Genomic DNA, 72,089 nt, shown 5'->3' with positions numbered 1-72,089 from the left:
AGACACTCGAATAGAGCGTTGGATGAGGCTTTCCAAGCCAATGATATCATTGTAGATAGCCAATTGTAAGCGAATATCTTGGTTAAGACCATGACGATAAGCAGTGATTAAAGCCGTCTCATTCCATCCACTGGTTGCTGCTAGAGTGCGAAATTGCAGAGCATAATCGGACACTGAGGTTTTTCCTTCCCGTAAACGAAATAATTGATCATGGACTGAGAGGGAGTTAGATGCTTGTGAAAAAACTTCACAGAAGTGGCAGATGAAGTTATCCAGGGATTGAGTAATGACTCCATTCGCATCCCATAGTGCCCGAGCCCAGAGAAGTGCTTGTCCGGTGAGAAGGGATATGATAAACGCTATTTTAGCTCTTTCAGAGGCGAACTGTGAAGCTTGCATTTCCATAAAGAGTTTGCATTGAAGAAGAAAACCACTGCACTCCCCCTCCTCACCAGAGTAGGTCGCTGGTCGGGCCATGAGACTGAGAGAGGCAGACGAGGAAGAACTGATGACGGGTGAATGAATTTCTTGCAATACTTCAGCGATTGTGACCGGAGATGAATCGTCCTCTTCGCCGTGATCTGTTGGTTTGTGCATGTTGGTCTGGTCTTCTGTCATGAAACAGAATGACACAAACAGGTAAAGTAAAAGATGGTTTATTTAAAGCACTTAGGAACAGACAGGAACGAAGGAAAGTCAGGTTGTCGAGGTAATCGTGACAAGACCAGACAGTGAACTGAGGGAACTGGGGTGTCTTTATGGTGCTGGTGATGAGAGTGATGATTGCTGACAGGTGGTGATGGCAGGTGAAGGTGATTAATACTCAGGAGACATGGAACGCGTGGGCGAAGTGTGGAGGTCTGGTCAGGTGCTGTCGATGGTGTTTCCGTGACACCCTGTCTATATAATGCTCTTTTACTGTTCTGCATTCTTGTTACTTTAACCTACTTACTATTGTTTGTCATCATTGTCTACCCTATTGGTGTTATCCTTTCCTTGTTGCATGTACATTGTAAAGCGTCCTTGAGCCCTGGAAAGGCACGATATAAATAAAATGTATTATTATTATTATTATTATTATTGTTATTAAAATATTTATTTTCCAAATAAATACTGTTCTTGTGAACTTTTTTACATACAAAAAAATTATAATTAAATAATTAAATAATTTTACATACATAACATAAAATAATATTTGCAGCAGAATTTCAGTTAACAATGACTCAAATTTCAATCTATTTCTCACATAAAGCTACTGAATGACATATATAGTGTAAAAGTCATATGGACTTCTTTTATGGTGTTTTTGTCCTTTTTGAAGGTTGACAGCTTGGAAGAGAGCAGCTCTGACATTCTGCTATACTTCTCATTTTGTATTCCACAAAAGAAAGTAAGTCATACAGATTTGGAACATCATGAGGTTAAATGATAACTTAAAAAAAAAAAGTTTTTTAGTAAACGGTCCATTTAAGGAAAACGACTCGGGTAACGAAAATAACCATGGTTACCTGAGAAGAGGAAATAAAGAAGTGTGAAGTCCGCACACTGAAAATTACCGCTCCAAAAGAGTTTATTCAAGCAACGTTTCGACCCTCAGGTCTTCATCAGGCTACCTGAGAAGAGGAACAAGACACTGCATCCTAGGATGCTAATGGGGAATACCTCCGGCATGACCAGTGTCTTAAGCATGTGTCAAAACACGATAATAACATTGGTCGGCGACTGTTCTGTAAAGGGAACTAGAGTTTCATGGTGACACACGGACTGTTTTGAAGGTGACACATATGTTCCCAGTTAAGGTTCCTGAAAAGTATGAGCTCGCTCTCAGTGTCTTTATTCAGTGCATACACTCGGCATACTTAACAAAACATGGTGTCAGAAGTGGGATGACAAAGCGTACGGGACAGCACCTGGCTCCAGTTCTATTTTGTAGGGCTCCTTAAATTTTCCCAAGCCTGAAAACACTGTAGGGTACTGCGCCTTAAAATCCTCTTGCTGGGTTTGTACAGTGTGGACACGCCTTATTAGCTTGAGTGCTTTTATAGCAGGAAGGCCCAGTAGCGCCTTAGTCAAATCTTTAACAACATAAATGTCTTGCTCTGTTGTTACCTTTTCGTGACTCAGCTCACCTTTAAAGCGTCCTTTTACTTCCAGTCTGTAGTTTCCTGGTCCATACAGCACTTTGAGTGGCGGTTGCAGTGTCCCATGCTTTTTAATGGAGTAGCTGCTGCTTGGAATTGCTGTAACACTTGCTCCAGTATCCAGTTTAAAAACAGTTGCTTCTCCATTTAACTGCACTGTCTCTATCCACTCATCCTCACCCTCAGAGCCCACCTCTCCTAGGAAAGCAAAATCTCCCTTGTTTTTGCTCCCCATTTGTGCCGCTGAGATTTCATGGACCCCACCAGTCGATCTGCATTTCTTTGCAAAGTGTCCCTTTTTGTGACAACTCCTGCACTCTGCATCACGGGCGGGGCAGTCCTTCCACAGATGTTTCCTTGAAAATCCACACCTGCTGCATTCAGATGTCTTTGACTCCGGTTTATCTTTGGCCGCTTTCCGCCATTTGGTGTGTTTTTGCTGTATTGCTTCAACCTGTCCGGACCCTTGCTCTGTCCCTCGTAACACTGGCTGCTGTTTTTTACTGCTGCGCTCTGTCTCACTCTTGTCATGGCTTTAGCCAGTGTCAAATCAGCGTCCAACTGTAGGCTTTCTGATAATTTAGCATCACTAATGCCAACCACAATTCGGTCCCTTATTAACTGTTCTCTCAAGACCCCAGATTCACAGTGTTCGGCCAGCGTGTGCACCGCTGTTATAAAGGATTCAACACTCTCACCGGGCTCTTGGTTTCGTCTGTTGAAGTGTGCTCTTTCGAAAATAACGTTCCGCTTGCTAACACAGTGCGCCGTGAAAGCCTCTGTAACCGCATCGTAGGACTTCTGTCTGTGAGGGGTAACACTTTTAGGATATCTTCGGCATCATCACCGGCTGCATACATAAAGGCGTTCACTTGAAACTCTGACGACTGTTTATCCAATCCTGACGCTATTCTGTAACGTTCAAAGCGCTTAAACCATCTTGGCCATTCGTTAGTATTGGAGAAGTTGAACTTGCCTGGCGGAGCTAGCTGTGGAGCTAACTGTTGCGCCGTTGCTTCTCCGTCCATCTTCCTTCCTTTTTCGGGACGTTGTTTTGCTTCACAGGTTTAGTTCGTCTTTCTACTCCCTTTGGTTCGGGCATCTACATGATGGCTCTGACCTTATCTGGATCCGGCGTCACGCCACCTGCTGTGACACGATGAACCACAAACATGATGTTATCTTTTGTAAACTCACATTTTTCATTCAGCGTGAGTCCTTCCTCCCTCAGTCTCTTCAGCACCTGGTGCAGTCTCTCGTTGTGCTGCTGTATGTCCTCTCCATACACGTCTGCATGACACACCACTCCGTCGCACCCCTCCAACATCTGCAACATACGACGCTGGAAGTGCTCTGGGGCTGATAAGATTCCAAATGGTAGGCGATTAAATGCATATCGCCCGAATGGGGTGATGAATGTAGTGAGGAGCTGGCTCTCCTCCGACAACGGGATCTGCCAGAAACCGGAGGTTGCGTCTAACTTCGTGAACACTTTTGCCCCAGCCAGCAAGGCTAGTGTGTGGTCTACTGCTGGGAGAATGTGTCTCTCTCTCCGCACCCACTGGATCAAGTGCGTCAGGTCCATGCACAGCCGAATCTTTCCTGGCTGAGCTTTTGGCGACACAACCATACCTGCGCACCAGAGTGTGGGCTGGGTCACCTTTGTAATCACCCCCATGTCCTCCATACGCTTCAGCTCCGCCTGCACCTTATCTCGCAGTGGTAGAGGCACGCGGCGTGGGGATGCGAAAGGTTGACACCTTACCTCCTGGGACTTAAGTTCAGGTTAGAGACAGACCATAAACCTCTAGTGCCAATCCTGAGTACCAAGGCGCTAGATGAACTCCCTCCCAGGGTGCTGAGATTCAGGCTGAGACTGATGAAGTTCACGTTCGACATTGTGCATGTGCCAGGCAAGCGTTTAATAACAGCAGACACATTATCAAGAGCTCCTGTAGGACAAACACTCTCACTGTTTGTTCCCCGCCACTGAAACAAAACTGCAGGTAATACAAGAAAGACAGAAAACTGACCCTGTGTGTGCAAAACTCATCAGATACTGCAAGACAGGCTAGCCGGAGAAAAATGCCGTTTCTCCAGAGCTAGGGCTATACTGGCCTGAAAGAGCGACACTAACGTTAGAAGGAGAGCTGCTTGTTCAGGGGCCAGAGGATCGTCATTCCCCACGACATGAGACAGGATATCCTCAACAACCTCCACAGTGGCATCAAGGTATTGTCAAGTGCAGAGCGAGGGCACACCAGTCCGTCTGGTGGCCAGGACTGTCAGTACATATCACTCGGCTGGTGGAGAACTGTAACATATGCTCACAGCACAGGACAGAGCACAGGGAGCCTTTGCTGACCACCCCGGTACAGGAGAGACCCTGGCAAAGAGTGGGCACGGGCTTATTCTTCTGGGAGAAGAAGACTTATCTCCTTGTAGTGGACTATTTCTCACGTTATATTGAAGTTGCCCACCTCAATATTGCCTCAGCCAACACAGTCATTGCAGCTCTGAAAGAAGCATTTAGCCGCCACGGGATACCAGACACAGTTGTGTCTGATAATGGACCACAATACAGCTGTGGGATGTTCAGAGACTTTTTCACGGAGTATGGGTTTACACACATCACGAGCAGCCCAAGATACCCGCAAGCGAATGGAGAGGCAGAGCGTGCGGTGGCAACTATAAAAGGACTGTGGAAAGGAGGAGGTGAGAAACCAAAAGCTTTGATGGCGTATCGAGCCACACCTCTGGGGTGTGGTTACTCACCTGCACAACTCCAATTGGGCAGACAGCTACACACGATCATACCTCAGCTTCCAGCATCCCTGCTTCCCTGCTGGCCAAACATCAGAGGGTTCAAGAAGGCTGAAAAGCGGTTGAAAGAAAAGCAACAACTCCGGGGGGGGGGGGGGGGGGGGGTGTCTTTATTCAGTGCATACACTCGGCATTCTTAACAAAACGGCGACAGCCTATGACGGCACTACTGGTGCGACCAGAGTATAAATAGGGCACCTGTAGTACACATTCTACACTTCTTGTCTAAAGGAGACGTGGGCAGGCATGCCTGAAGCATGGCAACAGTATGCAGCGTCTCGTTCCTTTTCTCAGGGAACCATGGTTACATTTGTAACCCGAGACATTCCCTTTCGAATTGGAGCTTGCATTGCGACTTGATTGTCTAAAGCAAGAGGAAGCCTGGCAATGCAATGCCCCCTTTAAGACAGTTAACCAGGGAGGCTCCAAAAGAGAGACTACAACCCAATCCACTGCCTCCACGGAGCTCTCAGAGCAGAGGCTTCAGCATAACGACCCTCTATTCACCTTATTTTCGAACGCGGAAGTAAACATGGGTCCAGTATCCGGTTTTTGTGCGGCACTTCCGTTTCCTCGCTTCCCTGGGCTAACTAACGATATCAATCGCAAAGGATTATGCAGAATTGACAGAAAAATGTTACACATAACGTAACAGATGAATACAACAAAGATCTAAAGACCCGCCTCACCCAGTTCGGGTACCGGACCTGGTTGAAAACACTCATGCATCTAGCTGGCAGAGTGCCAACTTCGCCGGCGCCTTCAGCACCGCCCTAAACACGGCCGAGCCAGCGCTGGACTAATATATCTATGGAGGTATTTTTGTCATGTCAAATGTATTAATAATGCCATCAGAATGCAACCAAAGCACAGGACAGCAATAAGTAGATGGCTATAAATAATTGTAAATCATACAAAATAAACGCCATGATGACTAGATTTTATACAGGGGTTACTATGATTTTGTTTCTCCTTAGAGTTTTTTATTGAGACTTCATAGCCCAGCCACTTTTCTGGTATCGGGGTGGTCTTCTGTAGGTCTTGTGGTCACGAAATGAAAAGAACAAACATACGGTCGTTTCGGTGGTTTCTTCAAATGTAAAGCTTTTAACCACAGGCGAAGGGTGCGGTAAAGTAGGTTTTATGTTGGACATTCGTTAGACATTCGCCAAGCAAATTAAGGGACTGTCTCAAAACTGCACACACACACACACACACACACACACACACAAATAAGCATTCCAAAGTGCGAAACCACGCAAAGCATACTAATAAAATGTAAAGATGTGAATTAAGTGGACAACCTATTTTGCGTCAATACTGCCGACGTTGTCTTTGCTGCTATATATTTATGTTTAACATAGGCCTTCCACAACTCTCTCCCCATATGTCGAATATATCACCAATGAGGCTTATCATATGTCACCAAGCAGCAGCAGCGCCGCGTCAGACACGTTTCTGGTGTGCACTGTGCAGAGATATAGAAAACGCCACGCAACAGAAACGCCAAGTAAATCTTTCTTTTGTTCTAGTTATTATGACAACCTCTAACTGCACAAACAATCCCGGTCTTCCTTGAAGCCATAACGATGAGTTAGTTGTTATGAATACTTGTTTGATTAACCGCTACGGTGAGCTCGCCAGTGACCGGAAGTGCCTGACCGGAAGTCTCGCACAAAATACCGTCAACTGGCTGCGTCCGTATTTCCGTTAAAAATAAGGTGAATAGCAAGATGAAACCTAACTACGCTCTAGGCTAAAAGACCACCTTACCAAGCAGGCTCACAGAGAGCCACACAACATGGACCTGTTATCTAATGCAGAGTTCTGGGGAGCATAGTTCTCAGCATGATGACTCTCCGAATTGAGAGGAAACCCAGCAACACTTCCCTAGGGGTGGTTCCGCCAGGGAGGCTCACAGAAAGCCATACAACCCGGCGTAGCCACCCCAACCGGGCTTTAAGAATGGAGGCCTTAGCAAGACGTCTCTCTAAAGCGAGAGGAGACCTAACTACATTCTACGCTAAGGACTGCTTACCAACATAATGAGAGGACCCCTAACCAGTTCTATTAAGGAGGCTCACGAGAGCCAACGACACAATAGCGCTAACCTGGGCAGATTTTGTCCTCAGGTTTTGATCCGCAGGGACACAGATAATTGTCCCAATTCCCTCGAGAAAAGGGACAAACGAGAAAGGAGTTTCTTCATTGAGAAACTCTCGCCCAAACATATCACGCACATATCGTGTGTATCATCAGGTGTCACATAGTGCTGACACGGATGTACGCACTTCCTAAAAGCTTTCGCTGCCAGAACGGCCTTTGACACGTCACAAAAAATGGCTCCAGAAGACAAGAAAGAGGATACAGGTACAGTACAGTCACAGGACATCTCGATTTTAGCAATAACCAAACAAAACCACCCACATCACTGGCAAAATGCTCAAAATGGGTGCTCGACCGAAGAAATAATTAGAGCAGAAAAAATTTATAAAGTCAGCACACCAAAGCCCCAAAATTATAAGAATTTAATAATAGACTCTACACAGGTGATGTTTTGAGCATGCATGCTCTTCATCAGTCTGATTATTCAAACATCACCTGTGTGAGAGTCTATTATTAAATTCTTAGATTTTTGGAGATTTGTTGTTCCGACTTTATAAATGTTTGCTACTTTTAGGCCCTGTTTACACCTGGTATTAAGATACGTTTTGGTCTATCGGATCACAAGTGGACGATGCTAAATACAGGTGTAAATGGGGTCTAAAACATTTTGAGCTTTTCCACTTTCGACTACTTCCAGAGGTATTCGAAATCGCATTAGACCGGATTGTTTTTTTATTGTAAACGCTCATGTGGTCGAATATGCTCCGCCTACTGTTCTAATGTATAAACATTATGGGAAGTGCGTTAGCCAAACGGAATTTAAACTTTGGCTGGATACTCAAGTTTGGTTTAAAGACGAAAAACGTACCAAGCACAATGTTCTCTCACTATTCCTGATTTCTAACGCACACTCACTGCGTATAGCGTGGTCTTGCAGTTGTCAGAGCAGAAACAAAAGCTGCTGCTCTATGAAGGTTTTTCTGTTTTCTCCGGTCGTGTTTATATGTAAATTGCACAAGCTTATTTCATCCATTAGTTTGAAAAGTCTGAAAAAGTCCATATAGTTACCTGCTCATAGACCCTCCCCTCAAAGAAATCAGGATAGAAGTGGCTGAACGTTAGCCTGGTAATACCAAACTCTGCTACTTCGCTTTGCTTCGTAGACAGAGTCTGGAAGGACGTAATAGAAAAGCGTTTTCTTTCTCTCGCGGGGGCGCTTGTCTGAAGTTTAAAATCATTGGTTACCCTTAAGCCAATCACATAACGTTTGGTTAAGAAGTGTGTTATGCGCCGACTCAGCCGCATTGAACTTCAACTGTAAACACATGTATGATGCGAAAACAAAACCATCGAGTGAAATACCGGACTGAACATGGCTGTGAATGACTTTAGCAGATTATGTGAAGTAAAACTACGCATCCACGGTACAATCAGCGTCTACGTCACGGCTCTCAGCCCGCCCTCTGTTCGTTGATTGGCCGGCTGTTTTGAGGCCGGAGGAAAACTGAAAGACAGGTCGATATCTCAGACTGAGTACAGAAGCGAACTGAAATTGAGCGGAAGTACGAAGTCTGACGTAGTCAGGCTAGCTGAACGTGGACAAAAGAGATAGATTAAAATACCAGGTGTAAATTGGTATGTGTCTCTCTCATCTACTTGTGATCCAATCGACCAAAACGCATCTTAACACCAGGGGCCCTATTTTAACGATCTGAAACGCAAGTATCAAGCACAAAACGCAAGTAACTTTGTGGGCGGGTCTTGGGCGCTGTTGCTATTATACCGGCGGGATAAATGACTCTTGCGCCCGACGCAAATATAAAATGGGTTGGTCTGAAGTAGCTTCATTATTCATAGGTGTGGTTTGGGCATAACGTGAAATAAACCAATCAGAGCGACATCTCACATTCCCTTTAAGAGCTTGTTCTATAGCGGATTCCTATTATAACGGCGGATTTGCCAGGCGCACGCCAGGAGCGCTTCACAGCCGAGGAGACTGACGTTCTCGTCAGAGCCTTAAAAGACAGAAAAGTGACGTTGGGGATGGAGAAACACACCCAAGTTAACATATGATAATTTGGGTAAATGTGTAAGCTAGATGTATGCTTTTATAATAAACTGTCTCTATCGTAATAATGTATGATTTGCAAAAATGAAAACTGCTGCTTCTGTGTAGATGAGAGAATCAAAGTGTATGCGTGTTGTGCACACGCTACATTGATTATGGCCAAGCATGCGCCCTTAAAATAGCATATGAATAACATGCGCAACACGCCATTGACTTTAAACTAGGTTTTTTCGGTCAGTGGCGGAATTGTTTTCTAAACCTGCAAAATAGCATAAGGGAACGTTTGTGCCGGAACACGCCTCCTCTTTGCGCTTAACCGCCCCCGGGAGCGCAAGTGTATTTCTTAGTTAACCGACGTGTGTCTGTGGAGGAAAAAGTCCGCTGTGCGCGGGTGCAAAATAGGAATGATAGATGATACATGCGTCGGTGTACAAAGTCAATTGCTCTGGGTGCAAGATAGGGCCCCAGGTGTGAACAGGGCCTTAGATGTAGTGCCTCTGTATATTATGTATTGTGTATGTGTTTTCCACTTTCACCATCTGCATGCTATGGGTGAGGATTTGATATCAGGCCAAAAAGATCACAAGTATAGGCCTATGCTAAAATTGTGATGGCAAAGCATGCAATCTGAGAAAATCAGAGTCAAGGTGTTGAATTTTGTCAAACGAACTGTCTGTATGATTAATGCCAAATGAATGCTACACAAAACACTGTTTAGGCACACACTGTGACTTTCACTGTAAATTAGATTGACGCCTGATCAATTAAGTGCCAACTCAGCCCATGGTTTGAGCCTAGGTGCATCGTGTATCTTTCTGTGTTGTTTTGGATCTTTTCCAAGGGTGTGAGAAGCAGCATTCTAATACTCCTCAAAAAAGACTTTGAGTGTCTTCAAATCATTAAATGTGTTTTTTTATATATTATACATAATTAATCCGCCTCTGTAAATGCAATTTAAACCTTTCATTTGTGAGTTTTTAACTAGTGACATAGCTAAAGTCCATCAGAGACCCCAGAAAGAATTCTTATCAATTCTTAAAGTTGCTTCCTTTGTAATCTGAGTAAGTGAAGTGCCACGAGTGAATTTAGCATGACCTCAAAACTAATAGACTTGGAATAAAAGCCACAAACCTCAATTTTGTTTTCAAAAATTGCAGAGGAGATTAGGCTGCTGGGTTACCATTCAGTATACTCTAAACAGTTGTGGGATGTTTTAAACCCTGAATGAGAATTAAGCCATTAGGATACAATGTGTCCAAAGACACCCTTCTGGTCAATACAATATCAGCGCGACATTGTTTCTGTAAAAAGAAATATAAATGGGTCAAATTGAATTCCGATTTTTAGATATTGTTGAAATGATCACCAAGCCTGGTTACAACAACAAAAACTATTTGGCATTTTCTTTACCAAAAAAGGGTCAAAAAAGACCTGAAGACAATAAAATTATTAAACAGAAAACTGGCTATTGTACAATTATTCAATGTTACATGATGACCAAAGACTTTATAACATAAGCAACCAGTGGTTGAATTCACATGCTTTGTGTTTTTAGATTACAAATTTGCAGTCATCTTCCTCTCCTCTGCTCTTGTAATCTTACATGACGTTTTTGTTTTGACACTCAGCTGTAATGATTGATGACCTAAAAAAATAGTACATGAGAGGGTGTGTACTGGGAGATTAAGTTCTTACCACCTGCAAAGTGTCTACTGGGTGTTTTCTCGTGGCAGAGGTGTGAATCTTCCATCTTTGATTCTCCTACATTTTGAGTCTCCTCTCTGGAGCCTCAAGACACAGACACACCCACTGCTGAAAGCAGATTTGGCTAATCGGTCAGAATAGCCTGGCTACATTCCTCTGGCAGATTACTTGTGAGTGTTATGTAGAGCAGTTGAATGTTACAGAAATGTGGCTCTTGGAAGTCATTCAAAACCTTTACAACAGCATTTGAGATCCCCACTTGGAGTAGCAGCAGTTCAGCCAACATGAACAGGGAGTGTGTACTGTACCCAAACAATCAGATATTTCCCTAGATTTACTGTAAACATTGAATGCTTGTGAAAAAAAAAATAATAATTACAATAATATTGAATTTTAACAAACCTGGCGTATAACAACAACAGCTGATGTCATATAATTAAGCTCATTAATCATATTTAATAGTGCCAGTTTTTATTATATGCTAGGTTTTCCTTATTTCTGGTCAGAGGAGCAAACAAGCAATACAGAAATTCTAATGGTATTTCTAATATTTTGCAAGCCTTTAAATAGAGGAACATTCAATGAATGAACAAACACGTATTGACATCAATCAATTACCTGTAGGACTTTATTTGAAAACGATGAACAATCACACCTGGAATATAGGCTAATTACAGTCATACATTCACAGTAATACTAGTGCTTTTACTGTCAATTAAGGGTTTGGTCTGAGTGCTTCAGTTGTATATTTAACCACTTGTTTAATGACCACTTGCACAATATTTTGTAAATTGTTTTATTAAGGAAAGAGGAAATACGTGAACCTGTTCAAGGTTGTCACTGTGTACCACAGTGCTAAACATATGCATGCTCTGATCAATGAGGAATTATAGAAATCTGAAATCTGAAAATGAAATGTGTATGAAAAGATAAAAGCTTTCTGGTAGTCACAGCTCTGCTTTCCTTTCTGTCTTTTCATATAGGATAATGCAATGTTTTCTTGGTTTTGTGCAACATGCAAAATATCATTAACTCAGTAATGAGATAGAATCAGAAAATAAATTACAAAATGTACTTCAATAGGCAAGAACACACTTTTCCAACCTTAAAATGTTTAAACATTTTGGGCAAATGCAATGCATGCATTTTGGGCAAAACATTTTTTTTGTATATTGTGAACTATACAAATATATGATGGCTGGTGTCACGTTTTGTTTTTGTTTTATGTTCTTGTTTCATGTCTGTCATGTGATCCCCTGTTATAGTCATGTGATCTGCCATGTGTTCCCCATGTGAATGTAACATGTTGTCATTGCTTGATTGTCTTGATTATGTTCACTGGTGTCCCTTGTCTAGTCATTAGTCTTGTGTATTTAAGGGCTCATGTTTGCCATGTGTCTTTGTCAAGTAGTGTTCGTGTTCTCTTGTATAAATGCTGCACTTGGTTTCTTCAAACTTGCCTTCAGTGGACTTACTTGACCAACCATAAACCCAACAGTTGTCCTCCTTCGCCTTCGTCAGGATGACCTCATTTTTTTAGAGTGGGTCTCAATGAACCGGTTCGGTCTTGTTTGCCAGGGGGAAAATTTCACTTTTCCCTGGCCCAATACATAGACCCTGCCCTTCTGTTGAGCAGCTCAACTCTGGGTTTTGCGGACGAGGAGCCCCGCAACACCACAGTACCCTCCAAGCTTGAGTCTCTTCATGTCATGCCTGCCGAGCCAGAGACTGTTCACGCCATGTCTGCCACGTCTGTGTCTTCGGACAAGATGGCCACCGCCTTTCCAGAGTCAATAGGATGGATGGATAGAACGATGGAACAGCTGAATGGATGGAATGATGGAATGCTAAATGGATGGATGTATGAAACTGATGGATGGAACGTCAGAATTGATGGATGGATGGAACGATGAAAGATTCGATGGATGAATGGAACGATGGAACAACTGGATGAATGGATATTGGAACTGATGGATGGGTGGAACGTCAGAATGGATGGATGGATGACTGGATGGATGGAACAGATGGATGGTATGGATGGATGGAACGTCAGAATGGATGGACGACTGGATGGATGGATGCGTATGGTCATCACTATCCCTAAAGTTGTTACATCAGAACATTTCCCCAAATGCTGTGCCCAGCACATGCAGCCTTGCTTTGCCACATTTACCAACACTTCCCTCTTATCTTTTCGTATGCTGCCGCAAGCTTGGGTAGACCTGCCAGAGCTTGCTCCCAGATGGCAGATCACGGAGAGGTAGAGAGAAGACAGAAATAGAATGAACAGTGTAAGGTAGAGAAAACTTCGGCAATGTTCAAAGGCGAAATAAGTTCACAACAACACCTTTGATGTTACTGGCAGCCGCCAGACAGAAGGAGACAATCTGTCTCTCTGGTGTACCGCCCAACTTGAGCAGTGCCTTAACCCACTCAAAACCCTGCAGCAAGTTTAAAACACATTCACAGACTGAAACATGCTCATCAAGCACTTAAATTACACTGACAGGCAAAGGCACCTGAGACACTGGTGAGGTGCAGGATCAGGAGGTCAATCTTAAATGCCGATATCTCTTATATTCACTTTCATCACACAGACAAAAGACTGAATATCTGGACTATTGTTCAAATTAATTGCCATTTACAGGGAAAGTTAGGCCACTCATTCATTCCAGAAAAAGTTTAATTGTGCTGGTCATTCAAGTCTGTTGCGTATTGTGGTCAAAGATTATTGTTTCAGAGGTTGAATTTAACTATTAGACTTGTTATTAGACATCATGTTTAGGGACAAAAAACCCTTCAGAGTCATTTGGTCATACACAGTGCAACAGAAACTGATTTTTAAGTAAGTTCACATGACAATCGCATGATAAACTCAGTCATCAAACGATCTTTGGACATGCATTGGAATAATCTGTTAGCACTGAAAGTTTCCAATCATGCAGAGAAAGGATCAGTAACATCAGACTTCAACATCTTTTTCACTGCGGACAATAGGAGAAAATTTGTACTTTAAAAAAAAAATCCAAATTGTTAAGACAAAACAAAAACAAGATTAACATTCCAAAATGATGTATTTCATAGCGATGATCATTTTTCTAGATTTCTGTTATGATAACACATTTCAAAAGACATCACATTCAATATTCTCTATTTATCTGAGCAATTATTTATATGTAACTCAGAAGCTGTTTGGGTTGCTAAATTTGCAACTTGTAATAATGGCCTACCTTAAAACTATATACAAGTGAACCATTTTTTACATTTTTTTTTTTACTTTCTTAAAGAGCTCATGCTGAAAACTTAAAAACCCACTCCAAAATTAAGCCACTAAACTTTGCTCCAGATATGCTTGCATAAAACTGTTTGTGTCGTTAATAAATACTTTGCTGTATTCACATGCAGACTGCATTAGAAAATATTGTTTACAAAGCAAATTGATTAGATGTAAGATCTTATTTTTTTATCACTAATCAAAAACTCTAATTCTTACATTCCACACTCTTCACAATTTAACTCTTTAAACAGTATATAACATTTAACAAACATTTTCACTTAAAATTTCTCTTGCTAAAATGAATAATATTATTTAGCCAAAGAATGGTTCAGCCTAATAATTATATCTGATAATAATTACATCTGAGTTAAAAGGTGCCGGATTGTTTCATATTTATGTGAATATCATCATTTCGAATTGAAATAGTTCACGAGAACATCCTGTATAGTCTTGAAAACAAAAAAAGTTATGATTGCATATCTCTAGTACCTTGTTAAAACGAGTAGCCTACGCCTAAATATTTGACAGAAATAGCCTACAAATATGACATATGAGGACGTGTCGTGCATTATAATTATAGAGAAGATAATTTTAGATTTGTGAGTTGCCAGCATTCAAATCTTTATAAAAATCATGCAATTAACTTCCCTTTTTATGGATCTTTAGGATGGCGAAAAAGTGCCAAGTAGCATTTAGTCAGTTGGTACGCGGATAAGCATGCGCATTTTAATGAGTCTCTTCATTGTCTATGTTCATTTTATCTTCTGCGACAAAAATTAGAACAAAAGCCAAATAGAATTTTGGTTCAAAGTTTTAAATAGTTTGGACACCTCTAGTAATGGGTCAAGCGAAATATTTGTTAGCGGTAGCGGTTTATGTTTAAATTCCATTTATGGTTCGCGTTCAGAGACATATATGGAGGGTTATTCATTTGTATCAGGCTACTGAACAGGACACTTATCTTCTCAAGAAATAATGATAGAAATAACTTAGCAAGGTAGGAGGATTACATGATAACGATTACATTCATCTTTAACTGACAGTGTCAATAAAAGATTGCAACTGTGAACGGACTTTTAGGGACTTCTGAATTGGATGTAGCCTATATCAACACTTCTTGGTGGTTTAGGATCTGTTTATACAAGAAATCATTAGACTAACTGATGGACAACTTATACACACCTTAGATAATTACAACGAACTTCAAAGAGCTTGAATTGCCTGCCAATTTAACAAATTATCTCATTGATCTAACATATTTGAAAGCAAACTATGTTCCAAAAATAGGCTAAACTTCTCCTGAACAATTAGCCTACTGTGTATATCGATTACTGGCCCATATTTCTTCCTCATCCACTATAGAGTTTGCCTATTTACATCAGGAGAACATTTGTCAGCACTGGTCTTCAGCTTAAGTCAGTGAAACACGTGCCATAACATTATCACCTGCCCTCAAATCATAGGTGACATAAACACAATACACAGTATCTTGGCAACAGAGTGCAGAAATATACATACACACCAGAAGAGAGACACACACAGTGACGACGCCAGCTAGTCTGGCCTAGGACAAGAAGTATTGTTATTAACCTCTTTTCTCCCAGTGTGAATGAAAACCAAAGCGAGGGCATATCCTTGTGTTATGACTTCAGGGGCTTGCTTTGTTCCCCTCTATCATGTACACATAATTACAGACTGATGGAGTAGCTACACTTCTCTTTCTTTCTCTGTGTATCTCGTGGTATCCTCTCTTTCTCTTATTGTGGCCTTATCTCGTCAAACTCTCTCTGCTTTTACATCTCTCTCTCCCTTCTCTCCTTTTTTGTCACATTTGTTAAAGCAATGCTTCCTCAATCATTTTTTAAAGTCATTTTTAAGTCATTTCAACCTAAATTACATTAAACTGACTACAAATCAGTTGAATCTTGTACAACTTATTAAAAAAAAGTAGAAACATTTAGTTAAAGCCATGTAAAAACATATGTTGTCATATTTACAGTGTAGTGTTGTAAATAATACATCCTGAAAAAAAATCATTAACATCCAATGCATTGGAGTTTATCTCTATTTGTTTCCTCGAGTTTGGCCAAGGTGTTTCAGCATTGTAAGTACTGTCTGGATCGGCAGGCATCAAGGCTGGGCGTGTCGTGACGGTTGGATGTACCTGTGTGTTGAGGAATGTTGGCACAAGATAAAAGCATCTATAATTTGTATAATTGTCTCCTCACGTCACTATTTTGGTTTAATAACGCGTGCCCTTCAACCAAAACATGTAAAAACATTGTGCATCAATAGCGGCTCTATTCAACTTTTCTCTTCTCAACAACGATAAAAATGAGTTTCAACGGAAATCAAACGTGGTGGATTAATTAGCAGTGGGATGCTGCAATCACTTTGTCTTGTCTATCAAACTTCCTTTTCAAATAATAATTTGTTTGAAAGCTGTTAAGCTGTGTGGCTTTGTTTGAAAGCTGTTGAGTTCTGTGGCTAAAATAACAGAATCGGAGACACTTCTGTCTAAACTACAATGTTAACGCGAGTAATTTAACGAAAAATAGCATAGGCTACTAAATTATGGGAAAATATTTTAAAAGACAGTATAGGCTAGTTGTAATTTTATTGTAAAATATTTGTATAAACTATATTATAAAAATTCATAGGCCTACTGTTTGGATTGGATAGGCTATATATAAATGTTGAATCAGGTCTATAATTTACAGATAATTGAAAATTATTGTTAAAATTATGTTCAAGTAAAAAAAAAAAAAAAAAAAGTAGGCCATAGGCCTTGTCAGATACGTTTTATAAGTAAAATCGCATTTTTATTTTTATTCTGTTAGGCTACTTATGCACAAAATAATGTTTATTTTTGTAAATTGTGTTTTTAAGTTTATGATTATTGCATTGTTTTAGCTATAATGTGTTACCCTGATGGTGTTTGTTATAGGCTAATGATCACATATTTTTATATAGCCTAGTTTTGATTTAATCTTCTTGGCGGCTTTGCATATGAAAACAGACTTTATTTCAGATGGGTTATTAGCTATATTAAGATTATATTAAATGACATAGTCCTGTGACTGTACAGTCCCCAAATGATAACCTACTTCTTTCTCTTTCTTTAACAACGATATTTATGGAAACCGCAGTTGTCAGGTATTAGCCTACCACAGGCTTACATTTAAGTTGACATTTTTGACCGTAGGCTATACATAACAAACGGACCTGTTAATTTTTATTTGTCAACCTTTATGAATCGTTACCGACATGGTCTGAGTTCAGAGTTTATATTTTTGAGAATAGCTTCCAAATTGTCTATTTTCTTTTTATTTCTTTCACACTAAACACAATGGTAGCCTATTAGTCCAACGAAGCAAACGTTTGATTTTTAAATCTTGGGAACTTTTAAAACGTGGGAATTGCGATGTTCCGTATACATGTTACACTACTGACGTCACCGCCTCTAAGAAATGACGCGGGCGGCGCATGCAGCCAATAAGAGAGCGCGTTCTCACTGCTGGAATTAACTTCAGTATGTGATGGGACTGTTGAGATGAACTTCACAGACTTCATACACTGCCAAAACGAAAGCAAACTCATGCGCCTCGCGATTTCACGGACATGGATCTCTATAATGGACTTCTTTAAGGGATGGAAATCACATAACTCTTCTAAATAGATGTTACTTTTATGATGCACCGGTCTAATGGACATAACTCTAAAAAATGACTATGACTTCACTGTCTGAAAGTTTAGTAGCTTCAGACCCTTCAAAATCGGCATTTCTGGAGTTCAGTCACGGTTACCAGTCTCACCAGCAGCATTCACCCGGTGTGTCTCACGCGCACTATCCGGTGCACGGTTTGCATCAAAGCGCACATTCGCAGTACGATGCGGCCTTCTCCTCTGGCGCTGTTTCATACGGCCGTCCGCTCACTTACCACTATCCCAGCGCCCATCACCACCCCGGAGCTTACCTACCCTATCAACACAACAGCGCAGTCGCTCATTCAAGAGTGGAGGATGCAGGTAAAGTGTGCTTTCCTTCACCCACAAAATTCGATTAAAAACGTGTTGCTAGATTCCGTTCTACGCTTTGAGAAAATGTGTTATTCCTTATTAACTGAATAATAATAATCCTGATTTCTGAAGATAGAAACGCACGATTTAGGCTTGATATTGCTCATTTAAATTTGTGTTTAGCCTAATTTAATTACCTAACCTATAACGCAATACTAATCAATAATTGTTTAAATTATAAAACAATTTTTCAATTTGCAACAATCCATAGTATTAAACAATCCTGGAGAAATAGAAGTGCTTATTAAAGCTCAGTGTAGACAGAAGAGAGAAAATACACGATAAAAATCATAATAGCCTACTTTGTTTGTTAGGCTACATTTGAACGGATTTAAAAGTGAGCATATTTGCTTTTGTTTTTCCCAACTCTAAATAGGCTACATTATTGTATTATGCTATTACTTTATGGCTGCTGTAGGCTACGCAATATGGATTAATATATTGTAATGACCTCAGTTAACAAATCAAATGTCGGAGCCCACACACACACACACACAGTCAAAACGGATTGCAAAATAAAAATAGAAATAGCCTAAGATAAAAATGATTGAAAAAATGCTTTTTCAATAACGTGACATTTGACTATAAAGTTTCAAATTATTCAAAATACGCGTGAATTTTCACTGACATTTCAGAACTAGATTTCAGCAAGAGAAAATGACAATTAAACGCTAACGAAATTGTCGGTTGACAAAATTGTCTTGTATTGCGGTTTTCTTCTGACAGAATAGCCTACACTTTTGAGAAATTATTTTAAAATGTTGTTTTAATTTTTAACAGTTATTTCTACTTCTGATATTATTACTATTATTATTATCATTCGCCTATAAATATTATTATTAGCCTATTATTAGGCTATATAATGTCATATTTCATTTTCTCAATCAAGATTCCGAGAAGCAAAGTTCCATTGAAAGTGGAGAAATACGGCTGAACGGAAAGGGGAAAAAGATTCGCAAACCGCGCACGATCTACTCGAGCTTACAGCTGCAGGCGCTCAACCAGCGCTTCCAACAGACCCAGTACCTCGCGCTGCCTGAACGCGCAGATCTGGCGGCCAAACTGGGTCTGACACAAACACAGGTATGTAAGGCCTACTATGACAACACTGAGTTAAAGAAGGAAAATAGCTCTATCTTTACGTCGTGTGTGTCTGCATGCTTCTCAAAAGACAGTTGCTTTATGATAAAATGAATGGTCTTTATTATTATTTTTCTAAATACCATAAGGTTGAAATAGTCTCTATAAGAACAATACAAGCAATGTGAAGTCTCCAAAAGCTTATGTAAACCAGAAAGCAGAACGTTGGAGCGTAAAGTGCATTTCATCTTTGCGCCACGTTTCCAATAGCCTACATCGTTATGAGTGTTGGTAAATTATCGAAACCATCGAATCACTTATCTGAGACAAAGGAACGAAATAATAAATCGGAAAAAACGACATTAATTGAAGGCCTTTCATCCATTGTTATTGAAATGCTAATTTAATCTATAAGTGTTGGTAAAAATAGCATTAAAACGATAATCTGCGAGCTATGTATGCAACGGAATTTATATGAGGCAATATCATAAACAACTTCGAGGTATGATTTGCCTTGCAAAAAAGAATTAGGCCGCAATATATGAATTTCAAGTTCATTTTATGAAGTAGGCTATACTTAATGTTTAAGTATATTTTTTAAGAATACTTTTATGTAGTAAGTATACTAATATCAATGTAGGCTACTAGAAGTAAACTTGTTAGTGTACTATTTCAATACTGCTTGGGACTAAATTGGCCCAACTTTTAGTATATAAAAAACTATGTTTAAGTGTAGCCTAACTTGTGAACTGCATCTGTAGGCTACTACACCTGAACTTAGTATACTTGTAGTTCACTATTTAATACTTGTAGTAGTCTACAAAAGTAGGCTACACCTTGAAGTAGCCTACACTCTCAGTAAACTAGTTTTATAGTTTTATACTGCAAGTAGCCTACTTGTAAGTTTTCTTTAAGTGAATATAACACCATACTTAGTTTAGCTTATTATTTATATATTATTTTTGCATTTTAAGTAGGCTATATGTTCCTATATTTAGGTAGCCTATTCATTTTTTTAGGCCTACTTGAAATACACCTTTAACTGTAGAAACTTGAACTCTTTCCATTAAAAAAAAAACACATTTATTATAGCTTTTTGCATTCATTTATCAACAATTGAGTGTGGGTAAAAAAAAAGAAGAAGAAGAAGAAGAAGAAGCAATATTTTTAACAAAAAGCTGAGAAATCGATTTTTGTGCGTGTGTGTGTGTGTGTGTGTGTGTGTGTGTGTGTGTGTGTGTGTGTGTGTGTCAAAGACTACGTCCGGATGGGTTTCAGAACGATGATCAAAACACAGATGGAGTAGCCTACATTGAGTCCATCAACACCCCCAAAGCTTCACAGTTGTTAACCATTCCTCGGGCGGCATTTCATAACGTTAGGCAGTTTTGATTTATGCAATTAAATGTTTGATGATCGCGCTGTTTTTTTATTTGTGTAAGCAATCTTCTAAAGCCTGCGTCCCAATGTGCATACTATCCATCCTAAATAGTATGTGACATTAGTAATTGTCAATACTATTTAGGGCAGATGGGTGGATAGTATGCACATTGGGATGCAGGGAATCGCTTGTTTCTGCTTGTTCTTCTTCACCTGTGTGTTTGATGAGATCCGTAATAGCGCCGCCTACCGTATAACAGTGAAAACATGGCGGGAAAGGGTAAAGTAGATTTGAAGTAAATTCCTATTTACACTACACTATTAGGAACAAATCTGTTTTCTTCATAAATTAATATTTTCAAACAATGAAAGTTTATAAGACAGTATGAAAAACTTTGTGGAAAAAATAATTAAATAGGCTACTACAAGCCAACTACAAGCCAAGAATAGGCCTCTTAAAATACTGAATTATACTTTTAAGTATATCTTGATCAAAAGATTGAGTACATGTATAGTCCAAATACTTAGACCTTCAAGTATACTTTTATTTCTGAGAAGTACATAAGAAGTAGACGGAAAGTAGCCTACTTTCTAAGTTTAAAAGAAGTATACTAATAGCACACTTGAATAAACGTATTTTTCGTAAAGGATAGGCTATTCTTAATAATATATCTTGCCTATACGAACTTGCAAAATTTCACTCCTAATTTCACAATCGAACAAGAAAAAAAAAGTGAAACCGAGTCCCTTCCTCCTTTAGTGACAGGTTCTAATCTGCTCCATTAGTCAAAAGCATATGTTATTGCATATGTCTATGATAATCTATGAATGCATGGGATATAGTTCACTGCAGTGCGGAAATGAGCATGGCTGTGTAATCCTGTTCTGTGTAGCTCTGTTCTTTTTCTAACCAAAGGAGCACAACTCTTTTTATATTAACAGGGAGTTTGCATGAATATGTCTTCAAGTTAAAAAAATGTGTCCAGATTTACATTAAGTATAATTAAATATCCAGCTGTCATTTATTTGATTAATAGTAGGCCTATACTTACAGTTCCCTACCAACTAGGGTTTGGCACACACATTTGACAGTAGCTTCATATGTATATATATATATATATATTTCTATGTATGCTCTTCTCTTTGAGCATCGATATTTCTGAAATCCTGTCTTACTAAAGTTGTAATTATTTATTGTATTATATTTAGCAGCATTTAATAACTTTCATTGCCTGGTTCATAATAATAATTTTTATTGTGTCAACCTGTGTGAAAACTGATTTATTGAAGGGAACCATCAAAACATCTCCAGGGATTAAGTTCAAATGGGCAGCGACATAATTGACAAAAATGTCAATCATAATATGAAATATCTAACTTACAGATGTCTCTTACAAATATATCTAATTGAAAAGTCTGGTAAACAGCATGTCAGGACACTCATTACCCCCATTCAATTTTACCCCTTTTACTCGATGGACCAGTTCACCTGACTTCACCCTATTCAGTAACTGTAATGAAAGCTTCGAAAAATCCACCCACACATGAAGCCTAACTTTGAAACAATGCCTAACTAACAATATACAAAGCACATTTTAGTAAAATTGTGCTTCTTCAACTACGGGCACTTTTATATGATTTGTATTAAAAATACAAGTCACCTCTTAAAAACCAAATGTCAGCTTTTTTTTCTCCCTTTTTGTTATATAAATGTCCAATTAAAACAGTCTTAAAAGCTTTTTTTTTAAACCATGATCCTAGTTAATTAGCTACTTTTCAAGTTTTATGAAGAATTGAATATAGTTTGTAATATATAAAATTGAATATAGATTGAAAGTCTGGGTTTGGAAATGCTGTAAAACACTTCCAATATAAAAATATGTATTATAATACTAATATGATCATGTAAACAAAGAGTGAAAGTGAAGCAAAAACTGTTACAATATTTATGCTCTGGAAATAATTGACACATTTTTATCATCATTTTCCCCACTAGAAACAATTTTGTTTCAAATAAATATTTATCAAATTAAAATCTACTTGGTTAGCATGGATATTAAAAAAGTGTCGGTGAAAACACGCTTGAGATTAAATAAAGGTGAATAGTTTTTACAATCAAGCTTTTATTTTGTTAAACTGCTTAAAATGACGCTTCCACCATAATGCTATTAAACACAATACATGATTTGAGATGTGAGGAAACCGACACTGTGGTGGGATTGTTCATGTCGTTTCAGAAAACGAACAGGTTAACATTTCCAATTAAATGATCAGCTTTTCTGCCTGAATAATTTGAATACACTATTGATTCATTACAATCACAACCTAATCTTGAAGATAACCAGGAGCATACATTTTGTAATTCAGGCAGGTAATGCATAAAGCTAACTCTCTGATTTCATGAACAGAGATATGTTCTCAAATTATCTTAATCATTTGTGCTGGTTAAATGCATTGATCTTCCTTTAATATATTGTGAGTTATGACAACATATGTTTTTACACTGCTTTAGCTCATCAAAATAAGTTTTTTATAAGTTGAAAAGATTCAACCATTATAATGTCATTTAAGTTGAAATGACTTAAACAGCCAAGTTGATTGTACTAAAATTTTAAAGCAGCAACTTTTTTTAGTGTAATAGCTCTTTTTTTTTTTCTTTTTTATTGAATTGTATATATTCATTTTACTCTGTATTAACATCATAACAGCCATAAACGATTTCTCAGTGATTATTCTCAGTCCATAACCAAGGTATGCCCTTTATCCCTCATAATAATATAAAAACACATGTAATAAATTCTGACACACTGAAGTGAACTATTAATCCTAAATCTTAAACTTATATGAGCATTATTAATTAAAAATCAAATTGTTTTGTGTTAAGCATATATTTATCCTCCAATACAATTATTTTGTGTCGGTTTGTAAATGAATCACATATTTCATTGGTTAGTGTTATCGCTTTCTCCTAGACATTTAAAGATGATTATCTGTTCAGCAGAACAGACCCACATATCACATAACTTGAAGATGTGTGCTTATGTGGTGTGTGGCAGTTTGTGGTGCCAGACTTTTTATTAGCAATAGACTCTGTCATCGCTGCAGTTTAAGACTGTTGAATGCTGCCGCTGGCACTTGTTCCTGCCTTTTAGCGGCGGCTCATTTCATCTATTTTCTGATGATAATAATAATACATGCAGATATGATTTTAGTGATAAAAATAAAGGCATCACCACATTATAGAGGTGTTCAAAATGCGGTGAGAGGAACATCACATAAAAGTCTAAATTAAAATAATTATTTTGGGTGTCAGTGTACATGAGAAAACTGTTAAAAGGGTAATTGGAGTTTAATCCATCTTAAAAGTCTCTTGGAAAACATCACTTCAATTATGTCTTATTATAGAAGGTTTTAAAGCTCTGTGGGTGTCACTGTTAAAATTCATTGTAAATTAGCATGAATTTTCCACATTATGGTTATATAATTAAGAAAGTAAAAACCCTGAGTTTAATATCAAGACTTGTTTTTATCATATATTCTTGAAAAGGCATGCACAAGTTTGTGCCGGAGAGTTCTGGGTAAAATGTTGGACTGATCACAAATAACAGTAATGTTTGGAGTTTTACTGCATCCAAAGAGCTTTTTTCCCCCTCTCACTTGCAGCAAGCTGAAGGCGTGCTGGTGTTGGCAGAAGTTGTACCACAAAAATGCATGCTGAATCAAAGCTTTTCTGAAAGCAATTCTGAAATCAGTGTCAGTAGAACTCAGTAAAAAAAAAATGAAGCGCTGCTACCCTGAGGTTGATGTTGTAAAAGTTAATCATACAAAGTAGGCTACACCTCAAAATCTTAGTCATTTGAACTGAAAACATAAAAATCTGTTAATTGAAGTTAATTTACCTCTAATACAAAAAATATATATATACATCATGTAAAGGACAACATGTAATTTTACTGTAAAGCAAATTTACTGTTGTTTAAAAAGTATGAATTACAACAATTTACAGTGAAAATCTGTATTTAACGAGAAAACATATGTACCTTTACACTAAAATGTGGTTTAAAATGAAACTTTCATAGTACTTTACTTTTATAAATAAGATACTTCATAATTAACAGTGAAAAAAGTTCTCGGAAGTCACGGTTAAAAAAATAAACTGTTATGAACTATACGATCCCATAATGTCTGAAACGTCAAACATACACATATTCTCCCCGAAAAGTGCTTATTGTTCTCCATTTATTTTGATAATTCCTTCCAATCCTGCTCGACCTATGTGTTATGAATAATAAAAATGAGGTAAACAGAGTAAAGTACACATTCTAATCCAAATGCAAAATGTTGCAGGTAAAGATATGGTTCCAGAACAAGCGTTCCAAGTTCAAAAAGATAATGAAACACGGCTCAAGCGGACCGGAAGGAGAACACCTTCAAGCGGCTTCTGCCTCCGGACCGCCGTGTTCACCAGGAATGCCGCCCTTGTGGGATGTTTCCATGTCAACCAAAGGTGCCCCCATCCACTCTGGAGGATATATGAACTCTTTTGGACACTGGTACCCTGGTCATCATCAAGACCCAATGGCCAGAACTCAGATGATGTGATGGGGGTTTAGGACAACTACAGAGCATCCAGATCCCCTCTACTGATTCTACCAGTTCACTCAGTTTCAGACCACGACAACACTCTTTAGCACTGTTTACTTACAGCCAAAAGTCCTCCCCAGTTTTTTTTTTCATCATGAAGATTTACATTGCTGACCCCCTTTTTTTTTTTTGCTTGCAGGTTTTTGTGGTGGATTTTTCTAAAGACTGAATAGACAGCCTAACCTAAACTTGGATTTTGTAAACTCTTGTAAATTTGAATAAAATGCCATTGTCTGACTGCCTTGAATGTCTATCCTATATTTCAAAGCTCGCAACCTCAGTCATTCTTCAGTCTATTTATCAGTTTATTGCATATTATTTTCCCTTTGTTAAAACAGCAGTCTTGAAATGACACGTCTTGACCCTTTCACTAACACTAATGAAATTTAGGAAAATATGTTTATGAGAAGCTTTTTTTCTCCCTACAGTGTGACAAATGAATGCAATATAAATACAAAATATTTAAAAAGATGATAAAGTTGCCACATGACAAATGGACTTCATTTCAAAAGTCCAATAAAATGTAATAGTATAGGTTATATTCTCTTTTCAAGACTGTCTGATGCCACCTAGTGGTTTGAAAACACACCATGATAGCTTTGGGTGTTTGACGAAAGCTAACTCTCTCTAGGCCTAACAAACAGATTCATGCGAAAAGCTTTAGTATTATGTTGAGCTGGAATACTGACCTCTGTATTGAACACATTAGACCATTATTACTCTAGATTAGAAGATGACACATTGAAGATGGAACTGGATTACAGAAAATCACTTCAGCATTGAGGCCTAAGCAACAACATTTTCTACTTGAAAGGCAAATTATTTTCAGCTAAACATGACCGACTATGAAGTGTCTGTTCAACAGCTAAATGATCTGTTGACAGATGAAAACGGAGACTTCTGTATGCCCTCCAATCATTTTAATGAAGTCTACCCCGGGATACTCCTAGGAAATGAGTAAGTCCTCACATAGCCTACAGATATGTAGTGGGTGGATTGTTTTCTTACCATACAGAAACATTGTTCAACAAACATTTACATTTTGCAGTTAAACTGTATGTTTAGCCTTTCCTATCTGATAAGCTAATATTAGAACCTTGATCATGTATCATGTTGCAAATTCACACGGGCAAGACTTTAAATAAACATGGCCTATTTTCCATGTGTGTAGGGCACCCTCTTATGCTCGCACTCTCACACACTCACTGAGAGACTGAAAGAGATCAGTTGAACGGAGGTGGCTGTTATATTACACTTGTATCTCAACAGGTCTGTAGCCACAAATGTAAGACATTTGCATCAGCTGGGAGTGACACACATCCTCAATGCTGCAGAAGGCCAATCGGACATGCATGTGAACACGGATGCAGAGTTCTACGCAGACACAGGGATCACCTATCATGGGATACCAGCCTTTGACACAGACCATTTTGACCTCAGTGTATATTTTGAAGAGGCTTCTAATTTCATTGAAAAAGCTCTGGCAATGAAAGGTGGGAGGGGTCATAGTAAAAACAAGTAGCTACTTTTAAATGTGTATCTTTTTTTCTCATCCCTCATTTAATGGCTTTCGTTCTGCATGTGGTACTTTAAAGCTGCATACTGTAGATCCTATTAATAGTGCATTATCTGCTAATATCCTAAGTCTTCTTGTTTCAGTGACCCACTAATAATAAACTGCTTGCTTGCTCCCTGCTCTCACTGCTAATTTGTGCTTTATCAACATCAACCTTAAAGGGACAGTTTTTTTTTTTCACCCAAAAATGAAAATTATGTCATCATTTACTCACCCTCATGTTGTTCCAAACCTGTAGGAATTTCTTTCTTCTGCTGAACACAAAAGAAGATATTCTGAATAATATGGACACAGTTAATGGACCCCATTGCCTTCCATATGATGAAAAAAATAACAATAAAATAGGCCTATTATGGAAGTCAATTGTGTCAATTTTTGGACAAACTATCCCCTTAACACTGGGATCCAGAAGGATCTTCAGAGCTGTAGGTGCTACACACAGCCAGGAACAGTACAAAGTTTGACATAACTGTTTGGTTTCCAACATTCTCTTCTTTTGTGTTCAGCAGTTCATACAGGTTTGGAACAACTTGAGGGTGATTAAATGATGACACAATTTTCATTTTCATTGAACAATATAGCCTAATATAAGCTAACAATAACAATAGTTAATAAATGGCCCTGTCCCAAATGGCACACTTCATGTGCACTTTCGTTCTTGTGGATTTACAATGGCTGCCGCGTGCGCGTGTCCGTTAAATCCGTGAGACCGTAGTGTGTCCCATTTGTCATTTTTAGATCTCAGAAGGGTGCTCGCGAGCGCCCCCATGTGGTCGATTTGCGCCCTTGATGCGCACTTTTGCCGAGCCCGCGCTGATGCGGGCTCCGCAGCAGACTTCTTCCCGACAGTCAAAGCGGCATTACGTCACGAAAGTGCGGACTCAGAGGAAGACCGCGAGTGCTTAGGGTTCCATTTGGGACAGGGCCAATATCATGCTAGCAAGAGTGCTGTTATCAAGAACATGAGCATGATTGTGAGCAAAAACATTGCTTTTCAACAGTTCAATAAACAATAAGTTAATATTGAGCTACTTGCATTTCAGAGAAAGTTTTGTCAATTTCTGTCCGCCAGTGAAAGTTCCAGAGTAAGCCAAAGCATAATCGCTACACACACAGTAGCCTAGAGGTTTTTACTCCCCAAAAGAAGCAGTGTTTTTGAACGAGTCTTTTGAATTATTCAATAAATGCCACTCGCTTATAAAAATGTCGCCACCTACTGGTAATGTAGCCTTCAGAAACGCGCGGACAAGCGGAGTGATACAAACAGTGAAAAGTCCCAGTGTTTTTTTTACTTTTATGTCAGCATTCTTGAAGTGCTACTTAGTCTAATTCGAGGACCTGTATTCTGAAGATTTGTCTTGTGAGCTGCCTGCTGTTAAAACAGTTGTTTTTTTCATTCAAAATAATTTTCCCATCAAAGTATCATAGTAATTAGCTATTTTACGTTTTGGCAACTTCGATCTCATTAGTAGCCTAAGCCTATGTTTTCTTAAGCCCTTTTAGAAATCTTACCTTTTCCTTCACATTAATATTCGATAGCCTTATACATTAATATTCATACGCAATTAAACCAGTCACAGACTCTAATTTCTTCTGTAGGTAAAGTGTACGTACACTGTCAGAAAGGCTACAGTCGCTCGGCTGCACTAGTCATCGCACACCTGATGCTGCAGCACAGGATGGGTGTTCGAGCGGCTGTGGCCACGGTAAGAGAGAAACGGGAGATCGGACCCAATGATGGATTCCTGCGCCAGCTCTGCCAGCTTAACGATTGTCTGGAAAGCGAAGGAAGACCTGGGCATTAAAATGAATCTGTGTTTTTATCTGTGTTCAATTCTGTTAAGCATTTAGTTTGCCATTTGGAATGATTGTTTTCTGCATTTCTGAAGTGTCTCCTGCCCTCTAGAGGCACTGTTACTCAGAGGAGTTTAGGCAGAAACATAGCCTACTTTAAGTAGCCCATGATAATAATTACAGTTTTCTTCCAAATAACTACATAATCAAACACAAGAGGTCTTCACAACAGACAACAATCATTTATTAAACATTTTTAAAGTGAAAAGTAGCACACATACCTGAGTTACACTGAAACCCCTCCCACATTTTCTGCTTTCATCTGATTGTTGTACATTTTAATATATTGTGATTGTATAGCTGCAAATAGAACTTTTCAGTCTCTTAACATCCATTACAGGTTGGTATGTGACACAGTTTCATAGAAGGAGAATGTGCAATGCTACAAAGGATGATTTAACAGCAATTCTGCTCTCTGGACTAGATGGTGCGCCACTGACTCATAGAGAAGAGGGCATCTCAACAACTTCCTGGATTAGCATGGTTAGTGTAAAGCACATCAATTATGCTCCACAAGCAAGAAAAAGACAAACATGTGTGCAAGCATCATTGTCTTTGTCATTATATTGAGCATTATATATGTTAGAGAGAATGCAGCATTATATATATTGTCATTATATATGGTAGAGAGAATGCAGATAAAAGCATTGTTAAAATACAACAATGCACATAATGTGCACATCACTGATTGAACATAAAAAATGGCCTGTTTCACTGAAACAAAGGCCGGTGAGGTGCCTGTGGTGAGGATGAGGATGGTTTCTTACAGTAAGTGAGGTCCTTTTGTATATTAGACGCTGTTGAATATTGTAGTTTGAGTGAGGTACTGGTGATGGGGGTTAAGCTTTAAAAAAATAAAATAAACATAATCAGATTTGCTGCAGATGTGTCCTTTAATAGCTGGATAAAAATCGTTTTAAAACTAACATTAACATTCACTCCAGCCTGATCACATCATGGCAGCTTGTGTGTTGGCTAAGATACTGGAGGAGTGAGAATTACTGTGTTTAATTTTGACACAAATGTGACAATGATTCTACGCTCAACTCACCCTCCTGTGTCGTTTGCATGTGAGGTATGAAGGTTTGAAATAACAGAAGTCATTGTTCTTTATCGAGTCACTATGAGAATCTTGATATGGGAGACAGCTGGCGTATATACTAATGAAGTGTGTCAAATCAAACACACGAGATGCACAATGGCCGTCCACATTGAGCACTTACAGAACCACAGTACAGTTCAGATCAAATAACATAACAATCCACTCACTGAAAATTCACAGTTCATACTTCCATAAACAGCCTGCAAATGTCCACTCAGCATAAAATACAGCAAGTATTCTGAGTAAAGAATAAGTGTTTTCTCTCTTTATTTTTTTATTTTTACTTCCTCATCAGAAGATGGACAGGTTTTTTTTTTTTTTAATGGAATGGCAGGTCTTAACACAGAACTCAAAAAAGACTTGCTACATTGCAGACTGTGGACATGCAGAAGACAAGGGATTTAATAGTTCGAGTGAATCTTCCAGAGGGCTGTTGAAAGACCCTTTTTAAGACCTATTAAAGGAGTCATAGCATTACATTTTCCTCCCTGAGGTCCACTTATTTATTTATACATTTTTGCTCCGACAATAGTCAAAATGTAATTTTTAATGGTTCTTGTGCCTTTAAGACAGAGACGTCCAATGGAATTCTTAGGCGCGCCGAATAAACACCTCAGACACAGTGTAAGAGTAAAACTATATGCAAAATAAGATACATCGGTGTTTTGCCAGATGAGAAGTTTATTCTATGTATCATCTTGTTACTACTTTAATTTTACTCTAATTAATTGTATAACTCTATCATTTCTCTCTTTTAATTCCTTTTATAACTATTTTAATTTCCCTTGCTTTTATTTTGTGCTTATTTTCAATGCAAAGCACTGTGAATTACCATAGTGTGATATTTTAATTCCTATGTAAAGCATTTTGAATAACTGTTTTAATTTTCCTTGCTTTTATTTTGTGATTATTTTTATTCCTTTCTATGTAAAGCACTTTGAATTGCCATAGTGTATGAGATGTGCTATATAAATAAACTTGCCTTGCCTTTAAGTCATCTACATAAAAACGTTTCGCATTGAAACACGTTGTGTTTCGCATGTTCTCGTCTGTAAACTGGATTCAATCTTCCCTGAAACCCTAAACTTGTTGTAAACTAATTTCCGCAGTTTGACCTACAAATTTACGTCAGTCCTAGCCTGGTCCTACCAGACTCTCGTACATTTCATTTGTACAGAGAGTCTGGCCACTCTCCATTGACAAACGTTAACTTCCTTGAAGGCGGGTAGTGTGTTAAAGTTTAAAACTATTGGATCTGCCCAGGGCTACTCTGGATCTGCCATAACCAATCGCTAACGTTTGGTCATGACGTAACCCTACAACTCAAACTAGCGCACGACCTCAACGTCATCGTTCTCAGCCACTCCCTCTGTTCGCTGATTGGACCGGTAAAAATTTGGCCGGAGAAAACCCACGAATATAACGCAAACCCAGACGGAATACTGAAGGAAAATGAAAATTGTGCGGAAGTACGTCATTCCTGCACCACTTTGACTGCACCGTTTTCACAAATTCAAGTTTTTTTAGTTTACACAAAGACAATATTGGTATCATTTTCAAAAACTTGCACTTTGAAAACAGTTTTCAGAAGTTTGCGTTTTCTGGCCCCCAAAATACCTTTGTCGTGTAAATGAATGACCAAAAAGCATAAAAAGTTTGACCTAAATCTGAACGAGGGAAGGAGTTCTGAAAGTTACAGTATGATTTCATAGCACAATAAACTTTTATTTCAAAATATCATGATATGACCCCTTTAAGAGTCAAAGTCTCAATCAACATATTCATGATCTGGCTAGGCATAAAGGACTGAATTCTGTTCTAATAAAAGTGCTGTAAACCAGGTTTGTACATCCAGCAAAAAAAAAAAAAAAAAAAGGCTTCCTGATTCCCCGTTATCAAGCGCAGGGTCTGTGGGCAGGGCTCAGCTGAGCTGACCCTTGCTGGTGCAGTAGATTGTGACTGTGGGCAGTGCTGGTGGGTAGGATTGAGCCTGAGTCAGGTGCATGGCCTGGGGCCTCATGGGAGCTCCATGCCTGAGTTTAGCTAGTCACAGTGAGGATGTCCTTTCTGCCCTTTTGTTCCTCTGTGTCACTTTCAGTGGAGGCCATGCCTCACTTCCTAGAGCCATACTGACACAGTATCGGTCAAAAAGGACACTGAAACCCTGCTATGCATTTGAACCAGAAAAAAAATATGCCGGTTAAACTATTTGAAGAGATGCATTGGGGGTCTGGCTGTGTCCTTTGCTGGGCAAAAGTTTATGTAAAGTTCTTGTGTGAGATGGTCGGTTGCATGTGAACAGTTTGGGTTTGGAGGCACGGGGACCGGAATGAGGTTCACCTTGTGCAGGAGCCATCTTCTTCTGCTGCCTCTCCAGCGCCTCCTTAAAGCAAAGTAATCTGCTGAGCAATCGGTTAGGTCTGTTACAGCACTGCGAAATTCATTCAGCCTGGCACATTCTTACTGTCCTCTGAAACGGGGAACAAGACTTGGTCCCACATCGCAAGTGAAAGGGAAAGCAGAATACACATATGAGTGAGGTTGCTATCACATTTATGTGACTTTTTAGTGTAAATGTGCATGTTTATGTACAGGTTTAAGCAGGAACATATATGCAGGGATGAGGGGTGAGGTAGAGTCTTTTTGAAAACAGGAGAGGTAAGTGCAATTATTTAATTTGCTCTTGCAAAGAGTCAAAGAGAAAATCAGTAAAGATGTAGGGTACAATATGGCTAAAAGTCCTTGTTGTTTTTCTTTTCCCTCCCATAAAACACAACTACAACACTTTTTGTCGCTATGCCCTGCAAAATAAAAAAGCTATTTATTTATTTAAAAAAAGAATAGAACCAATTTTAAATGTTGCAGATGTTGGTAACTAATGAGAATCCTTTATATTATATTATATATATTTAGAGACAAAATACTTGTTTATGATTTTCAGATTTGTTGAAAGTGATTAAGCCAACAGTTTATCAGAAAACTGGCAATTACTGAATTTGTTTTATTAAAAAGCCTCATAGTGGCTGTTTAGGCAGGTAAAAATCCCATGTTTTCTCCATAGAGAAATAGATTTTTAAAGTCGCGATTAAACGAAAGTAGCAACAGATCTTTTTTCTTCGTATTGTAACGCGCATCCAAGTGAAATTGTTTAACAGAATTATTTTTTTTTGAATTGGTTGATGATGGGATGCAGGCAGATCTGAATGTGAGGGCGGAGTTTAAGTCTGAAGTCTGATTATTGTTTTCTTCTTATGATACATCATCATAGAGAAGTCACTGGAAGATTGATGACATTATGATTATACACATACCGAGGTCCAAAAAAAAAAAGAAAAAAAATGTGTATGGATTAAAGATCAATAACATGCATTAAGAAAAAATATGCCAAATATTGAAAGTCTCAAGACAAACCTACAATAAGCTCTGAGATTATTTACTGATGCTGTTGTTGTGATTCATCTTGGAGCTGGTTGGTTTGGTTCAAAATATTTTTTATAAAATTCTTATGGAGAAAATGAATGGAAAAAATACTTCCGAAGCCAAAATGGCTGAAAGGTGGGCCCATTTTGACTGCTCCAATAACAATGGAGATTCACTTGTGAAACATTATAGCTAAAACAAAATAATCCAGAAGTTCTTAAATACTAAAATTATTTCAGTATTTATTCTAATCATATTTCCATATTAAACAATTAAATAAACAGAAAACTGTTCAACACCTTTTGTGGAAGTGGTTATTTTGATGTTTAGACTAGTTGTACCTACCAACTCTTATTATCTAACCCTTAGCTTCTACTTTTATAAATCATTTGACAAATTCAAATTTTCACCCGATTATCTTAGGATCATTTTCCACCCTGTACTCCTAATGTTGTCCAGATAAAAAAGGAAGGATGGATGGATTTCAGGGGTAATATTAAGATTTTACTAAAAAGAAGTACCATGGCACTACCATGTTTTTTGGACAATACCATAGTATTCTTTGAAGTAACTATGCAACACCAGATTTCAAAGCATTATGGTTCTACCATCTGATGAGACAAATGAGCACAACGAGCGATCTGAAGGCCATGATGAGGAGATGCATGTCTCAAATACAGCATATAGCTGTCAGTTCAATTGGATAACACTAGGAAAGACCGATACCTCACGACAGCTATATGGGTCACGCAGAAGGAAGCAACAAGAGATGTCACAAAATGTTCAGCTTAAGTAACATACCCAATACAAGTGGATATGATAGATAGGAAGGTGTATGAGAACTGTATACACTGCATTTGAAAGAAGAAAGATGGGTTGATGCAGGTAGAATTGTGAGCATACATACATGTATGGACATGTTGCTACATGTATGTTTGTATGCTGGCGTATATGAGGTATGAGAAGTTCACACAACATGTTAATGTCTGTACAGTGTGTACAAGTGCACACTGGTAGTTATGTTTATAAAGGAGAGCGTGCAAAGAGGAAGATGAATGCTAAAATACTACTGTAATTTGTGGAAAAGTGGCATTGTTTTGTAGATTAATAGTGTAGAGCCCAAATGTAGGTGTTTGATGTTGCTCAAAGAAGTTTCCTCTGTCCTTACAACAACAGCTAGCGTTTCTGAAACAGGTTCTGAAATAGATATTGAAAGAGTGGCTTTCTTTGTCACGCTTTTATAATAAGCTCCTTCTGAGGATGGGAGGTATGTTGGTACGAGAGGTAGGTTGATGCATGCTAGCTTTTTGTCCGCCTGTGGAAGGAATCTGAATGGCAAGTGACTGTGGGGTCGAAAGGTGTGGAGGCCGACAACCCAAAACATTTCCCAGACAAAGCTGATGGGGGACCGACGGTGCAAAATAAAGTACATGTCCCGATTCGGCATTGCATGAGGATGGAAAAAATCAAATGCTTCTGGTATGCTTGGAGAAAATAAATTCATGATCAGTTTTGCCCCCTTTTTTCCCCTCCTAAATTTTCCCTGTGGCTTCTCAGTCACACCTCCTGATCCTCGAAGACCTCTAGGAAGAGCGGGGGGAAGAGTTCTGTGGGACACTCCACTTTCATGTGCAGGAAGCGGCTGGCGTGACAGGCGCCGATCATGCGCAGGTTCGTCACCTTCATCAGCAGCTTGGGCCAGAAGTGAGAGATGTTGTGCTTGCGATGGTTGATGTAGTGCTCGAATGCTAACAGGTACATCTCCTGACACTTCTCGATCTTTTCCACACATGTGAGTCCAGAACGATCTGTGTAATGGAATATTAAACAAAAATTAAAGTCAACTCGTCTTTAAAGATGCTGTCAGAAGGTCATAACAGAAAGGGTAATGGAAAGTTAACGGGATAGTTCACCCCCAAATAAAAAAAATATTTCATCATTTACTCACTCTCCTCTGGTTTAAAACCCATATGTTGTTTTTCCCATTTAACACATAAGGAGAATTACTGATAACTGATATAAGTGTTATATTAATGCGTTTTTTGTACAAAGGTAAATCATTTGACTATGGGTTATGTCGAACAGACTACTGATTTATTTAAAATGTTATACATCAACACAATTCACTTGAGCATGAATGGATAATAAAAGCAGTTATTGATCCCACACTTTTGAAGCATAAAAGCAGTCCATATGTGTGCTGTGTGCTATATGAAGACACACAAAAGCTATGTGTCAGGAACCAAATTAAATTAAAGTTGTTTTTCACTTAAAAACATCCTTCCTACTGCTGCTGAAACATCATTGGTTTGTTTGTCTTGTCACAAACATTATGTAACCGTTACAATTGTTGCTGTTGTCCTGGATGGGAGTGAGGTTTAGGGGGTTGAGCGTAACTGTCGTAGGCCAGTAAGAGCTGTGCGAATCCCTCTTAGAGCGGGTCAATTAGGACCGGTTACACTTACATAAGCATCATTCACACTGTCAGTCCAAATCCGATTATTTATGTATCCGATTGAAATCTGACCTAAATTATTTACTGTCCAAATTGGGTATCGCAACTGTTCAGATCCGATTTGTGTGTCCCATGCTTTTTTGTTTTCCGGAATATCTGCATTGGTTTCTATGGAAATGACGTTGCGTTGGTAGTATACACCAAAAACAACAACAGCAATGTGGAGGGGTTTGCAAAAGAGATGTTGTCTTATTTACAACTTGACAATTGCGCGCTGGACTACTGCGTCGTGAGGCAGCGGCAGAAAGAGGCTGGTGCGGATTTATTCCATGCTGTCGTCTCCGACGGTCTCAAAACATGTCTCCATGTCCATGTCAACATGTTCTTGCCTCTCTTCACTGCTTACCTGTCCATTTCAGGATTCATTTTAAGATTTTGGTGTTTGTTTTAAAGATGAACTGAACTGAAAATTTGAGTAGGTGGAGCCTGAAACTGATCGTCCTCCTTGTGGTGGTAGACACATCCTAGACACATTTCCAGAAACGCTCTTTGAATAAGATTTGAAACCACATATGAATGTTGCTCGAAACGCATTTCATGTGATTTTTTGCCATTCACACTTGCTAAATCTGATCAAACTTCAATCGGATATGCACAACAATCAGATTTGGACTGACAGTCTGAACGTAGCCTTAGTAAACCATATTTGATTTGAAAGCTGCAGTGGAGTAGTCTGGCTATCACCAGACCAAGCTCAATCTTTTAAGATTGAAAAATGAGTCTGGGGAGTCTGCTCTGTATTTTCTGCACAAGAGTCGTGATCAACGGGCATAGTTCAAATGTCTCTGTACGCAATTGGATAGTCCTTCAACCAATCAGACCAAAGATCCAGGTGACGTACTTTGCAGCGAAAACTCCAGGCAAGAAACGTGTCAACAAACGTGTTGGTTTGGATGGTTTGGTTGATCAGCGGTTTGCAGAAGCACGCACTATTGGTGGGTTTAATCCAATCCAATTCATTTTAACCTCTAGACGATGCTCAATGGCTTCTTTAGTTTAGCAAATAAATCACTCAAGTGGGTGTAAATACCACTCAATTTCATGTTTTTTTTTTTGCACAACCTGCAAAAATCACAGGCATAGCAATGGCGTAGAGCGATTTTTGCAGGTTGTGCAAAAAAAAAAACATGATTGTGATTGGACCCCGCAAATTTGTAACGGAAGCAGGATAGAAGAATGTACAGGTTTCCAGCCTGAGCTGCAGGGCGAAATCAAATCCCTGGCAGATCGGGCTGGGTTTACCCATTCTAGCAGTAGAGGGCAAGGGAACAATAACTTTTGACATTTGAAATTCAAAAATTCTCCTTTTGTATTCCATGGGAGAAATGTCATGCAGATTTAAAACGACATAAGGGTGAGTAAATTATGATACAACTTTTTTTTACTCATTTTTGGGTGAACCATATCCCTTCAAGAGCTTACAATTAATTGTGATGATTCTTAGAAACCCATGTATGGCTATAGCAGCTCTCAGTCCATCTCACCTGAGCTCATGAGAAGTACAGCCTGCAGCAGCGCCACCTCCGAGTCATCCAGGTTGAACTGTGACAGGCTCTTGCCCAAATCAAAGATGGCATCAGACACCACTCCTAACCCTCCATTCTTCAGCTGCTCTCGACTGACAGCCATCTCTCCGCTTAAGGTCAGCGTCTCGCTCTCTGGGTCATACCGCACCGCTGCACGCAAGGACATGATCTCCATACAGCAGCCTTTCAGCAGGATAATCTGGTCTTCACAGGGCAGCTGGACACAAGTGGAGGAACTGATTCTTGTGCTTTTACAGAACACATGATATCTTTCGAGGCTCAAAAACAAGGATGGTTCACTATTTGATTGTGAATTGTGCTGGTCAACAACTTAAGGAAGAAAAACAAATAAATCAACCTGACTAACATAGATGGGGTTATGCTGAAATTGAAAGATTTTTCCAGGTTATGACATTTTTGGCAGTATAGAAGTTCCTATTTAATTATAATACATTTTCTTTTTCATTCGATATGTGTGTCTTTTTCATTTCTATATGTGAAAATTGTTTATAATAAAGTATTTTACAAATATATTATAAATATAAAAATTATACATTTAAAAAGTCAAATTCCATAAATATATTCAAAATTATATATTCAAAAAGTCATACATGTAAATTTATACTTTTATAAGTAATACATTTAAAATTATTATGAAAATTGTAATCAGACAAAAAACAAATTCAAACAAAAAAACAATCCTTATTTTCCTGCCATCTGACCTTTAAAAAAAAGGTGGTCTTTTGGGATTCCTAGTGCAATTAAACTAAAGGCCAATGTCCTCCAATGTAGCAAGATAACAAGGTGGTCATTTGAGATCATCATGTGTTCACATAAGCAATTAGAGTGGCAAATTAAGTGATTGAAAGCACAGCAACAGCCCATAATGAAGCCATTACTCAAATGTGGTACAGTGGTAGCAAAGAAGAGGAAACGCACAAGCAGTCGTGGTTCGAAAAGTACAGGGACAGCTGGAGCCGAGAAGATAATTGCTCTGTCACAGCGGTCTCTGTATGACAATTGCCGCAATAATGCAGAACAGTGTTGTTTATGAAAATGTGCATTTATGGAATAACTATTAGCTGTGCAGAGGCTTTTTCAAGCTGATGGAGAGATGTTTTTTTGTGCAGTGCCCTACAACAATAGACACTGACCTCAGAGAACATGGGCAGTTTTTTGGCAAAGTCCACAACTCGTGTGATGGCAGGGGTGATGATCTTGGTGAATTCACTGAAGGCCTCCAGGTCGACTTTGTCGTTCTCTGATGTGGGTGCTGGAGACTGCCCAATGTCTTCTGGCTGAAAGACAAACAATGAATAGGTTTGGAGTGAAATAAGGTTCAACAACAGGACAACAGTCACATTTTCTACATATTTACTGGCCCCACCTTAAGAAACAATACATTTCATTTTTACCAAATTTGTGAGAATGATGTGTGTGTAACGTGTAGTTCTATGTCTGTTTAGTTTCATTGTGTTTTGGTTCTATTTTCCCTGTTCCCATTTTGCCTGGGTTCCTGATCATTATTAGTCTCGCTGGTAGTTTAGTTCCTGCACCGGTTCTGTTTTACCATGATTACTCCCTCTTTGTATTTAAAGGGGTGGTATAATGCCCTTTTCACAAGATGTAAAATAACTTTGATGTCCCCAGAGTGTGTATGTGAAGGTTTAGCTCAAAATACCCCACAGATATGTTTACAGTGGGTACGGAAAGTATTCAGACCCACTTAAATTTTTCACTCTTTGTTATATTGCAGCCATTTGCTAAAATCATTTAAAGGTAGGGTAGGTAATCCTGTTCAGAAACACTTTTTTTTATACTGGGTGAAATGGTCCTTCCATCCTGATAGTAGTCAATACATTATGTGTTTAGAAAAAGGAATGAAAAAAATCAGACCTCTGTAGCAGCTGCAGGACAGTAAAAACTCTGACCAATCACTGCCATTCGGTGCGAATGTAAAGAACCAATCAGATGCCTTCATGTCTCGTGCCCGAGCCCCACTGCGCGCGCTGCCCTGCGTGCACTCATCACATGTCACCGTTCCCGGAAATATTCAGCTCAAAGCACCTGCATATGCAGTCAGCGAAGGCAAACAAGGCAAAAACTACTTCCTCGGACCCTGCCCGCACTCTTGAACGACCTCCTCTGCTTCGCCCTCAACCCCGGACCTGTCCTCGAACCGACGATGCGGTACTTGTCTCCGGACTCGGAGTGTACGTTAGTCTTCATTAGAGTCAACAATGTTTTCATCATGGAAACTCTTACATGCAAAACACCGTATATGTTATGAATCTTACACGAAATTCACCTTCATCACAGTGTAACTGATGGTAATGGAAAAACGTGTATCAATGCAACCTGTTTTTAGTTTTGCCTTATAAATATAGCTCGTTACCGAATGAAACTTTACCATTATCGATATGCTAGCTTGATAGTGAGTACTAAAAGAAATCTTATTTGTTTATATTCATAGTGATAAAGTTAGGTATTTTATTACATGTGATTCTGACATGATGTCACTGTATGTACTGCGCTCCTTCCTCTCCACTCGTCTCAGGTAATAAATGCGTCTTCCAGCTGAGCCTGAGCGTTTCATGTGTTTTGGGGGCGTGGCTTTGGAAGGAGCTCAGAAGGGAGGGGGTGGGAGTGAATGGAAATAATGAGCTGTGTTTATTGCAGATTAAAAGGTCTACAGTCACTCGATTTTTATATTTTCTTTTTCAGAGTACTTACATTTTAATTATGTATTGGTATATAAAGACAGTTTAAACAAATTTGGAATGTTTTTTTTTTAGAAAAAGGATTACCTACCCTACCTTTAAGTTCATTTTTTTCCTCATTATTGTACACACAGCACCCCATATTGACAGAAAAACACAGAATTGTTGACATTTTTGCACATTTATTAAAAAAGAAAAACTGAAATATCACATGGTCCTAAGTATTCAGACCCTTTGCTCAGTATTTAGTAGAAGCACCCTTTTGATCTAATACAGCCATGAGTCTTTTTGGGAAAGATGCAACAAGTTTTTCACACCTGGATTTGGTTATCCTCTGCCATTCCTCCTTGCAGATCCTCTCCAGTTCTGTCAGGTTGGATGGTAAACGTTGGTGGACAGCCATTTTCAGTTCTCTCCAGAGATGCTCAATTGGGTTTAAGTCAGGGCTCTGGCTGGGCCATTCAAGAACAGTCACGGAGTTGTTGTGAAGCCACTCCTTCGTTATTTTAGCTGTGTGCTTAGGGTCATTGTCTTGTTGGAAGGTGAACCTTCGGCCCAGTCTGAGGTCCAGAGCACTCTGGAGAAGGTTTTCGTCCAGGATATCCCTGTACTTGGCCACATTCATCTTTCCCTCGATTGCAACCAGTCGTCCTGTCCCTGCAGCTGAAAAACACCCACACAGCATGATGCTGCCACCACCATGCTTCACTGTTGAGACTGTATTGGACAGGTGATGAGCAGTGCCTGGTTTTCTCCACACATACCGCTTAGAATTAAGGCCAAAAAGTTCTATCTTGGTCTCATCAGACCAGAGAATCTTATTTATCACCATCTTGGAGTCCTTCAGGTGTGCTTTCATGTGTCTTGCACTGAGGAGAGGCCTCCTGTCGGGCCACTCTGCCATAAAGCCTCGACTGGTGGATGGCTGCAGTGATGGTTGACTTACTACAACTTTATCCCATCTCCCGACTGCATCTCTGGAGCTCAGCCACAGTGATCTTTGGGTTCTTCTTTACCTCTCTCACCAAGGCTCTTCTCCCCCGATAGCTCAGTTTGGCCGGACGGCCAGCTCTAGGAAGGGTTCTGGTCGTCCCAAACGTCTTCCATTTAAGGATTATGGAGGCCACTGTGCTCTTAGGAACCTTAAGTGCAGCAGAATTTTTTTTTTGTAACCTTGGCCAGATCTGTGCCTTGCCACAATTCTGTCTCTGAGCTCTTCAGGCAGTTCCTTTGACCTCATGATTCTCATTTGCTCTGACATGCACTGTGAGCTGTAAGGTCTTATTTAGACAGGTGTGTGGCTTTCCTAATCAAGTCCAATCAGTATAATCAAACACAGCTGGACTCAAATGAAGGTGTAGAACCATCTCAAGGATGATCAGAAGAAATGGACAGCACCTGAGTTAAATATATGAGTGTCACAGCAAAGGGTCTGAATACTTAGGACCATGTGATATTTCAGTTTTTCTTTTTTAAATAAATGTGCAAAAATGTCAACAATTCTGTGTTTTTCTGTCAATATGGGGTGCTATGTGTACAATAATGAGGAAAAAAAATGAACTTAAATGATTTTAGCAAATGGCTGCAATATAACAAAGAGTGAAAAATTTAAGGGGGTCTGAATACTTTCCGTACCCACTGTATATAGCATGTTAAAGTTGTCACTTTTTGAGGGTGAGCAAAAACCATGGCAAAAACGCACTGTTTTTGTATCTGTCTCTTTAAATGCAAATTAGCTGCTGCTCCCAGCACAGGGGGCGGAGCTACAACTGATTGTGTCCTTTTACCTCACACAGACATGCACTGGAAATTTAAAAAACTTTTAGCCTTTTATGTTCAAACCGGAGTCCATGTTCCATGTTCCATCAATAGTAAGTGTTTGATTGGATTCTCCTGCATCATGTGATAACTACAGCCACTACTTGTGACAGCATGTATGTTTTGTATGTTTTTTTAAAGTATCTAAATCAATAGCAATCTTTGAAATTTGCAACAATTGGAAATAAAGCTATAGTGTTGTTTTGACAGCTATTGATGCACTTTTACTATGATGGCATACAGTGGAAAACATACTAACCTTCAAAAGTTTGGGGTCAGTAAATATATATATATATGTATATATATATATATATATATATATATATATATATATATATATATATATATATATATATATATACATTTAAAAGTGAATCAATACTTTTATTCAGCATAGATACACATATAATGTTACAAAAAAAACTGTAATCAGCACAACTGTTTTCCACGTTAATAATAATCAGAAATGTTTCTTGAGCAACAAATCATCATATTAGAATGATTTCTGAAGGATCATGTGACACTGACGACTGGAGTAATGATGCTGAGAATACAGCCTTGCCATAACAGCAATAAATACATTTTAAAATATATTCAAATAGAAAACCGTTATTTTACATTGTAATACTATTTCACAATATTAGCTTTTACTGTCTTTTTGATCAAATAAATCTAAACTCGGTGCAATTCGCTTGTGTGCACACTAACCAAACAAATTCAACTCTGATGACAAATGAATCCATTCATCCATCCTCAAACTAATTTATCTGATTGTTTTAGGGTCATTTAAGAGCTCTTCGGTCAATAGCTGCATTCGAAAGCTTAAAAATACTGCCTTAGGAGGACGAATCCACGTCCGAATCCAATGTTACCTTCTCCTGAGATACCTTCATCTGATCGAATTTTAAATGCAGCCTTTGATATCCCACAGTCTTGTGCATTCCATTCTGTGGCAGTTAAACTAAAAAATAAAATAAAGATGGCGTCTGAAAGTTGTGGTTGGTGGTCAGTTTGAGTATAAATCTATGTTTTTGACCAACGTTATCTACTTTTTATGTTATTCCTAGTTAGAAATTACTATTAAAGTGATTAAATATTCAATTAGTTATCATCAAATCTCTCTCTATTTTTGTAGTACTTCGTTAAAACGTTATGCTGCAGTCTGTCCGAAATCAGTTTTTCGTGAGGTACATTTGTGTACAAAAGCTGTCTGCAAAGATAAGAGCTAGAGGATTATTCGAGATCTAGCTGAGAACCCACCCACCTGTACAATATAGTAAATAATGCTATGCATGTACTTTGATAAGGTCTCATGATCACAGACATACAGACACAACCAGGCCTCTTACTAGGAACTTGCGTTTCTGTTTCCAGTGAGGGCCCTGGGCGTTGGTGTGGCGATGAGCCTCCGTCACCATACGAATGAGCTCCCACTCCGTGACGGTGGGCTCAGGTCGGTTGTGCAGCGTTTTCACAACCTCCTCTTTCTTCCTCCGTTCCCGGTTTTCCTCGATCAGACGCCTCTTGGCCACACGCTTTGAATCATCCAGCACCACTGCCAGGGACATGAATCACTCGCACAATCACTCACTTAATACTCTCAGTATTAAACAGGAAATGACAGACAATGTTATGTAAGGTTATTATGTGTATGGAGATTATAGTAGGTTTTTTCAAAGGCCACATTTATAAATGTATTTTTTGACAATGTCTTTCATAGACTAATATGTCATTTTTACTGAGACAGAAATCTCAACATCAGATTATGCTGAATTAAAACTTTGTTTATATATGTATATATATATATATATATATATATATATATATATATACACACACAAACACACAGATGCATATCTATATCTACCGTATATATACACAATTACATCCATCTATCCATCTATCTATATATCGTCTGTTTGTCTGTCTGTCTATCTATTCAAAAATGATCACACTTGTAACACAGCTAGTCATTCTTTCAAAACCTGACCTTGTCCTTTCATTACGTTATACACATTTCAGTCCACATAATCATTGTTTCAAACACAAGATTATTGTGAGAACATAATGAGAACATTTGGTTTAATCGTTGAAAAAAAACAGTATGATCTTTCACTTTAGTACTTTTAACTAGGGTTGCAAAATTCTGGGAATTTTCAAAGATGGAAACTTTCCATGGGAATTTAAAGGAATTAACAGGAATTTATGGGAATAAACGGGAATAAACTGGGAATTTTCAAAGTTGAAGGTTGGCTCTTCATAGGGAACTTAAATATAGTTGAGGAAAGTATATTTTAGAATAATCTTGACTAAAATAAACAGATGCCATTCAAATACACTTGAATATCGATGCCATTCCTCAATCACATGCACATAGCACACTGCTTACTGCATGGCTATTGAGACCACACCCCCTACTGGCACTGTGCATGCCTCCATCACATGTACAGAAGCCCAAAGCACAAGACTATTGAAGGCACACATTTGAGCCTGTGGACTAAACAAAGTGAAGTAAGTTTTGATGATATTATGGGGAAATATATTTATTAAATGTTTAAATTGCAAATATCACATACAAATGTATTCATCTAGTAGATAGCAAGCTGATAAGTTAGATGCTAAATAAGCTAGCATAACTTTATTTACCACATAAGTAGGGCTGGGCGGTATGACGGTATATATCGTTACCGCGGAAGAAAATGTCAACCGTAACAGATTTTTTTTTATTCCGTATATACCGCAACATGTAAATAAGTAGGCGTGGTTAACTCACGTGCAGCGTGCGTGAAACTGAGACACTGATATTTGTCAAAGAAACATGAAGAGAGACCAAGAGGATCCACAAAAGGAATTACGTTTTCAAAATTAACGTGATATTTTCGGGGGGGAAGGCGCAGAAGTCAACTAGAGCAGTGCAGCACACTGAAAGTTTAGAGAGATGCACATGCTCGCAACGGGGCTTACTTGACAACAAGTTCATATATCAATATTCTAACGAATAGAAATAACCTTAAATAATGTATCTATCCGTCTCTTATGTGTACAGTTACTTTCAGAGTGGACGCGCAAGCGGTTGCCGTGGTAATATGGAATATTTCCCAAATTCCCCAGCTTAACTTCCCATGGAAATTTACCGGAAACTTTCTGGAAACTTTCTGGAAAATTTCCGCCCTTTTGCAACCCTACTTTTAACAATCAGTTCATTCAATGTCAAACAATTCAAGATACATGTTTCAAATCAGCCTTGTTGCTGAAATAATTACAAGGTGCAACATTAGAAAATACACTATCATTACCTAAAATTACACAATTGACATAAAAACATAACGTTTGTAATAGTATCTATTAAGTGTGTTTTCAAAAGGTGTGATTAAGTATATGTGTGCTAGAACAGAGTTTGCTGGCAATCACTTATGAAAAAGAATTCATTACATTTGGTAATACATATCGAAAATTGCAAACAAGTTCTATAAAATCTATGTCCACACTGGACTCCACCAAATCAATATCTATAGAAATCTATAGATGAACCAAAAGATCCACTGATTAACCATTAAGATCTGTGGGATTAAATAATAGACAAATGTGCGAAACTGAACGAGAAGTTTGCTAGTAAGGGCTTTATAAAAGGCAGTTACTGTGAATTGAACATTTATATAGATGAAACACTCATTTTGTGTAGTGAAAAGGGTTCTTTGTGATTTTGTGTATTGTACAAGCACAATTGAAAATATGATGAAATGTGCACTTTTGATGATCTGTTGTGTTATTAGCAATAAAATAAAAACTGGAACCAAATGTCCCCACAAGGATAGTAAAACCTGACGTTTTTTATGTTGTGGTGAAAAAAACTTTGGCCCCCATGAAACTAAATCATACTAAATTTAGTTTTTTTGAAAATGTAAAAACGCAGTATGTTTTATGTAAGATTTAGGTTTAGGGGACATCATTTAAAGTATAAAAGTGTCTAGGAGAATCCTCATAAAACACAAAAACTCAACATGTGTGGGTTAACACTCACAGTCAATGGCCATGCCCACCGAGATGCACTTCTTGAAGCGGCACAGCTGGCACTGGTTGCGGGTGATTTTATCAATGATGCAGCAGCTGTCATATTTACAAGAATAGGAAGGATGAAGATTCTTCTGTATTGTCCTCCTGAAGAAACCCTAAGAGCAGAAGGAAGCAAATTAATGAGTAAGTACAGACTGTGATTGAGAGTCAAGCGGTTCATGGGTTGGAAATCTCACCTTGCAGCCCTCACATGTGATGCAACGGTAATGGTAGCCGGTGGCCTTGTCCCCGCACACCACACATGGCTCATCTTTCTCCAGGTAGCTGGGAACATACCCTAGAACAGAGATGCTATTCACTAGAAGATAAGGAGGAAAATGGGCTGTTACAGCAGAATACACACACACACAAACACACACCACCTCTACAACCCTGAGAGACCATTTCTACAAAACTGATTGTCAAATTGTTAATAACTCCTTTTGTGTTCCGGGAAATCATACATATTTCAAGCATCATGATTGTGAGAAGATGATAACAGAATTTTTTTAATTTATTCCAAAATTATCTGCAGATGGTGCAACTCAACTGAACTGACTAAACATAGACATTTTGGTGTGATTTCTGCCACGGCGTTACAGACAAATACATTTACCTAGAATAATCATGCTTTAACATAATTCTCAAAGATATAAATATTTATTTTTGGAAGTTGCATTCAAAATACGCTTTGCTCAAAAAAAGAAGGGGGTACGTTTGGGACAATACAAAATATTTGGGTTTAGACTGCAGTGACAGCGTATCCAAAATCCTTACCAGACGTGCTCTGCATAGAGCATTGACTATTCTTTCTTTTTCTTTTCACTCCATTCGGCCACCTGATGAGAGAAGGGAGAGATAAGTATACAGTAAAATCAGAAATAATCAGATTTTCATTTACTTTTTCACAAGACTGACATTTTACACAAGCTATTTAAAATCTAAAATGTAAAAAAGCCTCCTATATACAAAACAGCTGAAAAGTTTGAAGTCTGTATGATTTTTAATATTTTTGAAAGTCTTTTATGGCCACATTTAAGGTTAGATTTATGTGATCAAAAATTTGTAATATTATAAAATGTAATAAAATAAAATAAGTAATATTGTGAAATATCTAAAAAATATTTTCTAATTGAATATATATATTGAATATTTTATAACGTAATTTATTCCTGTGATGCAAAGCTGAATTTTCAGCATGGTTACTCCAGTCTTCACTTGCACAAGTGTAATTTGTATTCCCTTATTATTTCCTTTTTATTAAGGTCTAACGGTAAAACTGATACTATATAGCGTCATCAAACAGAATAATTACCAAACACTCCACTTGTTTAGACAAACAGGCAGTCAAGGTGGTGACAATTATAGCAAAATCCAGCAGTTATACTACATAGGCCCCTGTTGTATGAATAATTCTAATATTTATATTAGTTGTATGCCTGATATTTAAATGAAAACCACAAAAACATGCATTTTGGTTAAATATTTTTTCAAAATATCTGCTTCTCTTACCTCCCAAAAAATGGTTTAGTCCGATCTAAAGTATTTATTAATTATTCAGTCAGTGACAAACATCAGATGAACCCAATAAAATTATAAGTCCCACCCCAGCTCGTGAACAGAACCAATCAGAGTTGAGGCGGCAGTGCCTGAAGTTAACGATGAACTTGGTGGAAGAGCAGGAGACTGACTGACTGAATGTCGGGGAGAAGAAAACATAAATCAGGGTACCAGAAACGCCATGAAAAGAAGGAGAGGGAGGCCAGGAGAGTTGTTGTATCTCAGTCGATCAAGACGTTCTTGAAGACAGGTTGTATTATTTCGCTGGGAATAAGAAAACTACCGTCTACAGCCTGCCGGGTCCTGTCACTCTTCATTACAATCGACCGAATGATTACGTGGTCAAAATCCCTGTCTTTTTACACTATTGTCAATAGAGTTAAAAAATTGACACGAGTCACAACGCATTTCATTATGCACCTGTGATTTGTTTATTGCATCAAGAAAACACGAATACAACACACTGCACTTGGATGAATACATTTATTAGCTTTATTTAATAACATTACCAGTTCCATATTATCTTTATTTAAAAAATAAGACAATAAATGATTTTATTTTTATAAATTTGACTGCACTTAAATTCTTGCACTTTCTAAATGTTTACTTTTTGATTTATGAATTATAGCAGACTGATCGGAAAAACACATTATTTTGTTGTTACTTTTTAAAAATTGGTTTATTATTATGTAACAATTTCTTGCTTTTTGTTAGTTTTTATCAGTTTAAATTTTTATATAAACATTTCACTTTTAAAATAAAGGTTTTACAACAACATCACCATCTTCTGTTATATGTGGGCCTCCATGCTATCTATTGTACAGTATATGATATTGGTGGAGGTTGGTGGGGGCCCACATCAATATATTTTTTCAGGGGGGCCCGAATCCTCTAGCTACGGCCCTGATGCAAACTCAGACAGGACAAAGTGTTTTAAAAAAAAAATTTAACACTTCGCCTTTAAAGGGATAGTTCACCTAAAAATTGTAATTAGGTCATAATTTACTCACCCTCATGTCAATCCAAACCTGTATGACTTTCTTTCTTCTGTGGAACATAAAGTAAGTCATTTTGAGAAATGTGTCTCTTTTTTGTCAATAGGCTACAGTGGAAGTCAATGGGGACCAAAACAGTTTGGTTACAAACATTCTTCAGAATATCTTAATTTATATTCAATGGACGAAAATAATTCAGGGTTGGAACAACAAGAGGGTGAGTAAAAAAAAGATGACAAACTTTTTTCATTTTTGGCTGTAGTTAAAACTAAGTGTGAAAAATAAATACATGTGGTGACCATGCGGTGGCACTGTTTTAAAATAATTTCACACTGCATTAAAAACCCCAGCTGACCGCCTTCATTTGTCTGTCAACATTGTTGCATCACCTTGTAAAACGGAAAGAACAGCATTAGATCAAACCACAAACCCGTTTCAAGTGTTAAATTCATGTGACTACCCCCAAAAAAAACATAAGCAGCACTTTCACGCAAGTACCTCAGTTGGTAGTGAATAACAACAAATGTCTCTGTCTACATGTGGAGGTTATGAACTCCCTAGCAGGATACAGCGAATGAACCTGACACACCTCCATGAACCAGTGCACAGTCCAGTTCACGCAAGGCAATGCTTGTGTGTATGGAGCTGAACACATCAACATCGATAGTATCCATATCAGCATCACTCAACATAATAATTATGAAGATACAATAGAGTGTTACATTATTCATATACTGCATGAAGATAAGACTGTGTTACATAACCAATGACCAAAACATGACAGTCTACTGAACTCAAAACCAACAACATGACTGCAAATAACTGAAGCGAACGTGAAAACTTACTATCAAATGCAATATATTCAAACATCATCAGATATGTGGGATTTGAGTTTCATTAAACACACACAAAATCTTTTTTAAAGCGATCTTTTCTCTCTACCCTCTCGGACAGAACAGTATTAAGTCCAACTCACAATCTGCCCGTACATCAACAGACACAACTGAACAAACAGAAGGAATGGGATGGATGGAGAAAGAACATTTATATTCTAACCTGTTGACATAATAGGGCTGTAAAATGTGCATGATTGCAGTCTCCCTCCTCTTGCCAAGCTGTCAGCAATCTATCTGCAGTAACAGGGACTCTGAGCTGGTAGGATGACACTTCTCTCACCAACCCCAACCCATCCCTCCTCTCCCTCCACACACACACACACACACACACTCCTCCTCCTGCCACAGCTCCTGTGCATCAGCCCTGTGAGCCCCACCCCTCCTCCATCACTAACCCTCAGCTCTCATCTTCCTCTTAACTCTCTCACTGTTTCTGTCCGACAAAATCATACACAATGAAGCAAAGGACCCTCTGTCTTTAGCTAAATAATGAGTGGTGCAGTCAGTGCTGTTATTTGCACATACTACAAAAACCTAATATTCAGCTTTAGAGTTTCTAGCATATTTATACATTCATGCATAAATCATCAACAGAACTATGTTAGAGCCGGACACACAGTGTTGTACACATCTTCAGTGTATCAATTCATATCTAATATTTTGCATTATTCTGAATAAATATTTGTCCTTAATAATTTTTATAATAATAATACAAATTGTTAGTTACTAAATAAAAGTTTTTTATTATTTTATTATTATCATACATTTAAATTTATTTTTATAATAATAACAATAATAATTATGCAAATTTTTCATTTATTGCATTTATTACAATATTAGTTATTATTATTGTTGTTGTATCAAAATAACAATTTCAGTTACATTTTTTATTAATATGAATATGAGAATAATGTTTTTTGTATCTATGTAAATAGACAGTGGAAATCTGGGATATAAAATATTAGTAAAAATGTAAAATTTATACCATTTATATGTAGATTTATTTTGAACATTTTAAATCACTGCAATTTAGGACTTTAAAGCATATTTACACACATCCAAAAAAAATTAAATAATAATTATATATATATATAATGTATATATATATATATATATATATATACACAAAGAAGTGTAGCATGTCTGTTAACAGTATATATATATATATACACTTTTTGGTTGCGAACAAGTTAAAAATGAGAGTTTCTATCTCGTGGCTAAAGCTACACGTGAGCCGATGACACATCAAAACAAAGTCCACGGGTGGACATCAAAGTTCCACTTCCTCCTTTAATTCCTGCACATGCTTTAAAGCAGAGAGGAGCTGAGAGACGAACGTACACGCTCAGAGTGAATAAGCCTTTAAATGCTCACTCACGCATGCTTTCTGCTAATCAAATTATAGAGGCGTAATTAAATGGCGGGTCGAGGCGAGGCAGGCACAGGACAAATCTGCCTTTCAGGGAACCATCTGAAAGTTCTCTAGCTGCATAATAATCCCACAACTGACCCACAGGGCCATAAAACTGTGTGAGTGTGTGTGCGGTTTTGTGCATGCAGTAACTGAAAGTCTGGGGGGAGGGCAAGACCATGAGGCAGCACATGTGAGAGACACGTGCTTGAACGCTTCAAACACACACACACACACACATACACACACACTGGTCACAGACAATCCACCGACTGTCGTAATGATTCAGTGTCCTGAATTGTCTCTTGCAGGACAGTGGCCCCATCTGCCTTTGGTACCTCTCTCTCTTCTGCTCTCTAATCTCTCTCTCTATTTGTCTTATTCCTCATCAAATCGTATCATCTAATCTTAAAACACTTCACACATTTGGACGAATCATCAGGCACTCTGGATTACAATCACATTCGGTTAGGTTAATACTTACTGCTTCCTGTATAATGACTCCTTATATGTGTTTAAACATTATATTAATGCTGCTGTTTGAATTTATTATATACTTGAGTCTGATTGTTCAGTCAAAGCATTGAGCAGTCAAATATATAAATATAATGATGCTACACTCTATTATTGACCATTGTACCTGGCAGCCAATCTAGTTTTATGTCTCCCTTATCACTCTGCGGTCTCTTTCATCTCACATAATAAAATAATTTCAAGTCAAATCAATATTTCATGTCCATTTATGTGGAAGTGTAACAATTAGAGAAACCCTTTCTGTTTTGAACTATTCTAATTGAGTATTTGATACTTACTGCCAATCTGATCAAAAAAACTCTCAAAATGTATTATAGAAAATATTATAATTATTATTCATTTAGAATTTTATCATATATTATGATTATTATTTAATATCATTTTTATTATTATTATTATTCATGTATTAGCATTACAATTTGAGTGAAACGTTTTATTACATGAATTTGAGAACGTAAAATGTAAAAAAAAATCTGATTGGTAATATGCAACATATTTTGTACAACCAACAGTCAATATTATTTCATAATATACTCAGGGTTTATCAAAAGAAAAATGTAAAACATTAATATTATAAATTATATGAATATTTTGTTATATTTTTTAATGAAGCACATTTTTTCCCCTAGGAACTAACACTTCTCAATCAGGCAGACAGTTATTGGTAATCTCAAACTGTACAAATATCAGCCGATAAGTAAATCAGGGATAGTTCAGCCAAAAATGAAAATTCTGTCATCATTTACTCACCCTCATGGTGTTCCAAACCTGTATGAATTTCTTTCTTCTGTGGAACATAAAATAAGATATTCTGAAGAATGTTCTTGACCAAACAGTTTTGTGACATTGAGATTTTTTTTTTTATGTTCCACAGAAGAAAGAAAGTTATTCCGATTTGGAATGACAGAATGAATAATTGATGACAGAATTTTTTTGGGGGGGCGGAACTATCCCTGTAAGAGCTAACATGTTTTATAAATGGTAAACACACACACATGATAACTCACCGTGTCTCATCTCCCTCTGGCAGGTTAAGCTCCTGCTCTTTTTGTTCCATTCACCTTGATTCCATCCAGCGTCCAATCACACGAGACTGAGGCGGACCCGACCCTCGCCGCTTTGCTCAGCATACGCAGGCTCAGTATCAGTCAACTGCTATAAGATAGGTCATGATGACATAGCCCGAGCGTATTTCCTGCTCTGAATCAAATGCGTCTATACCTGTTTAAGAGAAAAATATAGTTCATCTTAAATAATGTAATACACAGTTTCAAGCATAAAAAGAGTCAAACAGTGAATTTCTCGAATCAAATCATCTTCACATGACACCTCTTCACTGCTCCTGTCCTCTAGAGGCTGCACCATACTTCATTTGCAAAGCAGCTGTGGCTCAGCTTCAACACACGGTGGTGCACATGCGCATGAGATCATCATGTCTGACCTCTCACCCCCAGAGCTCAGGCCAAGCTGCTCTCATTAGAGGGAAAAGGCCAAATGATAAATGCATATCCCTCACGCCTGTGTGTTATTTTTCCATTCCTCCTCTGAAGCTGATATGGCTTCATTGTGCAAGGTCAATAACTCTGCCATTTCCAAGGCAACCACTCGGTCTAATTATAGGAAAGCTGAACTGGGTTATTCCATAATGGCTGACCTCGGTATTTAATATTTTAGCAGTTCATTCCATCTCGGGATTAATTAAAAAGATTTTAGAGATTTAGTTTGTGAAGGATGTCTCTCTCTCTCATTGCTCTGACATGCATTATTACCTGCATCATGTCACACCTTTAAGAGTGATTAAAGCTCCTTGAATGTGAATCAGTGTGATGTATGATGTCATAATGATCACATAGTACCCTAAACAAGATCAGACATGAGACGCCCACTGAACACACAATTACTATTGAATCTCTTTTATTTGATAGATTCTGGCTTCTGATTGGTCAATATAAGGGTCCAACTAAAATCTACAATAGAATAACTAAACATATTTAGCCGATATTTTTTCAGAAAGCAATTGTTGGACCCGATACAGAACCTTTAACATACAAAAAAGTTGTATCAAATATAAAATCTGAAAAATCGATGACGTATACGTGCTGTAATAAATCCAACAGAAAGGAATCTCTGAACTGCGGCCCAAACAAACATCTCACGTTACAGATCAAGATCATTTTATAAAGGTTTTTTATAATCGCGATGCCGGCTAAACATCGTGATGTCTGTCATCGTCTATCGGCTCAACCCTAGTCCGGACCAAAATAAACGTAGGCTATATGTTTAGTACAGGTTTGAGATCTGATGGAGGAATTTGACCATCTGTAATTCTCATAGAGAGAGCTTTCTTTGCTGCAGTATCTGCCTGTTCTTCTGTTTGATATTAAACAAATAATTCAACTGATTTTATTCAACAATCTACTGTAGTTCCATTTTTCTAATTCAATAGTTCTGGTCAATAGCTTCTATTGTCAGTCTAATGGAACAATTTGATTGTGTGTGAGTGTTTACACAGGCATTGCAGCAGCCTTAGCCAAAGACACATACATAACCTTCCCTCAGGAAATCTGTTCTTTAAATCTGATTGTTGCAACCATAGAGCCTTGAACATCTGCAGAACAATCAGAAACAACTCAAATAAAACTCTATCAGTGATTCAGATGACCACGATTTACTAATTTATCAGCTAAATGGCTATTTGTAAAATCAATTTAAGTAGAAAGCAGCTTCATTCCTTTGCTTTCTGAACTTATTCAAGTACAGACAGAGGACATGCATTTGTATACAGCTCATGCACACAGTCCATATGGTTAAAACACATTTTGGCCGAAGAGGACTCATGGGATGCCAAGAAAATTACTAGATTTGCTAAATAAAATTGACCTCTCTCATTCCCTTCCAGGTGAAGTGGACCGCTAGCTCTGCTTTCCATCTCTCATTTATTTTCAATGGAGAAATAAACCTAGCAGAAACAGGAACACAGCAACGTATGTTTAGAATTAAATAACAGAAACCCCAACAAGTGCCTTGAGTGCTGAGTCTGTTTCTTTCAATATAATATTGTGGGTAATGTATTAGTCAGGAAATGCGTGTCTGGGCAGATTGTCTAGCTACAGCAGTTGAAAAGCTAAAACCATGTCAGCGAAGTGGCAGTTTTGTCAAATAGAATTTAAGAGGATGTTTGGAATTCGACTTAATTTATGTGGCTGTTTTGAAGAACTTAAACCATAAAAAGTGAATTCAAAAATACCGAAAGTGTGATGGATGTCCTATGTAGAAGCTTGTGCATTTTAGGAAGAAAAGCAGGAAAAGTGACAGTTGTAAACACCATTTTGGTGGATTGGTTCAGTTTCCTATCTGGACTGAACTAAATCATCTGAGATACCTACAAAAATGGTTGGTAGAATGAAGAAATGGGTTCTAAATAAAACCATAATTTGGTTATTTACAAAAGCAGACAAAATTAGATCAAACTGGATCAGATATTCTTTGAGACACTCCTGGACTGCTCAACTGAAGTCACTTCAAGAAAATGGCAGTGGGAATTCCCCAAAACTGAGCCATGTATTGTGCCATTTAACCACCAAAATCCTCAGTTATGGGATATTGCAATAAACAAACACTGCATGTTATGGTAGACAATGGCAAAGATCCAATCTTTGAATCTGATCTGCTGAAAATCAGAAAGTCTTTAGCTTTTACTTTACTTATACCAGTAGATGAAGCATAAACATGATGACAGCCATATATGTTCAGCATTGCAGTCTTACATGTAAAACTAAGGCACTTATATTAAGTTGCATAAGATATGAGCATTTCCTAAGTGCTTCAAATCTAAATGTAATTGGCCACAGTGTTTAAGCAATATTTTTGTGCGTGTTCTGTAATGGTCAAATTTATGTTATTTAAAGAAAAAAAGAAAACCAACTGAACTGAATCAGTATTCTTCTGTCTGTAAAAAAAAAAAAATTCTAAATCTAAAAGATGTAAGTGTCATCTGGATCCAATAATAATAATTATTATTATTATTATTTTATGTGAATGCCTCTAAAAAGCCTTACAGAGGAAGTTAAACAGCCTTGACAAGGTCTTCTTAAACCATCAAATAATCTACTGCTTGTTACTGAAGTAACTGTCCTCCTATTCAGCCCTCAACAACAAGTGAAGAACTGATTATTGATGTTGCAGAATAATTATGTCAGGTACTGACAGCTGAGGTCAAGAGGGTTGAAAGCAAATGAATCAAATGTGTGCTCCGTCCCCTCCACGTGCTCCCGTTTATTGTGCTGTCGATAGCAATTGTGTCTCTCCACAGTGACTGAGCACTAGAACACTTGCATGAGTCAGAGCAGCATGTAACATTCACAAGAAGGCAATGTGATAAGCAGGATGAAGAATTAGATTTATCCCTGACATTGTGATTCATTGACTTGCTAGCGCAAAGCTGAGCTGACAAGCGGTGACTGAATGAGACACTGACAACTGCATGCATTCACTGTGAAACGCCTCATGGCCTTCAGTCACACCATGTAAGAAAGCCTGGTGGGACCTTTTGCACGCTTTAAGCAAATGGTGAAAATGAAAACAACTTACAGTATAATTCAGGGGTGTCCAATCCTGCTCCTGGAGGTCACTGTCCTGCAAGGTTCAGCTCCAACTCTAATTAAACACACCTGAAGCAGCTGAACAAGTTCTTACCAGGCATACTAGAAACTTCCAGGCAGGTGTGTTGAGGCAAGTTGGGGCTAAACTCTGCAGGACAGAGGCCCTCCAGGAGCAGGATTGGACACCCCTGGTATAATCATTACAGCTGATGAACCTATAAGAAATTAGTTGATGTCAAATAATAAAGTCTAAAAAAAAAAGCTTGTGGCCTACCCGTATCTGTGACATCTTATACCTGCTCCAGACTGTGCGATTGCGGAAATCCATGGATCTAATAAACTTGGGTAAGGCAGGTATGTAGACTGTACGATGAGGACACCAATTGAATCGCAGGCTATGACGCAAGTTATGGAAGAATAAAACGTCATCAACATGCGCAGATGAATCACACTTTGGGAATTGTGGTTTTTATGTGCGCTGAAAAACACAGGAGGAGGCGAAAGAGGAGAATATGAATGCAGTCATAGGGAAAAGAGGCCGACTTGGCATGCCAATTTTACAAATGGAGCTTGAGGTAAGAATTGTTTTAAGTGTAAGCGCCATGTCGCGTTGATCATTTCATATTGCATTTTTAAGAAGAGAGCCTGTCAGTGGACTGTTCTCCGCATTTCCAAGAGATTGCACCTCTTCTGCCTATATTATTATAAACGATATTATTATATTGCATATTATATTGTATCAATCTATACTATTATATGATTGTACTATTCACTACTCACTATTTTATTTACTATTTTTCTTTTAATGACTATATTATTTTACAATTTATCTATATATACTATTTGCTGTTTTATTTATTAAACTCATCCTCAATTGTATTTTTAGGCTATTAATAATAATAATAAATAATTATAATATGCTATAGAATAAAACTGCCATATACTTTATATTACATCTGATCTTATATTACACTTATATTTCATTAATTGAAATTGTACTGTAGTTGTACAATAAATGTTATAAATATAAACTTTTTTAGACCCCAATAAAACATTTTTATAAGTTGCCAGACACAATTAAATATAATGCTGTCCATTTAAAATAATTGTACTATAATATACAATTTCTATAAAGACATTTATTGGTGTGGTATTAATGTTTTAGCAAACATTTGTGCTAAACTGCAAGCATAATGTTAGGAGGCAACCCATACAGAAAAATATTATAAAAATGAAAAGGGCCTTAAGCTAAATGCTTTAGATAAATAAGGGTTTGAGCTGCAAATTATCTTCACATTCATTTGAAATTGTCCAGTGACATCTTATGATGTGATTCAAAAGAAAAAGCAAAAGGCACAAGAGAAAATGCTAAAATGATGGTGTAGAAGACAGAAAGCCATTTTCAAACATTAAATTATATTACATTTGGGATGTGTCCACAATTATTAAAGAAAAATAAACTAAATCTATGCTTGACAAGCCTGAGTTTTCACAATTCCTATTTACAATTAATTATTTTCAAGTTCTAACTAAAGCGAGATTCTGAGTAATTGGAGACATAACCTTATTCGTACTCTACGCAGATCATAAACTGCTGAAATCGGTTGAGAAATGTAAACTTTATTACACTTTTTGCAAAGTTTGCTAATTTTACTGATTTTACTGTATTATCAAATAAATACAGCCTTGGTGAGCATAAGAGACTGCTTCCAAAAACATTTTAAAGGAACACGCCGACTTTTTGGGACTTTAGGGACTATTCACCGTATCCCCCAGAGTTAGATAAGTCCATACATACCCTTTTCATCTCCGTGCGTGCCGTAACTCTGTCTGACGCACCCACCGCTAGCCTAGCTTAGCACAAAGACTGGAGGTAAACGGCTCCAGCTAGCATACTGCTCCCGATACGTGACAAAATAACGCCAACATTTTCCTATTTACATGTTGTGATTTGTATAGTCACAGCGTGTACAAATAACAAGGTCACATGAGACACTTCTAACCGTATACATACTGGGAACTATATTCTCAGAAGGCGAAGCACTGCTACTAGGGCGGAGTGATTTGTTCACAGCACCTGAGAAACCCTGTGGTGAGGAGCAGAGAGTTCGCTCAGAGTTGGAGTAAATCACTCCGTAGAAGCCTTCTGAGAATATAAAACAAATTTGGAATAGGGTTAACCTCTAACATACAGCATTGCATAGTCTTATTTCCCATCGGGTTATGGGGTTACGTAGGAAAATGCATAGAGCTGCAATAAGTGTCCGAGTCGGATCATGTTAAGTTCAAATAAATATTGTAAAAGCCTCTCACATGTTTTCACAATATAAAGGAACGTGTCCTTACCTTACCTTGATCTCAGTGCCTACTAACCCTAAAGTAAATCTGCCATTGAGTTTCTGTTTGCTAAGGATGCAAAGGACAAATCAGATTGTTGGCAGTAATGCAACACAAATCCAGTGTTTGCATTTGTGCTTACAACAGCCCCTGATCCCCTCTGAGTCCACAAAACACAGGCATTAGGTCCATGGGGTCCATGGCACCAGCCGGCTAAGCATTAGGGAAACATATAAACGTAATCCACTGTATGGTTTCATGCTCAAAACATTAGAGATCAATATATAGATGGGCTGGAGTTAGATTTAGGCAATGTCCCAACAGTTCCTGAGAGATACTGTGAACAAGTGGTCAGGCCAAAATAAACAACAAACCCTGGGTTACACAGTAAACATCAAATTCACAGCCAACATGTTCCTTCACCTATTATATACTGTAGCGCTCCTTCAAACCCCACAGAAACACAAGCAGATTATTCTTAATGAAAAGTAACTAACTATGCTGAGGCCATTTAAAAGTGCAATATCATTTCCCAAAAACTATTTTTGAAATAATGATTCTTGATTTTGGTGGCAACATTAAGCTTGAGCAGATCAAACACAAAATACAACTATAAACAAACTATAAAAACATAGTATTTAATGGAGAAATATTTTCTCATTTTACACCAAGAAATTAAAAGGTTTTGATAAATGCATGAGATGAAGACTCATTGTTGTGTGTGTTTTTTTGTTTAATTTTTGTCTGTAATACTCAACATAAACCATCACTGCATGGATTAATAGCTATATATGGCAAAGCTTTATCAGTTTGATATTTACTGAATAATAAAGATCATTCCTTAAATTCAAAAGTGCCATAATGTTCTCCATCTTTCATTTGAAAGTGGAGATAATCTTGGAGGTGAAAGTTTACACTAACTGGTTCACTTTGGTGTTTACAGAATTAAAGAGAAAGATACTGTACTCTCTAATAAAAATAAAATATCATAGCAGTTCTCTGCAGAGAACTTGATGCCACACAAACCAACACGGATACACAAGGGGACACACTGAGCTCACTTCCCTTTAAGCAGCTTGGTAAACATCCAGGTGGGTTTTCAGTGTGTTTGTGACCCCTGTTATTTCTGTCTTAAAAACATTGTAGCTTTTCTTATAACAAGCTACTTTTTCAGACAAGCATAGTGCTGCAAAGCTGTTTTTATATCACATTATATTGTGTACACTGTTCTACAGCCGAGCAAACTGAGGTAACAATCAAACGTGTGCTCCTAAACTGTCCTCTCTCTCTCTCTCTCTCTCTCATTTGAAAGATCTGGAAAGTCTAATTCATTTTAGTGAATGGGTTCATTTGTAAAGTTCAAATAAATGAGCCATTCGAAAAGAAATGATTCCCCTTTTTATAACACTCTGCCTGTCACCCAAAAAAGTACTGCAGGTGTAAACAATAGTGTCCAAGTATAAGCAAAGCCATCCGTTCACATTATTTGAACTTAATTTTTTAATATTCGCAGCACTGTGAATGATGGATGCTCTCAAACTACTTAAATACTACACAGATTACTGTACATATAGTAGCAGAAGTGGAATGGCTGTGAACTCAAACAACTGGACTCCATGTACAACAAGTACTCCATGTGTTTCTATACGTGTTTGTGTTTGCATTAATCACTATAAGGCTATACTTTGTCTCCAAGGAGCTCAAGGTGTGGCACTATCATAAGTATGACAGCACATAGTTATGTTGCCAACTTAACAGACACATGTCACACTATAGCAGAAAGACAAACACATAGTTGTGAGGGAAAACAGGGAGGTGAGGGCATGACAAACACATAAATCACCCTGCTGGAATATACATATACGCGATCTTCCTATTTCACATTTACATGCAGACTCGCACACAGTCACGCAGGATCAACAATCTGAATGAGGTGACTGAGGGGGCAGAGGGAGGCCAGTGGAACACGATCTTCAATCTTCTGGTTACAGTGCTTTCGCTGTAATGCGTAATGGCTTTTTGGGGAGACGCAGGGGTCACGGTCCGACCCTGGGGACATTTCCACCGCACCTGTGCCGCCCTTTACACAAGCTGCCGCCTATACAGTCACTGACACTTCATACACTCATGGCTCGCAGCACGGCACGTGCATTCAACGTAGCAAAGCATTCTGGGAAAGCCTTTCCGGGAAAAGAGGGGTTTGTGTTTTTGTGTCGACCAAATGGACACTGCACAAAGAAGCAGATATGCAAGGAAAATTATGTCATCTGTTGGCGGTCTCACAGAACTGTCTGATACTGATATTTCAACGCCATCTGTGTGCAGTGAAATCAAGAAATATGATATTTTTTTCTACATCAGGCATATGCTCTGATCATGCCATCTGAGAGGGTTTAGTAGCCACAGAGGTCAGAGGATAAAAGAAAGAACAGAGTAGTCAAGAACAGTGATTTGAGCCCTCAGATGTGACTCGCAGCAAATTACCGATTTATCATGGTTACCCATCAGTCAATAGCGAATGTTTGATATTAGTCACACTTAATAATACATGGCTTGATAGTAATACATAAGTTTGATTTTATTTATGTTGTGATGTGGAGTAATGATGGAAATGTTATTTCATTGACACAATTACAAATGTCATGTAAATGTTTCTGAAAAAGGTCTCTTATGCTCACCAAGACTGCATTTATTTGTTCAAAAATACGGTAAAAACAGTAATATTGTGAAATAATATTACAATTTAAAATATTTGTTTGCTATTTTAATATATTTTAAAATGTAATTTATTCCTGTGATGCAAAGCTGAAGTTTCAGCAGCCCTTACTCCAGTCTTCAGTGTCACGTGATCCTTCAGAAATCATTCATTTGGTGCTTAATTTTATTGTATTTTTTTTGGAAACTGTCATAATTTTTTTCAGAGTAGAATTATCAAAAGAACAGCATTTATTTTAAATATAAATATTTTTGTAACATCAAAAATGTCTTACTGACCCCAAACTTTTGAATGGTAGTCCAATTCTCACTAAAAAGAGGTAAACAACCTCAAACCCTGCAAAGGATGTCCAAAAGGCCCAGTTCAGCGGGGTCAGTTTTGTTTCTATCATCCATCACACAGCCTGTTCACACTTCTTCCATCTGGAAAATGTTTAGAGAGCATTCATGCCAAAATACTTTACATCACTAAACAAGCTGCCAAACTACTACATCCTGTCTGGACTCTACATTCCCTCTTCCCTCCAATGGTTTAATCTGAAATACAATAGAACTATAGACTTTACACTCACATCACCCGGATGCACAAAGCAGATCTCTCTCTCTCTTGCTCTCTTGCTCTCTTCCTCTCTCTCTCTCTGTCTTAATTGGTTGCTTAGTTATAAAGTCTGCAGGGGAAAATGAGTAAGTCCAAACATATTTAAATAATCCATCTGCATGACAAAACATACATTACCCTAATTGCAAATGCACACAAATACATTGGCACATGCTATATATATAACATGATTAAATGAACAAGCATAAGTGAAAGCAACTAATTATCACTGTAAAATATCTAATGTGCAAGAAACACAAAACACAACTTATGTTGTTTTGTGTCATTTGAATTATTTTGCAGAACACAAAATTCTCTTTGCAACCACTTCCTTCCTCCAGTGACAGTCAAACTGGTTTCTGCTTTACCAACACAGATACCAACTGACAACAAGTGGGTGCTACATTATGTGTTGTGATCAAATAAATCATGAATTCCCAAGAACAGTTGAAATCTGTTTACAAAGTGAACTGAGACTTATAGCATAATCACACATATTTTAGATCTACATAATGAGAGCTTAAGTCTTATGACCCAGGATGTTTTTCTGTTGTTCAAAAATTACCTAAATAAGACAGCCATTCTTCATTATTAAATGTCTGATGAGGAATATGAGAAATCATTCTAGAACATATTTATTTCGATTTATAGATCGGCTTAGATTTTTACTGCTCTAAAAAGTAATTCAGGGGACGACCTCCTGTTGCCACAACTTAAATAAAATGCATGATCACAAGTTAAAATGTATTATTAATTGATTTAATTAAACCTTTTAGGTTGCAAACATTATTTTGTTGAGTTCAGTTGACATAATAATGTTGATCATTACATTAACTTAATATTGTGTGTAATTTAAACTCTGTGTTAATGGATTGTAGATGTAACTTAATGAAATTGTCTTGATAACTTGGGTAATGGGTTTCTAGTTCAGCACGCGTTGCATAGGATCTGGATAAGGAGAGTAAATGTTGAAATTAAGTGTTATTTTATGTGTTTTAGGGAAGGGAAAGACCTGTTATTGTTTAATGCTGTTATGTTTTATTTTTTTAAAGAGTTGTGCTGAAGAGATACATTGATACACTACATATAAGCACTAATGACTGCGCTAATGCTAGTGACAAGTTATTGTTTATTAAAATGACATGCTAATAAGTTACATTTAGCATGTGCTATGATAGCTCAAACTAATTTTTTTTAGAGTATTGTCTATCAGTTCTGTTCTTGTACTGTACCACTTATACCATAAGTGCTTTATCCCATAAAACACAGCAGCCTCACATCTTTGATATCTCATGACTGATTAAAGTTCACAGTGCACTTATTTCCACAACGTGGATCATCACCCATCATCACCATCATTTTTTCATAAATTTGTTAGGAATGTCATCACATCTTAATTGCATGAAATTTTGACCTTTGAAGCTGTTAAAGGTGTTGGGCTGCTGGTTGGTGCTCTTGTTCTCATTATGGTATACAATAACACTGTACAAAATAAAGTAGTCATTCTTACATGAAAGCACTGTTAAATGTTAAATATTGACTTTTTGATTTTTTGGCACAAAGACTTTAGGATGGGCTTTTTGGGATAATGTTTTGAGCTGCAATACTAAACACTAAAAGAAATTAATACTTTTATTCAGGAAGAATGCATAAAATTGATCAAAAGTAACAGAAAAAAAAAAAACATTTATAATGTTTCAAATAAATGCTGTTCTTTTGAACTTTCTATCCATCAAATAATCCTTTAAAAAAATCACTGTCCACAAAAATATTTAGCAGCACAACTGTTTTCAACATTGATAATACTGTGTCTTGAGCAGCAAATCATCACATTAGAATGATTTCTGAAGGATCATGTGACTGAAGACTGGAGTAATGATGCTGACAATTCAGCTTTGACACAACAGGAATAAATTACACTTAAAATAAGCATGTAATAAATCTTTTTACTACCAAAATAAATGCAGCCTTGCTGAACTTTTTTCAAAAGCATAAAAAAAATATTTTGAATGGTAGTGTATGTTTTCATATAAAAATAAACTCTTAACTTCAAATGCTCAAGGATAATAAATTAATTATAAAAAATATATAAATTAATTTTTATAAATTAATAAATAATTTAATCATATCATTTTATGTCCCGCTTATATCAAAACTAAAGCGGATCCTTATTTGTAGTGACTTAGAGTTATATAATAATTAAGATTTGCTGAGATAAAAACTGATGATAGCTGTTAACTCTTGTCTCAAGGTCAGACCTCTGTGGTTTAGAAGGAAACACTCACTGACCATTAGTGTACATAGGCCCATATCTGTCACTGACTTCCATTACAAAGTCTAGTGGTGACAGACCGATGGTGTCTGGGTCTTATCACCACATTTCTTCAAACAAAAATATGCATACTACAAATATACAGTGATGGATCTGAGAGAAAGGAACTGATTACGATGACTTCACTCACAGCACAGTGGTTGTGATCAAAACAAAGGCTTTTCAGGGAGCAGAAATCAAAATGTTCCAAACAATAAATTCTCACAATTTGTGGTTCAATAATGCAGAGAAAATGAAGTGCATGTGTCTTTGTTTTTTGATTGGAGAAGAGCTTTGATGGGAAAATAGGTTGGGAACCACTATTGAAACAATACTGAACTTAAGAGATATATGTGTCTGAGCATTCATTACAATCGTGCAACTATTTGTACAATCGAATGATTACACTAAGAAAACAAAGTAACATTGATTGAAGTGAAATTTGCCAAGACAAAAAGTATCCATTTACAGAGGACTACACATTCTAACAAAAGCTTTTTAATTAGAAGTCAAATGAATTTATATAGCGCTTTTCACAATGCATATTCTTTCAGAGCAGCTTTACGTAAAATCATGATGTTGAAGATATAGGCCATTTTTTCTAAACCCTTTTTGTTATAGAGCTGGTAAGTCCCGCCCCTTCCGTAAAACCCCGCTGGACCTCTAGGTTGAAAAATCGTCAATGCAAGTGAATGGGAGAAAATAATAATTTTCTGGTCCCGTTTGAATTGTGCCATGAATGTGAACATTTGTTGTCTGTGAATTTTTTATATAATCTTTCATGTTACGAGTTTGACAGTATATGGTATGATTCTTCGGCTAGCAGTTGTGGAAAAGACATAACGAGAAAGACTACATGTCGCCTATGTGACGTCACCCCATAAAGTTGACTTGCCCGTGGTTTTCGCCAACCTCAACGATTTTGTCCTCTCCCTGAAAGAAGGCGGTGAAGTGCACCAAAGACACAGTCATGTTTAGCGGGATCCGTGAGCTAGTGTCCGTGTGCGAGTGGTGGTGACGTTTCAAACGCGTCGAAAGCAGCGAAGAGTTGTAGTCCACAAAGTGCTCTCACACAAAGTCTAACCGTATCAAACTTCTACCCGCTAAATTGTAGCATTCTTCACACGAAAGATTATATAAAAAATTCACAGACAACATATGTTCACATTCATGGCACAATTCAAACGGGACCAGAAAATAATTATTTTCTCCCATTCACTTGCATTGACGATTTTTCAACCTAGAGGTCCAGCGGGGTTAGCGGAAGGGGCGGGACTTACCAACTCCGTCTAAATATTAAAACATGTACATATATCTTATGTGGAAATCTCAGGACAAAAACTGTTTTTGTCCAATCATTGCATTCTGTCCGAATGCAATGATACGATGTCCTACCTGTCTGTCATCATGTATGGATGCTCGCGCAGACATCACACGTCATCAGCGTGTTCCGCAAGTTGTAGACAAACAGCCGAGCGCCAAAAACAAACCAAACGAATCAAAGCAACAAGCTCTACTGCGTCCATGCCATGTCGTAACCGTTATTACAAGATCGCAATTACAAACGCATCACTTCGCTTCAGAAGGCATTTTTTAGGCTTCAAATTTTGGCCTCCCATTCACTGCCATTATAAAGCTCGGAAGAGCCAGGATGTTTTTAAATATAACTCAGATTGTATTTGTCTAAAAAGAAGAATCATATACACCTAGAATGGCTTGAGGGTGAGTAAATAATGGGATAATTTAACATTTTAGAGTGAGCTATCCCTTTAACGTCTCATCCTTCATCCGAAGGTGTAATCCATGTCCTAAGTTACATGCTTCAGGCACGTAAAAAAAAAAAGACTGCTAAGCTATAAACGATCACGGGGATAAATCAGTTTACTCAGAAACCCGCTGCAAATAGGGCACTAAAAATAAAGTAGCCTACTGTAAATAGAACACAAACAGGGCACCATTTTGTATCGTAAGCTTTCAACGACTGCTTAAAACACGGAGAATAACTCATCCGTACATTATGTTCAGACAGTGAGTGAAGCAGGCAAGTTCCCTCATATGACCTGCAGCGCGCTCCCGAGACGGCAGCTCTGACGTCAACATATAATGAATGCAGATCGGGACGTCAGCTGCGCTCTTATGCAACTGAACTATTTAACTACCTCGCTCGTTCTTACAAGCGCAAAGTGTGCAGGACACCCAAATGCAAGACACGGCGTCCCACGGGTCACATCGGCCCAAGAGTCGCGCTGAAGTGTGCCTGCCTATACTCGTAAACAGTGTCCTCGGTGTCTGAAGCAGAAACCTAGGAAGACTGGAGCTGACGGGCTGTTTATCGCATATGTTCCACAGACAGTCTTGGTTCTTTAAGGACGCACGTTCCCATTGTGCACTGAATTATTTAGCCCCTCTTGAACAAGCTTGTATATGCTCTTATTCAATGCCGTGTTGCATCGGCTATGACATTTTGCCTGACTGTTTATCACGAATAATTTCGATTGGCGATTTAATTATGCACACCTTAAGAAGTCGCCATTTATTCACATTAAGCCTATACTTGGAATCTCAAATTTCCTACAATAATCTTGTAAACAAAGGGGGTAGAATGCTCACTAGGCCTAATAGTTATCAAATATGAAAATATTCACAAATGTTTTATAAATATCTCTCTGGACAACTGGATAATTCTTATTTTTTGATGGAATGTTGCAGTAGGCTATGTATTATAAACGATTTACCCATGCACTTTTTTTTTTTTTATTAATTAGCCCTCATAATATTTCATAAAAAAAATAAAAAAAAACTCTCTCTTGCAGTAACACTGTCGTGAGGGCGGGACAACCTGTCACTCACATGACATCACATCATCAATAGCAAACCACAACCATCCAATGATCCAATCAATTCCTGATGAAGAAAGTCATGTCCCGCCCAGCCGACCTACATTTTTCTTGTTTGAGAAGCCATTTTACTAATATAGGCATCACAATAGGGAAAAAAAAAGTCAATTGCCACTTCCGTTTCATGCCACCTTTAACCTTGCCCACCTGATTATTATAGTAATATAATATAATATATTATTATTTATTGTTGTTGTTTTCATAACTGAAGCTTAGTATCATTATTGCAATAACTGCGATTAGATTAAACAATAGATCAGTTGGCCGGTTGAGGCTTATAGCAACAATAGCCTACAAATAGTAATCCGTAATTTACATTCCAATTCTGAGTTTATTTAAGTTTGAGGCAACATCATCTGCTGTGGATTATACTATGATTGCATGTTGAACTGACAGATTTCTCCAAAGGAGCCTTTAAATCCAAGCCTTGTAAAACCGCACTGCTGAATGATGAACCTCTATCAAGGTGAAAGGATTTATTCATTCCTCGCCACTCATGAATAAACTGCCAAAACTCATCAGAGGGTGAAAAGTCCACCTACATATACAAATAATATAAGTAAAATCAAGGACAAGTCATTAAACATGCACCTTCAGTACACTGCTCTGTAAAATTCTTGATTCTGATTGGTCTATCGCTACAGCTCAAATATTTCTGAATAATGGCGGCTGCTCAGGGCAACACTGTACAATTGACCCCTCATCCTGTAAACCTGTTTCTTAGTACACAGCTGTGCTCCTGTTCTCAACAAGTTAATACAGGGGTAAAAATGTTATTACAATAATTTGATTACAATGAATAAGTAAATAAATAATACATCTAACAGTCGCTACTATAAGGAGTAGGAAAAAAAGAAACACAATAATGTAACTTATTAGAAACTAAATATTTTTCAAATCATTTTTTACATATTTAGTAATATACATTTTTCACATTATAAATTCGATTTTTATACAACAAACTATCTTGATGCCTTTAAAAAAAACATTCTGGAAGAGGTCCCTCCCACAAGGATGATCATATTTAAGGGTCCTTTGCATTTAAAAGATCTTAAGTTAAAGGGATAGTTCACCAAAAAATGAAAATTCTGTCATAATTTACTCACCCTCAAGTTGTTTCAAACATTCATGCATTCATTTCTTCTGTTGAACACAAAAGAAGATATTTTGATTTGAAGAATATGGTAACCAAAGAGATGACCTTTGACTTCCATATAGTATGGGGAAAAAATCAACTGTTTGGTTCTTCAAAATATCTTATTTTGTGTTTAGCAGAAGAAAGAAACTCATACAGGTTTGAAACAACATGAGGGTGAGTAAATGATGACAGAATTACTATTATTATTATTTGGGGGGTGGGGGGGGGGGGTGAACTATATCTATTTAATAAAACCATTTTAACTTCATTCAATATTTCACGTCCATATATGTATTGTAGGCCTATTTGTAAGGTTGTACATTCTTCTAGACAGCGCAAAATAAACCACTTTAGAGTGATACAAAAGTATTAGGCTACTGCTGGTAATTATCTTAACTGTAGCCTATTAACTCTCACGAATTAAATGTTTCTACATGACAGGGTGGTGAACAACTCGCGCGCCGGCGCCAATCCTCTCGAGTGCATTCAACTGTATGTACATTTCATAATGGTTCAATTCACGTCTCTGTTTTCAAGCCACAAGAACCGGAACTAGTTAACTAGTCGTTTTTTTGTGTGTGCTAAACCGAACTTTGTAAGTAGCACTCACTTGGTGTCCTCCAATGCCGCGTGCAAAGTGCAGAGCCTTAAAACATACGCGGCGGCGCGACGACGGCGCAGATGTTTGACAGCTCTGCGCTTTCGCGCGCACCATAAGCGGACACCTCTGAAGTGAGAAGCTCAACACGACAGCTGACCAGAGGACAGCAGGACAATTACTCACCCACTTCCTTATGAATAAAGACAGCCTGCTTCCAAAAAAAGCGAAATGGTACACTGAAGTCCCACCAGGCTCCTAACTAGCGGTCTTCGTCGCGAATCGCTGTTCAGCGTGAACATACGCTTGTAAACCGCTAGAAACTAGTTCAAATAATAGCCTATATTCGGAATATATCCGCTTAGAAGCAGTTAGTAGATCATTTGTTTGATGTAAAAACGATTATGTTTCGGCTGCCACGACAGGAAAATGCACGAGCTTTACTATATCGCTCCGCCCCCTTTACTGTAAGGAAGAGCTGATAGTATAGAAGTATGTGATTGTATCAAATGCTGCTCTCTACAGGTTCACAACAGCTTAAACCTTTTAACCCTATGTGAGATGGATGACCCTGTGTTTGAAAGTACTTCCTGAGACAGCTGTGTGGTTGCCAGTGCCTACAGAATTACAGCATGCTAATTTAAACCTCTTTTGCTGTAGGTATTGGCAATAAAGATATTTATTTATTTATTTTTAATTCAATTTTTTCAGAGAGGGCTTACATTTTCCTCTTCTGTGATAAAAAGACAAACATTTAAATTTAACACCTGTGATGTGAACCTTATTTTTTGGAGTAAAAGAAAATAGCCTACATACAGGCTAAATAAGTATGCAAAAACACACTGTAAATAATATTTGTACAAAAAAAAAATTTGTTTAAGAACCTGAATTAAAATTTATTTTATTATTTAATGTCGAAAACGACGAGAGGGGTAAAAAAAAATAAACGTCAGTTTTTTTTCAATTACTTTTTTCACATATTAAATTATTTAATATTATAATTATATATTATAAATGTATGTAAAATCTCTGCTTATGGCTTACTACTCGTAGTAATAGGCTAGTAAATAATAATAAAATGTTAAATTATGAAAATAATTTAATAATAATTTAAGTTAGTGTGTTCTGACCTTTTTGAAATGGTATTTTGTTCAGGTCAAATTGAGCAACCTTAGAAAAACATCTTGATATTCATGGCTCAAAATATAATGATCAATTAGCCTATATTTGTAAGAAATATTTCTTAACGTATTTCTTCAAATATATTTGACAACTTTTTTGATAATGTGTACAATCATGTGTGCAGGTAAAATAAAAAAAATCTAATTTAAATAAGATTTCATTTGAGTTTCTTACTTTTATCATTGCAAACATCCATTTTTGAACCATAAATAAACTACAGTATTAAATGCAATACTGACATGATCATTCTCAATATGAACATTTTAATGGCTCGAGTCCAGCAGTGATCAGTGAAGTACAGACACTAACAAAAACAACAAGGGTGTTTGGTTAATTGTTTTCGGTCTCATTGGTGTTTTCACAGGTCGTTGAAATGGTGTCATCCCCATTTTTAATCAGGGCATGGGAAGAGAGGGTTGAGATGGAGGGCAACTGCTCATACGCTGCAGAGTGATTCTGTGTGTAATACTAATGTGCTTGCTCATGGATTGATTGGATTGATGGTTTTCAACCATTTGAAGGTGTAAATGTTTTTCCTTCCTTTAGTTTTAAATTCATATATATATATGCTTGATTATTATTATTTCTTAAAACATTTTAATATATTAATATACAAATGGCATGTTGTCCAAAAAATAAATGTCTGTGTGGTGTAAACAACATGTAGAAGTCAAACAAGTCATTTTGTTGTCATGTGAAAACCATAAACCAGACAGAATTAACCCTGCTGGCTGTTACGCAGTGCCGACACAGTTCTATGGAAACTGTAGCATATAGTTCGTTCATATTAATAATGACAACAGGCACCATAAATCAATAGCAGAATAAATACATCTGTTTCACTCTGAATTGTCACATAAAGTTCATGCTTTTGGAGAACCAGTCGCAGTGGATTTGCTACTATATAGACTTTATTTGAAACCCAGCTTTAATGAATCTTTGGGGACATCGTATTGCACGGCTGATTTACTCTCACTGCAGTGAGCCGGCTGACCATTCCCTTCTCTGTCAGTCTCCTTTAAGAATCCCTGCTCACTGTGTGCCAATGTAGAGGAACGGCACAGAGTTCTTAGTGAATTGGGCTGCGGGGTATTGGTTTGTATACATTAATTCACAGTGAGAATGAGACCACCAATTGCTCACCAGTGCTTTATTTCAGTCAGAACTTATTTTCCCTGCTGGTTTTAAAAATTGCGGCTGAACTCCATTGTTCTGAAAACTCTCCAGGATAAAAAGACTGTTCACATTCAGATATTGTCTCTTTGCAGTCGTATTACAATGAAAACCTAATAGGGCCAGTGTGTGAAACATCACTTTATTTTAAAAGACTTTTCTCTGTTAATCCTCTCTTGAACTGGTTGCTTTGTTCTGTCTGAAGAATGATTGCTCTTCCTCTGAAGGTGAATCTGATTCATTCAGTGAATCTAAACTGTGTCATGTAAATTTGAACAGCTGCTGCAAATGTGCGTTGTGCTGTATATGATGATTCATGAGTATGAGAGTTAATAAGTGATTAAAATATCTGGGTTTAGGCACGTGTTTCATTATAAACTATAAATGAAGGCTGAAAGATGCACAATACTGTGTATGTCTTTATTCATTTCTTAGTGTTTATTAATTGTAATACCACACAATGTAAAAATACACTATTTACATTTACCTTTATGCATTTTAGCAAACACATTTATCCAAAGTGACTTGCATTATTTGTAATATACAATGTCAGGTTTATTTGACAACTAGATCAGGAAGAAAGTTTTTTTGTGTGTGTTTGCAAGTGCGTAAGTGCTTGGGGTGGTCACCATGCAAGTCACCATGAAAGTAAAATTGACTATTCTTATTTTTTATGGAATAGTGCAGTTTTTCTTAAAATAAATGTGTCTGTGCATATCTTTTTTATTATTATTAATGTACCCTCATCATCTTTAATAAAAATAACTTCCCCTTCCTCTTACAGCGACTTCTCTGATCACGTGTTTACTGGCGTGAGGGCGGGGCAACCTGTCACTCACATGACATCACAGGCAGCTATAGCAAAACCACAACAATCCAACGATCCAATCAATTCTCGATGGACAAAATCAAGTCCCACCCTTCACTTTTCCTTGTTCGAGAAGTCGTTTCACTCGGATATATGTCACAATAGGGATGAAAAGACCATCGCAACTTCCGTCTCATGCCAAATTGAAGTGCCTGTGGAAGAGGTGTGTCAGCTGCTACCTGAAAGATGTGATGGTCTCAGCAGATCAGGTGGAGGATGTCAGCTCATTCCGCCAGAAAGAACCCGAGAGGCTCAACGTTTTGGAGAGTGACTTTACTTAGTGCCTGATTGTGACGGAACAATAAGGCGACACTCATTCAGTTTATAGTGCATAAAATGTGCTGTTCAGCAGTGCAGGAGCTGTATGTCTGAAATCCTCTCCATTCTG

At 37.8% G+C, this 72,089-nt stretch overlaps 3 protein-coding genes across 10 annotated transcripts; 2 read left to right on the top strand and 1 right to left on the bottom strand.

Annotated features, from left to right (window-relative positions):
- Positions 1 to 17,644: 17,644 nt before the first annotated feature.
- On the top strand, positions 17,645 to 25,545 carry dlx4a (distal-less homeobox 4a). Its single transcript, XM_084384903.1, has 3 exons — positions 17,645 to 18,148; positions 19,089 to 19,282; positions 25,007 to 25,545. The coding sequence occupies exons 1-3, from the start codon at positions 17,845 to 17,847 to the stop codon at positions 25,259 to 25,261; spliced, it is 753 nt and encodes a 250-aa protein (XP_084241029.1). The 5' UTR covers positions 17,645 to 17,844; the 3' UTR covers positions 25,262 to 25,545.
- A 337-nt stretch (positions 25,546 to 25,882) lies between these two features.
- On the top strand, positions 25,883 to 30,010 carry dusp3b (dual specificity phosphatase 3b). The gene is made up of 3 exons (XM_084402034.1): positions 25,883 to 26,260; positions 26,573 to 26,796; positions 28,479 to 30,010. Exons 1-3 carry the CDS (start codon positions 26,139 to 26,141, stop codon positions 28,682 to 28,684), a joined length of 552 nt encoding a protein of 183 aa, XP_084258160.1. The 5' UTR covers positions 25,883 to 26,138; the 3' UTR covers positions 28,685 to 30,010.
- Positions 30,011 to 33,477: 3,467 nt separating this feature from the next.
- thraa (thyroid hormone receptor alpha a) lies at positions 33,478 to 69,044 on the bottom strand. 8 transcript variants are annotated; one of them, XM_084401959.1, is made up of 9 exons: positions 68,665 to 69,044; positions 52,291 to 52,504; positions 46,665 to 46,726; positions 46,085 to 46,185; positions 45,856 to 46,003; positions 43,184 to 43,389; positions 38,451 to 38,594; positions 37,255 to 37,513; positions 33,478 to 35,063 (listed from the first exon to the last, which is right to left on the bottom strand). In XM_084401959.1, the coding sequence occupies exons 2-9, from the start codon at positions 52,338 to 52,340 to the stop codon at positions 34,813 to 34,815; spliced, it is 1,221 nt and encodes a 406-aa protein (XP_084258085.1). In that variant the 5' UTR covers positions 52,341 to 52,504; positions 68,665 to 69,044; the 3' UTR covers positions 33,478 to 34,812. The 8 variants fall into 8 exon arrangements, with proteins under 8 accessions (XP_084258085.1, XP_084258081.1, XP_084258082.1 ...); XM_084401955.1 differs by having other exon boundaries at positions 46,085 to 46,206; positions 68,665 to 69,041; XM_084401956.1 differs by lacking the exon at positions 68,665 to 69,044 and adding an exon at positions 65,241 to 65,263 and having other exon boundaries at positions 46,085 to 46,206.
- Positions 69,045 to 72,089: the final 3,045 nt, after the last annotated feature.

The sequence above is a fragment of the Rutilus rutilus genome (assembly GCF_951802725.1).
Source record: "Rutilus rutilus genome assembly, chromosome: 1".
Classification (NCBI taxonomy): domain Eukaryota; kingdom Metazoa; phylum Chordata; class Actinopteri; order Cypriniformes; family Leuciscidae; genus Rutilus; species Rutilus rutilus.
Note: the sequence above shows the minus strand (reverse complement) of the source record. Positions and strands in the feature narration are given on the sequence as shown.

What these genes read in the sequence shown, in the direction of transcription:
- dlx4a (XM_084384903.1), top strand. Translation starts at nt 17,845, where the DNA reads ATGACTATGACTTCACTGTCTGAAAGTTTAGTAGCTTCAGACCCTTCA. An exon ending in TTCAAGAGTGGAGGATGCAG is followed by an intron (nt 18,149 to 19,088) that starts GTAAAGTGTGCT and finishes TTCTCAATCAAG; the next exon opens with ATTCCGAGAAGCAAAGTTCC. An exon ending in TGGGTCTGACACAAACACAG is followed by an intron (nt 19,283 to 25,006) that starts GTATGTAAGGCC and finishes AAAATGTTGCAG; the next exon opens with GTAAAGATATGGTTCCAGAA.
- dusp3b (XM_084402034.1), top strand. Translation starts at nt 26,139, where the DNA reads ATGACCGACTATGAAGTGTCTGTTCAACAGCTAAATGATCTGTTGACA. An exon ending in GGGATACTCCTAGGAAATGA is followed by an intron (nt 26,261 to 26,572) that starts GTAAGTCCTCAC and finishes GTATCTCAACAG; the next exon opens with GTCTGTAGCCACAAATGTAA. An exon ending in AAAAGCTCTGGCAATGAAAG is followed by an intron (nt 26,797 to 28,478) that starts GTGGGAGGGGTC and finishes TTTCTTCTGTAG; the next exon opens with GTAAAGTGTACGTACACTGT.
- thraa (XM_084401955.1), bottom strand. Translation starts at nt 52,340, where the DNA reads ATGGAACAAAAAGAGCAGGAGCTTAACCTGCCAGAGGGAGATGAGACA. An exon ending in GGTGGGCATGGCCATTGACT is followed by an intron (nt 43,390 to 45,855) that starts GTGAGTGTTAAC and finishes TGTCCCTGGCAG; the next exon opens with TGGTGCTGGATGATTCAAAG. An exon ending in AACTGCCCATGTTCTCTGAG is followed by an intron (nt 37,514 to 38,450) that starts GTCAGTGTCTAT and finishes ACTTGTGTCCAG; the next exon opens with CTGCCCTGTGAAGACCAGAT.